Source organism: Haemaphysalis longicornis, unplaced genomic scaffold (assembly GCF_048455015.1).
Source record: "Haemaphysalis longicornis isolate Haplotype H1 unplaced genomic scaffold, Haemaphysalis longicornis Haplotype H1 scaffold_8, whole genome shotgun sequence".
In the NCBI taxonomy this organism is placed as follows: domain Eukaryota; kingdom Metazoa; phylum Arthropoda; class Arachnida; order Ixodida; family Ixodidae; genus Haemaphysalis; species Haemaphysalis longicornis.
In genome coordinates, this window is record NW_027526445.1 from 48,336,360 (window position 1) to 48,408,448 (window position 72,089).

Genomic DNA, 72,089 nt, shown 5'->3' on the forward strand with positions numbered 1-72,089 from the left:
ATAAACCGGCTGATGATGATGAAGGACCACGCATCAGCACGAGATTTTACCCTATACAGCAACCCCGATGGGTCCCTCCACGGGTCTGTCTCTCGATCGGTCTCGGTGCATCTTCGGCGCGCCAAACACAAACTTTATAATAACAAACCTTGTTGTATTTAGAGTCGTTCAACTATAAAGTAGTGGCTCAGTGGCTAAGGCGTTGCGCTGCTGAGCACGAGGTCGCGGGTTCGATTCCCGGCGGCGGCGGCCGCTTTTTTGATGGAGGCGAAAAGCAAAAACGCCCGTGTGTACGAGATTTCGGCGCACGTTAAAGGTCCCCAGGTGGTCAAAATTAATCCGGAGCCCTCCACTACGGCGCGCCTCATCGCCTGCGTTGCGTCGGCGCGTTAAACCCCACAATCAATCAATCAATCAACTATAAAGTACATAATGCTTCTAATCATGCAAAAAACTGACGTAGAAATCTCACGTGAGGCAATTGTTCGATAAAGGTTGGTCACATCCACCGTATAACCCAGTCCAGATTGCCCTAAATACCAGCAAACTTTTGCATGAGTATTTCTTCTTATGATTGCTCCAGAAGCGTTAGATGAGCCTGCTTTTCCTACCTGCGTCATTACCATAACTGCCGTGGTTGACGTTAAACGTGGGGTTTTGTAAAACTCATTTATATGCAGCCACTGCGCCAAATTTTATACTCAGAGGCTACCCTCTGTTGCTATACCATATTGCCACACATTTCTTGGCTGACAGTGCAACACTGGTGCCTTCGACTAATTCCTGATGTTCTTAGCAAATACCGGATTTTTGTCGTTTATTTGATACTACCGCTAGAAAAAGACCCTACCGCTGGAAAAAACTCACACACAATCATGTTACTTTCCTAGTTCTGGAAATATAGCGACCTGGACTCAAGAACGGCGCAATTGAAAGTACCGTAGAGGCCAATATATTTTTAACACCGGTGTCAAATATGGCACGAGTTCAACACGCCTGGTTGCTGATGCAATATGGTGATTTTTTGCAAATTATAAGTTTATTAGACTGAAGGATACATTTTCCAGGTGACACGGCATAATAACGAAAGACAATGACATAGGCACATAAAAGAGTTTTAACCAAACGAAAGCTGGCTTTTAATTACGCCTAAAGCTCGCTAACCTTCCAGCAGTGGAAATATAGACATGTGAGTGGGCAATGTGATTTACTCAAGTACTTCGAGAGTAAACGTTCTAGAAAGCAAATCCTATAGGCCTAACTTCCCATTTAAAAGAAAATCAAGACGCGTCATCTTAGATATTTCACAATGAAGCCCACCTACCACTGACATACATTGCATAGTTTACATATTGGACGTGTTCATGTTTTACTCCAATGAGCGTTTACAGGAATAGCGCATTAAAATGTACGCATTGGCTTAATTGACGCTTGCTCGAACTAGCCAAAAAGATTATTCTGCCGCAAGGCTATGTGGGCACGTCAGCTGGCCGCAAGCAACAGCAATGAACCCATTCCTGTTCATACTGCAGGTACTCCTGCTCTACGCAGCGCGGACGGCCGACCCTTTTCCGGATTCAACTTTCGTCGTCCTCAATGAACCAGCGACTTTCGAAGCATGCGCACAGCAACCATCCTGTCTCCCGGATTACGATTGGACGCTCCCTCAATCAAGCACTACGACCACCACCGATATAAGAAGTACACCGATCCGAGACGCCTTCAGTGGGCACGTCAGCTGGCCGCAAGCAACAGCAGTGAACCCATTCCTGTTCATACTGCAGGTTAGTGACAAACAATCATCTGTTAAGACAAGTGACCGCTGTTTTACTCAGCTGACGTGCCCAAACAGTGTGATTGTATTTTGTTCATGCATCTAAGATTTTGTGTTTTCGATGTTAATCTTTTGTGGGGAAGTTGAGAGCAATCCTGGACCCACTATCGAACAAATGGTAGAAGAACTCGTTGGGCAGAAGGCCATGCAACAACGACTTGGCTCCATTGACACAAAACTTAACGAAATCAAATCATATGTCCCGACAGTGAAATAATTCAACTCAAGGATAACAGATCTGGAGAAAACGATCTTAAATCTGGAAAGAAAAGTAACAAATTTTGAAGACAGGAGCAGGCGCAACAACCTTTTAGTATTTGGGCTTGCTGAAAACGCCGATGAAACACCGGAATCGCTCTTAAAACATGTGACAGAAGACCTGTTTCAGAATAAGCTAGGCGTGAAAGTGCGTTCAATTGAAAGGATACACAGAATAGGGCGCAAGCATCAAGATAAACCTCGACCAGTTATAATTAAATTTATCGACTGCCACGAGAGGACAAATGTGCTGAAAAACTGCTTGACGTTGAATGGGAAAGAAATATCAGTGACCGAGGACTTCTCGCTCGCCACAAGGCAAATACGCAAACACCTTTTGGAAAGCACAGCAGACGCCAAGAGAGTGGGCAGTAAAGTTAAGCTTTTTTGCGACAAAGTCAAAATTGATAACGACATGTTTAAATGGGACGCTGAAACCATGCAAATGATTCCGTGTGCTCAGCGCAGAAGCAGCACCAACGGTACACCGAGTGCGCAGCGCAGAGGCAGCAGTAATGGATCCCAATGAACTAGTATCCAAACCAAAGAAAAATCCTTCCGCTGCCTGAATATAAATGCGCGCAGTATTGTGAATAAATCAGCGGAATTAGAAAGCGTTGCAGTCGCTTACAAACCGCTTATCATTATTTTATCCGAAACTTGGCTTCACCACGACATCAGTGATGCGGAAGTAACACCCCCAGGCTACAATATTTTTCGAAGCGACAGAAACACCCGCGGAGGGGGTGTTGCTATATTATTCAAAGATTCACTGCAGCTATCTAGATTACCAAATATCGAAGGCATTTAATGCCTGATTGCAAAAGTAACGCTAAAAGAACAAAGTTTCATTGTTGCAGCTTTTTACCGCCCCCCAAGCAGTGACGACATGTTTGTAGACAAATGTAAGGAATTTTTGTGTTATCGTTCATGTAAACTTCTACTCACTGGGGATTTCAATGTACCCTCTGTAAACTGGGAGAGTGATTTTCCTGAAGCTCTGACTACTGCTGCTGAGCCATTTGTTGATCTAATTCTACTACATGACCTAAAGCAATTAGTAAAACTGCCAACACGCATTCAAAATGGAGTAGAGTCAATTCTAGATCTTTTTCTCGTCAGCAATAGACTTCAACAGCGAAAATTGAATGTCGAAGTCCTTGAAGGTATATCAGACCATAAGATGGTAAATTCGATCATGAAATTGAACTGCGGTCTTAAAGTCGAGCCAGTCAAACGCACTTTCCCAGTCTTCTCCCGTGCCAGTGATGTAGATCTACTGGACGCATTTGATAGTTTGTTTCCGTCTTTTGCGGCTTAATGACAATCGGATAGGTATTCTGTTGAACACGTGTGGTGCTCATTTAGAAATCTGGTTCATGAGTGCATACGTAACTTCGTTCCCACCAGGAATAAAACATTGCGGAAGGCTAACCCTTGGAAGAATAAAGAAATTGTGCACCTCGAACGAAAACTAAAAAAGGCAAGAAAGCAACATAAAAAGTCCTCCATATCGCCTAACCAAGCAAAAATTTGTGAACTACGTATCCTCCTAAGCGATAAAATAAAGAAAGCCAAGGATTTTTATCAGACAGTGACATTACAAAACTTTATGCTTTCTTCACCAAACAAGTTTTGGCGCCATTTCTCTCCCAAAAAAAGAGTTCGTTTCAAAGCTTCACGTTAACAATGCTAGTATTCGTGACAAACCTGACATCGCAGAAGCTTTAAACCAATACTTCTGTTGTGTGTTTACAAAAAACGATGGTACCACGCCACGTTTTATGAGAATTTATCACCCAGAGGTAACGTGTGGGTAACTGAGGATGGTCTGTTTTCACTTTTACTCAAGCTGGATGTTAAAAAATCATCGGGCGTGGATGAAATTCCTAACGCATTTCTTGTCCGCTACGCAGAATGGTCTGCTAAATATTTAAGCCTTATATTTAATAAATCACTTGTTTCCGGTGAACTTCCTGAGGACTGGAAGTGCGCTAAAATAACGCCCATACCAAAAAGAACTGAAAATCGCTCAATGATAACGTCATACCGACCCATTTCTTTACTCAGCGCATGCGTAAAAGCACTTGAGCACGTGATATTCAAACATATTTCCCAATTCGTCGACCAGAACAATATTATAGACAATCGGCAACACGGGTTTCGTCAGGGGCTGTCAACTATTACGCAGTCATTAGAGACGGTTCAGGATTCCGGTACAATACTAGATGAACAAGGTCAAGTCGATGTAATCTTTTTAGATTTCGAAAAGGCGTTCGATTGCGTGTCACACCCAAAGTTACTTATCAAGCTCAGAGCAATACTCAAAAAGGAAACTTTGCTAGCCTGGATTAAATCTTATCTTTCCTTCCGGCATCAGACTGTAACCGTGGCTGGCGTAGCGTCACGCACTGCCACAGTAGAGTCAGGCATTCCACAAGGTTCCGCTCTCGGGCCCCTTTTCTTTTTACTCTTTATTAATGATATAGCTCGCGATATCCCTGTTAAGATAAAACTGTTTGCAGAAGACTGCATTATTTATCATGCAATCCGTAGCCACAGCGATCAGGCAGGTAAAATACAAAATTGGAGCACCACCTGGCAGATGATTCTTAACCTAAAGAAAACGAGAGCCTTGACAATCACGCGCAAGAAAACGCCGCTGTCATTCACATATAGCATAAACAACCATCTGGCCTCGGCAGTTACAAGTTATAAATACTTGGGTATCATGATAACGTCGGATCTCAAATGGAATCAACACATTACTTACATTCAGAAAAAGGCAATGCAGAAGCTAGGATATTTAAGAAGAACTAAAGGAAAATCCACTTATGATATAAAATTTCTAGCTTTTAAAACTTACATCAGGCCTCCACTTGAGTGCACCTCAGTCATATGGGACCCGCACAGTGTAACCAACATTTCGAAACTGGAGAAAGTTCAAAGAAAGGCTGCAAGATTTATTTTTAATTCCTACAGTAGACTCGCGTCCCCTGCAGCGTTTTTGCATACCGCGAATTTAGAAAGTCTCGCAGTTAGACGCTACCGTGAAAGATTAAAAACATTTTATTTGCTTTATCACCCCAAATTTCGAATCGACACCTGCGCATACATCACCCCGTTTATTCGTCGGCAGGCACGCTCGCACCCCCCGAAAAAAGTCAGCGATTACGCATGCAAAACTAAATATTACCAAAATTCATTTTTTCCCCGAACAGCACGTGAATGGAACCTGTTGCCTGCACATGTTGTACAATGCCCGAATGTTTTATCATTTATGCGTGAGCTCCCAAACCCACCGAAATGTTGATTTGTGCTTGAATGATGTGCTATTTTTTTCTTTCTTTGTTGTGCTATTTCCTTTCGTTGTACCGCCCACTCCTGCTTAACGCCTTGCCCCAAGGCTAGCAGTACCCCAATAAATAAATAAATAAATAAATAAATAAATAAATAAATAAGTAAATAAATAAATAAATAAATAAATAAATAAATAAATCACACAGCGTATCCGGAAGTAAAACGTGGCTAGGTAATTGCGTTGTGTTGTTTGGCCTGTATATGCCGCATACCCGAGTATAAATTTCAAAGCTTTATCTCTTTCCCTACACTGACTTGCTTTTTGTTGTAATAAATCCGTCATTTTAATTGTTTATAGCAGGAGAAGAAATAAAAAAACGTAAATTTGAAAACCTAATTTTCGCCCCGGGACCGATTTTGATGAATGCGTGCTTTGTTTCCTATAAGATAGTTGCTCATTCATCCTTCTCTCTCCGCCGTTGTATCTGCCGTTTCGAAGATGCAGCGCTACGAAGTGTCTCCACTTGGTTGTCTCTGTCAAATGTAGGGCAGGCGTATATCCCGCACGGAGCCGAGGAGGAGCACGCCTTGGGGATCCCTGCGGACCATGACGAACATGAACGGCCGGTCGACGGCGAACACGGCGTTCTCCTGCTCTCCGCTCTTTTCCGGGGTCAGCAGCTTCTGGCCTTTCTCTTTCACGCACACGGCGGCGCAGTGCATCGCCTGGACGTTGACGAAGAGGTCGGAGACTCACCGTTAACACCACTTGGAAGAGCGGCGACATATAATGTATACACGCGGTGTCCAATCAAACTGGACACATACATTTTAAAGGGTACTTGCAGACAAAAAAAAATCAAGTTGGACTCATTCCAAACAATGTCTCGTAAGATTATATTTATACCATTTTCCCAGCAAACATCAAGCAAGCAAGCTGAAGGGGAGTGGATAAACTTTATTTAACAGCAAGAGGTAAAGACAAAATACTGAATGAATCATCCGTGTATCTTTAGGGATGCGTAAGCATCTCATCCTTCTTTGGCTCGGTGGTTCTAGAAACACCTAACACTGCGTTCCTCGCACGCTCCACGCACACCCCGCAAACCATGCTTTGCGATCCAAGCGTCTCAGACGTAGCCACGTTTCCACGCTTTAACAGTGGCATGGTCTTCCTGTCGCTCATTTTGTAGCTCCCCAGTATCGGCATCTTGTTGCCGTCATTCCAATTCCATACTGTCTTGCTGCCTGCTGGGCGTTGCACCCGCTGTGCACACCATCTTACAACCCGCACAAACTATGACGAGAGGCGTCGAGACGCCACGTGAAGGGCCTGTCGGGAGGACGGACGGGGGTGAGCGTAGTTCGATTTGACATCTCTTTATCAAATAAGGAGACAGCGTCATGAACGCAGCGCCACTCTTGCCTATTCTGCGACCGGCGTGGTTGACGTCACCCCATTCGCACGCTCTGTATCGTCCTCTGTTTTCCTGCCACTCTCTTGTTTCCTTGTTGATGGTGAAAAGTTTTGCCAAAATTTCACTTGTATTGCCCAAGCAACAAAGCAAAACGTGACATTGTCGGCTTATCAGCCACTTTCTTTTACTGTCCGTATGATGCTACAGTAAGCAGCTTGTGTAGTTGGCACCAGTTGTAAAAGGATACACTGCCAATAAACTCGGTTGTACATGCTACCCTCTTTGAGGATTGTGCAAATGAATTTTCCGCTGTTTTTGTACGATTTTCATGTTTGGGCGCTGCTACGCAGTCAACACACTGCTCACTTTATTTGTACCTCTCTAATGACGTCACTCCTGTCGTTACGTGACAAAATATTAGTGACCATTAGTGACCTTTTGTAAAAAAGATCTTTCTGGATCGGATGCAAGTTCAGCGGGTTGAGTTATCAAAGCCCAACTGTTTCAAATAGAGCTACGATTTGGCTGTCAGGATGATCCGTATAATGAAAAGTACGTGGTTCGAATTATTCGGTATTCACATTGCAACTTCACGTGCCGAAGCAATTCCTTGTGCTCAAGGCACGCCGCACTAGTCGAGGATGACAGTTTTCCACCACCACGCCTTCATAGCACCATCTCCGCTCTCTCTCTTTTTTCTATCTCACCCTCTCTTTCTGACCCCTGAGACTTCTGAATTCTCTTCTCGCCCTTCCAAGAAATAATGCGATGCATATTTTCTTTGTTCAATTCCAGTTTCCCACACACGCACTGCTCCCAGCAATCTGTTAGACAAAGCGTGATTTTTGTCTTTTCGACGCTCTTAAAAGCTTCTTTACTTTGCTATTCTAAAAACAATTCAACCGGTATTCTTCATGAAATGAACAGTGCTTCTCACTTCTATGTACAGATATTTTGCCTGAAACATGACGTTTTGTTTTTACAGAGCCCAATGTGGACATGTATGACTCGTGTCAGCTGTTGTAGTTTGGAATACCCTTGTCTATATATGTTTTTTGTTCACCGAACGTACTTTAATTTTTGGTGGCAGGGCAGCTGAATCAAGTGAGACAGACAGAGAAACTTGCGCGCTTAGGTAGCCCAGGAGTGAGTAGCGACTTCACAATTGTCAGCTGGCTCGGCTGCCAATGCCGTCCAAAGGACACTACGTTGCCCTACCACGGACCTCCCTCTAATCCGTCCCCACGTGCCTCCTCACCCACTTCTGGCCTCTCACCCGGCGAATGATGAATGTGCACGCATCTTTTTTTTTGTAGCGTGAGCTACACTGGCTGAGGTCGAGCAGTTTCGCGTGGCTCCTGGAGAGCCGTGGTGCACATGCGCGAGGAGATCTCACGGCGCACAGCTGGCGCGCCGGAGCCGCCGCCACCACGACTGGATTGAATTGGATTGGATTGGATTGGATTGGATTGGATTGGATTGGATTGGATTGGATCGCATTGGACTGTATTGAATTGAAAATCGTTTTAGCAGCAGTAATCATCATAATCAGCTAATCCTAGACAACCAGGAAACCTAAGAATAACCAGCTGAACCTTAGCTCACGCTACGTATATCCTGGCGTAGCCGAGATAAGCCACTGCTAATTTTAGATGCGACGCTGAGAGCATCTCTTGTCGGCGGCCCTGTCCTCCCGCGTGCGTCCGTCGTCGTCGTCGGCGTCCGCACTCTCCTCCGCTCACCCCCTCTCCTCTCCGATAGCGAACACTCTCTCGCGAGGGGCATTGGATTGGATTCGATTGGCTTGGCTTGGATTGGCTTGGCTTGGATTTGGATTGGATTGGATTAAAGTGGGTTGTGTTTTATTGTGTTGCGTCATAGCCGCGGCAGACGCACTGGCGCCGGCGCGTGCCCAGGTGAGAGCGAACACTTGCTCTCAACATCTGCGGGTATGCGGCCCAGCGCGCTCTCACTCCGCCGGTGGGCGGCGCTGCGCGCGGTGCTGCGCATGTGCAGTACTCTCTCTCTCCGCGGTCTCCTCTCCTTCGGGCGCACTGCGCATATAACCGGTGTGCCGCTCTCCGGCGGCCTTTCGGTCGACGGTTGCTCTCCGCTTGCGCTTGAACCCCCCTCAGCGGCGCACCACACCAGGGTTCCAGCGAGGGGAGGTGGGCGTATTTTTTTTCATCTTTGTTCTTCGTCCTGCTGTGAAGAGAACTGTCTGACAATAAATGTTTAATTGTCTGCTTTTATTTCACCTTTACTTAACAACGCTTTTAACGTGCAGTCTCTTTTTTTTTTTTTGCTTGGATAAGACTAATCAAATATATATTCGTAAATGAACGAACGCTGACACCACCGGTTATGTAATACTTATATTTCGCCTCAAATACGTCCGAGGTACGCTCTCGTCTTTTCGAGCTTTAGGTGTCCAAGTAAAGACTATGAATGCGAGCGGCTTTGGAAACGATTTGCAGGGTGTTACTGTTCGTATCTCATGGCTGCACTGGTTTCTGCATGTCAATCTGCATAAAAGTGTGTGATTTTATCCTTAATAGGGTATTTATGGATGGAGCAAAAGAATTGGCTCCAGTCCGCGCTGTGAAGATGGAGGGAAAGCAAAGCTGTGAACGACCCCCACAACAATTCCACATGCGACGTCACCTGAATTCGAACACATGGCTCTAGAAAGAGTGAAACCGGAGATTTTGCCAGCCGTTACGTGGGATTCGTGGTGGCACCGTACTGAACGCAGCCCCGCCAGCCATGGCCGGGCTCGAGCGGCGGACGCCGCCGCTGTAGCCCGGCCGTTCGTCGGCAGAAAGAAAACGGAGAGTAGCGTGTTTCGAAGGGTAAGGCAGCGCAACTTGGCCATTCTGATGTGCTATCTCGGGGCTACACCACCGCTCAACACAAGCGCAGAGACCGAAACAACCTGTTTTGTGAGCTTAGTGATTTTCATTTATACAGATTTAAACTAAATAGTTTCGTAAGTTTGAGAATTTCGAGAAAGCTGACGAAACTTTTATAATCGCTATTTATCAGAACCAGTTGCTGCATTCATATTTTATGATACGTGTTAGACACAACCGAATTGGCATTCAGCAATTTACAAAACGCAGTCCCGTCCGTGACAAGCATTGCGCAAAAGGCGGCATTTCTCTATCGGCCAGATGTCTGTAAGTGCTCTCTACCATTTGTTTTCCCGCCCTGCAAGCCCATACTTAACGTATCTTTGCCGTACAATCACTTATTTCTGCCGGTTCCGGGTTACCCAGGAGGTGCTGCCGAACAGGTTAATCAAGCCGTGCGAAGTAAGCACGCGACGGACGCGAACCTGCGCCAAAACAGGCCCTACAGCGTCGCTGAAGCAGACGACGTAGCCGACGGAATGGTGCCGCCGACGACCCCGCCGGGGTGAGCACGGGGAACGTTGGGTAATAGCGTCCTATCGGCGCGCCATCTACACTATGTTGACCAAGATCTGATCGGCGACATATCCGTCACGGAAATGACGTCACCAGAAAAAGTTCCGTTGACGCGGCGCGCCCGGATTCGAGCTACGAACTCCCTCGCAACAACTGGGGGTACACATCGCTCTGCCCACTGCGCTACGAATTCAAGCGCAAGTAGGTCTACGAAGGCGCCTTATATCTTTCCCACTACTTTCTTCATTTAGATGCCGTCTAGAGTTCCTGTATATGCTCCTCTCGTAGGGAGCATATACAGGAACTATAATGCCGTCTGGAAGATGCTGCCGCCTAGGAGATGTGAAGCGAAGTAGTTCATCATGACCCTAATGAGCGCCGACAGTTGGCGCCTCGATGCCAGCGTCTTCGTGTACGCACTCCACTACCTGCGGCTTTCGGTTTTGGTTTCGGTTCCGTTTCGTTCGGACGTTTTTCAAGGGGCTGGTGTTTCAGTCTGATTTACGCAATCTTCCGGCGCCTGTAATAGAGTCTATAATGTTGATGCGTCTAACGGTGCCATACCGACGCAATATAAACAGCGATGTGCAACTTCATATGGATGAACAATAAATTCTCCTGTGAAGGCACATTTCACTTTTGTGTTTTACCGATTCCTATTAATGAGGCATCAACCACGTTTTTTTCTCTAAATTTTCTACCCTTCCTTCTCTCTTTCTCTTCATCTCGCACGAACACACACATATATATATATACGGGTGCACACATAATCCGGCTATCCCGCTAAGCATCTAAGGGGGCCGTCAAGTCTGCCTATACCTTCACCTGATTGGACATGTTCTGTAACAGCTTGAAGTGGAGGGATCTGACCATGGAGGTTTTTGGCAGTAGAACCGGCCAAAGACTCCTGATGTACTCTTGCAAAAACTGCTTACAAACCAACTTTCCCCAAAAAAAGCCGGGGACCCAAAGCAGTCCGTTGAGAGAACCGCGCCATCGCTTCCTTTGTATTTTTGTGCCGATTGCGAAGCTTGCATTTTTTTGGATAATACCAATGCTTCCAATGAACGCTCTTTTTTTATAGTATACCAGCTTTATATGAGACACGTCGGAATCGGATTTATTTACGAGTGGGGACGTCTGAAAGGTAGTAAAGATATTTGATGTGTTATCCTCATTAAATAATCCTGTTCATTATAAGAAACATATTGTACAACCCCTTTTCGCACACGGCTTGTGACCGTATCGACCTCAGAAGGAGGGAGAGGGCAGACTGAGGGCGAACTTGGCTCACCTTCATAGGCTCACCTTCACCCTGCGCATGCATGCAAGCACGCATGCAAGCAGGGATTTCCGCTCACATTAACATCCATACTCGCACTCTCCCTCAGGCTGTCTCTTCGTAACACTCACTTGAGCGTTCACCACGCGCCAACAAGCGGTTTACCTGCGAAAGGTGGTAGCCCTCCATGCCTGCAATAGCGGAGAGGTCGGCCATGCCGGAGAAGAGGTCCTTGATGCCAAAATCAGGCAATATCTCGGCGAGGTTGACAATCTGCGTTAGCACTGCACTGTTAATGGATTTGTGGTACCCTCGCAATCCCAATATTGCGCTGCGGCAGTGGTTACGTATAATTTCGTACTGGACAGTCTAAAAGTACTTGTCGTTGAAAGAGTTTTTAATTGGAATTGGTGCATAGCGCCCGTCCGCGGTCCTTATCAAGAAGAGAGAACGAGCACGCGACACGACGGGGACGCCGCTGTGGCGGCTACTAGTGGGCAAGCCGGCTGGACAGCCGGCGTGCCGCGAAGGCATCGAAAGCAGTTAAAACAGCGCGTTTTGGGAGGTAGCATACTAACTGTTGATTTGTTCACAGTCGAAATAAAAAACGGAATTGTCCTGCACAAACGCAAAAGTGATTTTCAGCTCCATCCCGCTTTCAAAACAAACGAACCCACTGAGCACATACACACCTTTCTTTCCCATGGCTATTCAATTTAGCAAGCCACGAAATTTCCCTGAGGCCCTATGCCTCAAAAAGCAGTCCACTATTGCCCGCCCCCTGCGTTGGCGGCAAACCATTGGCAAACAGGAGCAAGCGGATTAAACGGCCATCAATCGACAGAAAAATTAAATCATAGACGCTTCAGCTACTGCAGCCACCCATAGACCAAATGCCCCAAAACCATTAGTAAGCGTTACGTCCGCAAAAAAAATACCAAGAAATTTCAGAGCGGGCGCACGGGAGTGCGGGCCTCCCGGCGACCACTCGGAAGTTAACCAAACCAAGAAAATGCCGAACGCACGCTTGTGCGTGCCTCGAGAGGACCCTCCAGCGTTTACGGCGCATGTTTGTGAAGCCAAGCACACCCATTTAGGAAGATTGGACAAGATTGCGACGACCACCCGGCCATTAAAAAAACAAGAAAAAGCCCAGCCCTCGTGTGTGCGTGACTCGTGGCGACCGCCCAGTGTCCCCGGGGCACGTTCGCAAGCCAAGAATACCCACATAGGGAGATTGTCCAACATTGCCCAAATAAAAACTCCAGCGTTCGCCGTAATCGTGGCAACACTTGCTCGGAACTAGAAAAGCACGTCATAACGTACGCCCCTCCAAGCTGATGTCCAATCATTATCACTTCCAAAAAATGAAGGAAGCTACCCCCTATAGCAAGAATGATGGAGTAAAGGTCGTTAGGGAAGCGAAGAAGCATATCGGCTGCAATAGTGCAATCGGCTGCAACCTTTGTGATGGTTGTGAAGGCTAAGTAGAGCACAGCTACCTTCAAATCTTACGCGTTACTGTGTGCTTCCTTTATTTTTAGCACGAAATTGTTTTATTTCAGTATTCATGATGATTTCTGTTGCGTCATATCCGCCATGCAAGTGACGCCAGTACAACGAAACAAGCGGCCTTGAAAGGGTGCACGCCTGCACGCAGGGTCTTCTTGCGGGGAAGCAACCTTTAGTACTAAAGAGCACGTTATACTTCGGGTTGTTCGTTTTCGGGTTTTATATTCTAACACGAAAGTGTTTTATACCGAGATACGCCAACATTACATTGACGTCATATCCGTCATAGAAATGACGTCAGTACACCTTTGCAGAACCGACCCACCAGCAGGACGTCGCTCGCCAAGCACACCCACAAGACAGCCCCCGACTCGCAAATCATGATCAGCTGCAGATTTCGCTGCACATTTCCCTTTCGTGTTTTACCCATTCCTATGACAGAGGAATCAACCAAAGTTTTTGCTGTAAGTTTTGTTCTTAAAAGTAAATGTGTGGCAAAGTTGGCTTTTTGTATCGTAGGTGCCACGCCAGTATTTTATCCCCTCAGCTACAACCAAGTACGGCTGCTCACGCGGGCTGGAATGGCAGGCAAAGTTTTGCAACAGGTGTACATTCAAGAACTCGATTATTTCCAGGGCGATGACATCTTGAGTAAAAACCATAGTGTGGGAGTGGGCTGATAATTTCGCCTGGATGTTTGCTCTGTGGGACTTGTTGCAAGCTGTTACGCGATGACGTTTTAGCCTGAGGCGTTGTACGCTCTTATTTGTGGTGTATTTCATTTGGCAGAATGGCGTATTTGTGAAAGGGAAGTTATCGCCCTCGGGATGACAGTGTTTTTGGCCTCGGGTGAGCATGGTATTTGCAAGAGTAGCGTGATACATTTGATGAATCGCAGGTTTCCAAACACTTCCCATTTATGGTAAGTTCTTCTTTTGTGTTATTTCTTTGTGCTGGACCCAACGTTCTAAAGCGGTAACAAATGCTCCAGGTAAAATATGCTTGAGAAAACTCACATGACGAACCCTCTGATAATGCATAAGAGTATTTTCCCATAAGTCCCACTTCCACATAGCCCTAGTGGGTTATCTTAACTGGCTCATTTACGATCGTAAGGCTTGACATGAAGATTGTTCTGTTTTTTATTTTATTATTTCTATTCCAGCTTTTCCTCAAACCGACACAGCGTATCTACTTTTGTATACAGGCTTCATTGCAATACAGAGAGCCAAAGGCGAGGACGAACGTTATTGAGACCAAGCCACTCTATACTGGCATCCACTCCTATACTCCGAGCTCTTTAACTTCGACTTCACTTCCGAACCCTAATGTAGAGGGACCTTTCCAGGAGCAATATAAAGTATCAAAGCATGAAGGCCTAGGGTCTTTTATAGATAAGAAGGCAACACTTTCTTTACGTTAAGGACGAAAGCAAAATTTTGTAGACACAAGAATGCAGGCAACAGTTTACGTTATGGATGAAAGAAAAATTTTGTAGACACAGGAATGCCTACGCAGAAAAATTTAACACAGTATCGGTGACAATGATAAACAAGGAGGAGAGGCCGTCAATACAGGGTGGTTCGACGATAATTGGAACACTTCAAACATTTTTTCCTGAGTGAACCGCCGCTCTGTTTGCGCTGGAGCTTCACAAGAAGGTCGCATTTTGTGGTCTATTCTGTTTTTGTTTGACACCGGAAACAACGGCCAGTGGAAGCTTATCTTGGAACGACGGCGCCCCCTAGGGTATGCAGAGCGAAACAGACGATGGGTATTCACGCTCCTTCCACGGCAGGAAGGAGAAAAGTAGGGTATCAGACCATCAGAAATTGTGAAAGTAGGTTTCCTCATCGTCTGCTACCTCATTTGGCTGCGGTAAAAAGGAGTCAATTTATCTAGCAGATAATCAGAAAATGTGAAAGCAGGGGGATACAAATCCAAAGTTTATTGGCAACGATGAATTGTTGGAATATTTTATTATGATTGGTTTCAGCTATTATGCAAGTATCTGTGATCATCGTAAACTGGGGACGAAAAAGATTTTCTGCTCGTCTGCTACACCATTTGGCTCCTTCCTATTGTGAATCCCAAACGGACGTTTCGCGCTGCACACTCCAGGTGGCGCCGTCGTTCCAAGGTCAGCTTGCGCTGGCTCGCACGTCCAAATCGGCCGCCATTTTCCCATAGGCTAAAACCGTTTTTATTTATTTTCAGAATAAACAGGTAAATACCGTCGTTGTTCCCGGTGTCAATCAAAACAGACCCCTAAATGCGACGTTCGTGTGAAGTTTAAGCGCGACCGAGCGGCGGTGCGCTCTGGAAAATTTTTTAAAGTGTTTCAATTATCGTCGCACCACCCGTGGCACCACCGGCTGTTAACTGAATAAATTTTGCATGGTGTGATATATGTGGCTTTGGGGGAACTCGAAAGTTTGGCGTACTCTATAGTAGAGGAAAAAACGTTAATTATCCCATAAAATCTCGGCCTCTTATACGTCGGGAAGAAATCCGTATGTATATGGGATTTAAAAACGGTGTAAGAGAGAAGGAAGGGCCACACATTTCATTAGGACCGACGTCAGTAGGCAAGCCCTCCCCCTCACCCATAAAAACTTAACTTTGCAAACAAGAGTTTCGCGGTCCGATCTTCGAAGCAGGCCCACAGCACAATAATCAGCAGTGATTTTGCTGCTTAGGATGACTAAATCAAACAAAGCTCTTCGTGCAGTGCGGCACCAGAGGGACGAAGTGAGCCACATTAGCATAAGGGTAATCATTCGCTGTCAAGTCCTTTATTTCTACGTTGCCGGAAATATAGATATTGCATTGGCAGAGGCACGAATCTTCGCTGGCAAAATGAGAACCAAACGAGGTTGTAGGCTCTGCGAAGACGAACTCACCTGCTTGGCGCAGAACCGTGGCAGGGTGACCACAACGTCTCGCTCTTCCCACGATTCGTCCAGGCATTGCAGCAGGTGGGTTGGAGTCAAACACTGCTCCAGTTGGGCCAGCCCGCCTAGCTTCCGGGGCAGGAAGATAATCATTGACCTGTCCTTGCGCCGGTACCTGAGGACAGAGCACGGGAGTATGTTCTTTAAAGCCTTACATTGCTCACTGTGTGGTCCGTATGAATCCTAACTTTGTGGTCCAGCGGAGGGGCTCATATACACACGCACATCCACCAAATTCGGATTACGTAATAAAGGTTTGTGGGTGTTGTATGTTGTTGTAAGGAGCTGCAGCCAACGCGAGAGCCGAGACAGAAGAAGCGTCGGCGCCACACGCAGACGAAGTTCGCAACAGCTTGCCTGCCTCCAGTGCCTGGGTCCCGTACAGCGCTGGGTCCCGTCACATGACACCTACAGTTCATACCACAAGCTAGGTGCAGCACTCTGGAGGCTACATTGTTGTCAGCAGTACCCCCACTGAGGGCGCACAACTCGCCGTGAAGGGGGTCCTGAAAGGACATTTTTTTCTCCCCTCTGGGCAAGTGGAACCGCACGACCCCGGCGCCTTTTGTCGCTTCCTTCGCGGTGAGGTAGGCGCCCTCATTGGCCGGACTGTCGAAAACAATGTAGCCTCCTCCACAGTGCTGCACCTAGCTTGTGGAGTGAACTATAGTACGATCGCTGTGGGCTCCTTCGGAACGGCCTCCTGGGTTCGGGGAAGCCCATTCCAAAAGTGTCTGCTGCCCCGAGGACACCGGAGCACGATTGTTATGTATGTGCTGTGACCTGCGAGGTCAGTGTGTGTGTGTTGTGCGCGCAGTGAGTGAACGCTAGGAAATGAACACGACTCTCCCACGCCGCCCGCTACAGAAAGGACGCTTGCGTTGCAGTGGATGCCTGCAGCAACCCTCCCCATTCTTTTCTATGTATACTTGTTTCACTGCAAAGCAGTATATGTCTAACCCACCAGTTTTTATTCCGGTGTCATCGATTTACTGGGCGCCGCTCCGGGGCTTCTCCTCACCACCGCTGACACCTCTTTCACAACTATTTTCCCCTTCGCCTCAACCTATGCCCCTTTGGCAAGTTGCGCAGTCAGCAGCTAACAGCGGTATGCGGTTATCAGATGATTGCGAAAAATAATGGATGGGCGTAAAAGTTCACTCACGATTACTACACTCCCTAATATGAAATTTGTGCGCAGCGCGAGGTGCAGTCTTCGCGGTCACGGCGCATTTGTGCTGTGTCTCAGGAAGTGTTTGCGTGATAAGCGAACGTACGGCGGCATGCTGCTACCTCGCCGTGTGCCGCCGCCTCCTGCCAGCATGTTGTAAATCGTGTTTCAACCTCCCGCGCAAATTTCACGTCGTTCATATTAGCCCCGCACAAGGGAGCAGCGAGCATGTCGTTGCAAATCGTGTTTGAACCTCGCGCGCAAACGTCACGTGGTTTTGATTACCGGATATTGGAACAGCGTCTGGGGAAACTGTCAGAAGGAGGGCGCACCGTGGGGGCGATACATAAAACATGTGTGAGGGAAAGGCAGTGAGAGAGATGACACCGTAGCCGCACCTGTCGTACTCCACTTCACCCTTCGCTAGACGCTCCTCTCCGTTTTCTTTCCTTTGTCGCAGCTGCGTTCGCTCTCTCGGTTATGAAGACATAAACAGACGCCGCCCCCGCGAAGCCCAGGTAACGGCTGCCAAAGGGCTGCCCCCTAAAACGACCGAAACTCGCCGTGGCCGTTTCCACTCCAATTGACTTCGCCAAGTAGCTGCACATCGGTTCCGGTAGAAGATAAACTTCCGCAGTTGGAACGCCGGGTTGAGCCCGTATTTCTTTTCCAGCTTAGAAGGCCTTGCAAGCGACATTTTACCTGATGTCTTTCACGCCGAAGTATGCGCAATCACCGGTTGCTGGTTTATACGTGCACGGTTTCTGGGTGTTAAGGGGTGTGCACACACAGTTAGGCTTCATGCCGCTACCGATGAAATGCCAGTTGTGCTGATGGGAGATACAGATGTCGAAATTACATGGCTCATGCGCTTGGTCGGCTGCCCTCCTTAATCGAGTGGTTCGGATGTGGGTTGATGTGTTACAGAGACATCTTACACAGACAGTAAGATGCCTACGACGGGGAAGGGAAACGGGCAGCCAGATGTTTGTACGTGAGAATGGAGTGGAGCTTAAGGTCCTCCAGGTTTTAAATCGTTATGCTACGTGTGCATGCCGTTCTTTTGGAGGAAGAAGAGCAAGAACTGAAGCGTTGGCCCGAACACAAGCGCGAACGGAGGCAAAAAAACGGAAAGCTGCTGGCGCCGCCGTTACCGCCTTAAGTTCACCTCGTCGAGTAGCGGTGAATCACTCCCGGATGAACAGCAATTTGCCAGCTTGGAAAGCCGGCGGCAGCTAATATTATTCAGAGGGCTTTCAGGAGATATTTTCGACCGCGTCTGTCACTTCTAAGCACTCGCACATGACCGGTTGCCGGTTTATGAGTTCGCAGGTGTGTAGTTGAGAATAGTGGGAGGGAGGAGGGGTGGCGTGCACGCACAGTTATATGTTTTATGCCCGTACCTATGGATGGCATGTCCGTTGTGCTGGTGCGAGATTTAAAGCCCAGTGGGACCTGTCCAGAGTCCTTAGTGGTAGAGCGGATTGGGTTTGTGTGTTAGGCTATGTTCAGATTACCGATGCAAAATCCGTATCATGATATATGAACTCACAAAATTGCCATGTCACGCAGTTCGGTTTGCTGAGATGTGAAATGACGTCATTCTTTAAAGTCATTACAACAGTTACGGCAACAGTCTGAACCCGGCCTTACACAAACTGTAAGATGCTTATGGTGCGGGGGGGAACAGACAGTTCCATGTATATCTGCAAGAACAAAGCTTGAATCCGTCAAAGGTTCATTCAGCTAATTGGCTAGCGACAATGCTCCATCGCAAATTATGATAAACGTATTTTGTTTCGTGCACTCCGTGGACTGCGTCCAGCTTTGCAGGTCATCCTTCTTCACAGAGTGGAAGGGCACTAATTTTTTCCTTCTCTCGAGATTCTCCCAATAAACTCAGTCTGGAAACAGAACCCAAAGTAGACGCATCTTCTGTTTTAGGCTCCTGCACGCGTGGCCTCGCCACCCCTAACGATACGCGCAGTAAACTTGTTTTCGAATAAATTATGCCTCTAAGCAAGTTATCAGCAAGCTCTTAAGAAAGAGAAGAACAACAACAACAGTGGGTCCACAACGCAGCAAATGGTGAATTGCAATAATTCCTTGCTGGACTAGACATTGCTTACTGCGCAAATCATAAGGAAAGAAAAGTTCTGCTGGTTTTTCTGTGTGTTTGCTTATACGGGTCCCTTTTTTTTCAATAAGTTGCGTCTACTTCAACCCGGCGCTGATCCCGTCTAATAAAACATTTCTGACTTTAGGCATGCGCCTTCCGGACGCAAAGAAAACGAGTGTTCCGAGGTCGGGTGGAATTTAGCAATTCCTCAAATGCGGCCGATTTATCGTGCCTGAACTATGCCACTACCTACAAACTTTGCTCCATGGGTAGAAATCTCTAGCCTATAGTGAGCAAAAACATGACCGAACGTCTACTCGACCGTGTAAAATGTCCTAGAACCAACACTCAGGTCCCTCCTAAGTTACCAGTTCCCGCTACCAAATGCTGACGCAATGCGAAGTGAAAGAGATCCGGAGACGCGCCACAAAGTCAAGAATTTTGGGCGTTTTCTCGCAGCGTTAAAAGTGAAAAAAGCCAGTGTTAAATAAACAGAACCTAAACTGAATATTTGAGACATTTTAAGACGCGATGTGAATAAGGAGCACGATTTTTATCATCTTAATAATGTTTTATCCGCCCTGTTATGTTATCGACTGAATTAATATGTAATAGTACCTGTCCACTCATGTATGGCCACCTGCTTTGGTCTCAATTACAGAGTGGCAGTATTTATAACAAATAAATTTCTGAACCGTGCACCCACCAGTGACCTGTACACGGCTAGATTTCAAACACCTTTCATCACGTCTAGACAAATAGCCCAGCTGCCATTATGACGCAATCAAGGGAGCACGATATGTCTTGGCAACTGCCGCTGTTTTTTCCTGCGGCATGGAGTAGGTGCCAATCAAATACAGCAAATCAGAAAGTATTTAGAGGGCACCTTTTTTCTCAGTGACTGTTAGTGAAGTGCTTGTAATGGCCCCTTCTACTAGTTGCGTTAGTTGTGCAGAACAACGTACATATCACAGAAGACAGGACTGTAATTGTCTGTTGAAAACTGGCTTCAGCATGGGCAAGGTACGTTGCATAGTTGTCTTGCAGTGATCCTCCTGTATTGGTGAAATTCTCGCCTCCTTTCTTACTATAGGCCTTCCGAAAATACAGCGCCCTATAAAGCCCCTTTGTTTACATTACTTCACTATAATACTTTCTCAAAGTGAGCACTGTCCATACCCATTTTCTTAAACATTTTCTTTTTTTATGCGCCGACGTTAAAAAAACGATTACGTGCGCCGTAGTGGAGGGCTCCGGATTAATCTCGACCACCAGAAAATCTTGAATGTGCACCAAAATCTCGAACACGCGGGAGTATTTGCTTTTCGCCTCCATCATAAAAGTGGCTGCCACAGACGGGAACTCAAACCCGCGTCCACGGGCTCAGCAGCACAACGCGTTAGCCAGTCATCCACCGCGGTGGGTTAGAAATTTCCTATGGTGTGGTCTAGCCCCTCCAAATAGGCTGACGTTTTTCCTTAAATGTCAGCCTTTGGCGTCCACGGTGGCGCCGAAGTCTGTTGCGATTTCCTGAATGTTTGGAGTGCCTTCAGATGTTCTGAGGTTACAGCCCATTTCGCCCACACCGTGCAGACAAGTAATGTTTACCAGTACTTATCGGCAACGTAAACTACAAAATGGCGCAAATAAACAATTTTGCTTGCAACAGCCAAGCACAAAATTCCTGTCACAAATGCAACTCTCGAGTTCACTGGAGACAATTTAAACACTGACCCACAAACGTTGCCAAGAATACCTTATAAATACCACGAGTGCTGTCGACAACCGAGATTTATTTAAACGCCTATGAAGTGCTGGTGCTTCCGGTCTGTTCACACGTGATTTTTAATATAGGATCCACTAATTCCTTACTCAACACGGCTTCAGAGCGCTCACGACGTCACAAGTGATAACTTCCACGGAAGGGACATCACCACTGTCAGGAATGTCATTGCTCTTGATGGCCCTTCAGGTCGCATCCCTTACAGGAGAAGGCCTTTTCCGCTGAGGTCACTTCTGGGGACGTCAACCACAGATGCGCTCCCAAGTCTGCCGTTAAATTTTACTTGCCGGGACCGGTATGCGGCCACTGGCAGAACTGTGTGGGGTAACTTCACAGAGAGATACCATGCCGTTTACGAAAGCGCCGATAGCGGACACGTGGGTTAGATCTTCATTTGCGTTACAGTATAAAGTTAGCTTTCGCTATAAACTCAGCTTTGGCGTAAACCGCATGCGCACAGCCTGATGCAAACTAATGTCCTGTTTGCGCTGTAAAAACGTAAACACGCGTTTTTCACCCACACGAACAACAAACAATAACTAAATCATTCAATGTACAATTTAAACATACGTTTTCTGACAGTGAATGCGGACGCCGTACTGATTGCAAACGTCGGATACTCACGAAAAAAGTTACGAGACAAAAACAAACATCACACTGCTCCATATTATTTCCTACTTTTGGGACTAGTGTTATTCCCAAATTTTGTGACGCTTTTGTGGTGCTAAAAATTGTGACTTCATTTTAATTTAACCGACCAGCAACCGTTCGGGAATTGCAGCATAGCAGCATGAGATGTACAATCTTTGTAAAAATTTCGTGGACCAAGGCCGAAACGCGCAGGCTGCAAAAAATTAGTGTAGAAGCTTACGTCCCGAGCGAGGCTGAAACTTTTTATGCTCGAAAGCTAGAGAAAACGCCTTTCTTTTTTACTGCCTTAAACTATTTTTGTCACATTTAAAGGTAAAGCCGATTCTCTGAATTTTTTGTGGTCGAGAAGGCTTAAGATTGGCCCACAAAATTTTGACAAAGGCTATACAATCCGTATATCAACAGTCATGTTGATTAGCTACTGTTACCTTACCGAAAGGGCTCTTTCTTTTAAACTTTGTAAACATTATGTGACTGCGTTTTTTGTAGTTCCTTTCCCACCTCATACACTTAATTGGTATTGTGTTTAACGGCCGGTTTACCCAGAAACTTATTGGGTCATATGGATTGGGTAATCTTGTGTTTTATGGTATCGCTGTTACCACTAGTCACTGCGCCTTGATATATGGTTTATAACAAACTATCCTTTCAAAGGCTAAGGTGGCTTACTTGAGCTCAAGGGCCCTGGCGTCAATGTCGTCGAAGTTGGCCATCGGGAACCTGCCCGACTGTTTCATTGCCAGCACCGTGCGGGGATAGTAGGGCGACGTGTAGAATGGGCCGGGCGCAGTGTCCTGGAGCCGAAACTGCCACTTCCAGTCGGCGCGCAAGTAGGTCAGGCTGGCCAGCACCAGTGACGAGGAGTCGCTCACCGAGCCCTCGGGAAACACGTCGTCGCACTCGAAAGCCGACAGGTAGTGAAGCCATTCGTTGGTGCGGTTACGCACGCCCTCTGCGTCCTCCGAGAAGTTCACGTACCTGCACCACCGTTTCGCGAACAGACGCTACGATTGATAAAGGTTACGATTACGTACAAACGCAGTGACTCTTCCCCACTTTTACGAGTCATGTGTCGTATAATAAAGGCCGATTATGGAGTATAAATAGGCAGGATTATCTTCGTGGAACCGGCGCGATCGCCAGCAGGGAATGGATGCCATCATACCAAAAGGGAAAACAAGGTAGCTTCTATCAGTTCAAAACAACTATGGCAAAAAAAGGAAATGGAACCCCAGGATGCGTGGTGCCAGTTAAGTGACTTAATTATTACACCGGCCCAACGCCACGCGGAACCTGTCGTTTAAGGCGCTTTTAATAAGAATGAAATGGCGCCAAAAGAAGTAGAACAAAACGCGCGTGCTGCTCATGGTTGTATAGCGAGTGCCTCAGAAATAAGTAGTTTCCGCCTAAGGTATAGAAGCGTAACACTGTGAGTGGGGTCCAGCATTGCCTTGTGCGCGATTGACTAGTTGATGTAAGCTACGATAAGGCGCGAAGTTTCTAAGTGAGGCGTAGAAACGCATCGTATGACCGCAGTGGCGCCCCTGTCCGCCTCCGGGCAGAACCCTCCGCGAACCCCTAAAGGAAGCGACAATATCCTGCCATGAACATGCACGCAGCCAGGCGGCGACCATTGGAAAGCATTGTAAATAAGCACATTACAGCCACTGGAGACACCAAAATAACAGTGAACAGGGAACGCTGGCTTATCAATATTTGAGTGCGCACAGCAACTCAATAACACTTCAGCTCCTGAAAACCCCAAATCTGGAACTTGGAGCTGTATTTTAGCCTATGCATGTGACTGTTTCCTTCTGTGGGCATTCTATGGCGAAAATTAGCACTCACTGAGCCAGCGAACTTTCTCGCAGTTAAGTGATCGCGTCACGTAACCTTGTTTATTTTTCACACCATCAGAAAGATTCCCCTGCTCAGTTTGTTCCAAGAGACGCTTAGAGTAAGCAGGAAAGGGTCATACAGCAAGCCCTAAACGCGCAGACTAATATTTCAAAGCAACGGCTTGTTGACCTCCATTCACCCATTCGTGCTTCAAACGGCTCATCTGATCGATGATAGGAACGAGGCTAAAGGTAGTACTTGACAGATGCAGTTATTGCCGTGAGAAGTCCACGGGTAACCTTAGCATGGCGGAAAGAATGAATTAAAAGAAGCCCTTACAACCCTTTCAGTTCATGGTAAGAACAGACGCGGTACTCCAGCAATTTTATGCCCACCCGAGGGTAGCAGCGACAGCGTCCTAGAAAAGAAGCCAATGTCCGGCTGTCGAGTCTAACCACCGCTCCTCGTCCCGCCGAGTATTTTGTGGTCAACAGGGACTAAGGATAGGAGAGGTTGGCCGACGCAGTGAAGGTGCCGGTGGTGTTGGGAGTACCTTCATGGCCTCTCTAATCTTTCCTTTCCTCAATGTTCCGAAAGTCCAATGAAAGAAGTACTTTCACTGTGTGAGGTATCAGTCAATGGTCGATTTTGTGTAAGCGCCACTCTGTGGCAGCATCACCGGGGAGGACGCACGACACATGCTGTCTCATCATTCGCATTGCTTTAGCAAAACACGCTTTCAATGTATGACCGGACACTAATAGCTAAGACCAGTGGCCCATTATTATTCTGTTCTCAACGCACTGAACCTACCGGTTCAAGATAAACATCGTTAAATTAATTTTAAATCTGCATGTTTTACTCTCCGGGTTAGCCACGAATGCTACGGGGTTTGTGCGGGCTAGTGCAATCAACATTTTGCCTTGTGATCCGCCGCGGTGGCTCAGTAGCCAAGTAGTTGTGCTGCTCATCCCAAGGACGCGGGTACGACCCTGTCGGCCTTAACTGTTTTTCTGGTAGAAGATGAAAAAGAAAACGCCCGTGTGTCGAGTTTTCGCCGCACGTAAAGATCCCCAGGCGGTGGAAACAATCCGGAGCCCTCCACTACGGCGCACCTCATAGCCCACGGGAGCTTCGGCACGTTTAACTCGTCAACGCGTAAATGTGGGCTAGTTGGTTCGAACTGTGAAACATGGTTAAGTAGCGCGGTACTAGCGGTACTAGCGCTAGTCCTGTGTGGTTTCTACTTTTGCCCCGTCTTTACCGCACTACTTACACATGTTTCCCGTTAAACTCCAATCAACCAATCTACGTTTTGCATTATTTTGCTGCTGGGCTACTGCCTCATTTCCAGTACGTGAAGAACCGATCATTCGTTATGGCAATAAATGTGTATTCAAATAGAGGCGCCAAATACTTGAGGTCAACGTTGAAGGTCCTCGCCAGCGCCATCAGGCCACCGGTGGCAGCGGAGTCTGGTGGACGGGCCCGGAGCTGTATGCGGTTGTTGAGCGTGTAGTAGTGACGGCGGCGCGTCGGAAGCTGGTAGATGTGGCGGAACACGTGCGCCTGTAAGAACAAAGATGCCAAGGCACGCGGTAATTGCGGATAACAGTAGAATCGGATGCTCGTCAATGGGGGGAAAATGTTGTGCATTCTAAACGCTCCCCGCACAGCTGAGATAACGGTTTAGCGCTACTGGAAAAGTGCCTCAAGCAAACACAAGTTACCCGTCCGCGTAGTCTATATGAAAAAAAATTACACCATCTCCCCGAAGGGATGTGGTGATGCAAAGCATGGGGGTTTCGTGTAGGTTCCACACCGGAGCTGCACCGGCGCAGGCGGTGTCTCGGAGCAAACTGAACGCCGTGCAGCGCGCGCACCTGCTTTTATACAGCTGTAGGAGAGGAGAATGAAGGAGAGACGCGCATGCGCAGTGGGGGTGTAGACGGCGCAACAACAAGGGAGGGACAACGGCGAGGAGGAGAGCGGCGTTATCACAGCTGGTTAGGGCTCCTGAAGTGACAGTGTTGCCGGTGTCTTCCTGAACCGGCACGAGACGAGCCGAGCGGCGAGGAGGTGAGCAGCGTTATCCCAGCTGACGTGGAGACGGGGACGAGGACGAGAGGTACGGACGCCGGACGACGGAGGGTCGACTAAGAGATGCTCTGCATCTAAAAGCTGAACCCAGTTCCTCCCAGTGTGAAATTTTCTGAAACAGTGGAGCTGTGGTTCTCTTGTGTCGGCTCGAACTTCAACTGCTGCTCACCCTAGAACGGCAGCGCCGTAGCCGCGAAAATCCTACAATTCCCACAAAGGAATTGGGAGCTAAATGACAGCCGCGGGGCGCTACTTCCCCTTTCCCTCGCGTAGCAGGAGGTAAAAGAACCCGCCCCTGAGAGACGACAACTGCGTCCTCTGTCGCTGGGTATTAGCGGTGAGTGCGAACACGGGCGGCGCTGCGAAGCGCGCCTTCGTGACGTCGGCTTAGGGATTCTCGAATTTGTTGTCTCCTTCACTCAGGCTCGCTCTCCCTGGTGTTTCTTAGCGCTCGGTCGACGTCTGATGCTTGTCCGCACCAGAATTTTCGTGTGCGTAACTTTTTGTGATAATAATACGCTCAAAATCGCACACACTAGCTCAAGGTGCGAGTTTAAGTATCGTTTTCGATACTGCTACGGAAGAAACAATGCTGGTGTCGCCCATTCCTGGCGCAGCCGGTCCTGTGCGGAGCGCGAAGAGTCGGAGCTAGACGTCAGCTTCTGTATTCAGCAATGTTTCTAACAAAGGAAACAGTCTAATAACCGACAACAGCGAAAGTGCAAGACCGAAACAAATTCTATGCGTTATGGGCTGTCGGCTTTTAGTGAAGGCATTACGATTCCTGGTAACCGTATGTAAGGTAAAACTGCTTTTGTAACCTTGCCGAACGCTCAAAAGTATTATATCTCATCACTTTACGTTGTCATGGCATGATAGTATGCCGACATGCCCTATGGGGTGCAAAAGGTAGGTTGAGTTCCGAATAACCTACTGCTTGTATAGGCGCGTGCTGGTATTGACCAGTATGGGGGCTTATTGAGCAAAACGAGTAACATGTACGGTAAAAATACATAGCATGATGTTTGTTCAGACTTGGAGGGATACTTCTGGACATGCCTTACAGCGATATCATCCCAATATTCACATGTGCGTTATAGTAAAACTGCACTCAAGAGGAGGAGGAAGGGGAGCAAAAAACTATTTTGCCGTAAAATCGAGCTGGTTAGTGGGCGGGCTCTTTAGTCCAGGACAAGAGATTAAGAATAATTTTCCTCAATTCATCGAACGCCATCGCGAGTAGGCCAGGATTTGTTCTTTATGCCTTAAGGGGTTGAAAAACAAAGAGCTGCTTGGGCTATGCATCTGTTTCCATTCTTGTTATATTGAAAACCAACACGTATACTATTTATTGCTTTCGTTAGCGAGTATATCAACCCTTTAACACCGTACGATGGTTACGATAGAAATTCGGTTCACAAAAGCCGCCTTCGAGTAATGTGAACAAAGTTGTCTGCGCCGTTTCGCGTGGTATAACACAAACCTCCCCATTGCATTTGCATCTGAATAAACAACACACACTGGGGATATGCATGTTCTAGCACGCAGCCATAAAGAAAGTCAATTTGTGAAGTACTGTATGTCTTACAGCCTGAAGCAGATATCCACATGAACTTTGTGAGCCTCCAAAACATCCCGAAACCTCCTAATAACGCGTTCGTGACGCTGCAGAAAAATTAATGCGTTGGGCAGAGAAAAACATTCATCCGATACAAGTCAACTACAATTAAAGAAATAGAAGACAGCTGTTTTATTTCCTGCTGTGAGATGCCCGTGTAGGGGCCCGCTGCTTGGTGCGTAGCATTAGACTGTTGAGTCTTCATAAGAGCACCTCAAAAATAATTTAGGGAAGCCTCCGCATTCCGAATACTTATCGAGGAGCTCTGAGCAGTGAACCTTGCAAACAAGCTAGAACTTGAACGAGTTACACATGATCATCTGACATCTGACCGATGCTCTGCAGAAATTTGGTCTCTCGCTACTCGTGTGTTGCAAACTTGAGCGGGATACAGCTTGAAATTATTTAGAGGTGTCAGAAGCTGGCAAAATACCTGAATTTCTGGAAATACGCTTTTTAATGCACTAGAGCATCAAAGTGGGTGGTTCTAGCACAGGCACTACTACCCCTCACAAGCGGACGACACCGGCGCGTTCGTATAGCAACGACGCGGGTGTAGCAGACGACAGCGGCGCGAGTCCCTAAGCCGACGTCAGAGCCAGGTGGCGCCACTCAAACATCTCCCCGCCAATAAGAACTGCTTTCTGCGAGGCCGCCTGCGGGCTTGGTAACGTGCTCCTACCTTTGCGTGACGCACGACCTTCAGCAGACGGACAAAAAGAGTGTTGGAAATGCGGCCATGCATTCCGTGCACATGGTTAAACAGTGGAGCACTTACATGCGGCCGGTGTTTTGGGAATGACGCATTGCAAACCATTCCAAAGTAACGTGCAAACGGTGTTTACCGTTGCCCCGTTGGCACTGCTCTGACAGCGCCACCCGCACTTATCGCTTTAGATGTCAATCCCACAGAAGCCCCGCGCATGAGCAGGGGGTTGCGCCGGTTAATTTCTTGTGCGTACAAAAGACCGCCCAATTTTTCTTTCGCCTAGCCGTATAAAGCTTCGATTTAAAAACATTTCGCAGTGTAGCATGTGGCCAGCCGGCTTTACGGCGCGACCCTTTTATGGCCAACGTAAAACAACGTCTTCATGTTTCAAAAACTTCTAATACTCAGCTGTACCGCACTGCCTTGACGCATGCGCAAATTCCGTTTTCCGCATGACATGAAACAGCAAGCTAGCCCCAGCCTGCTGCAAGCAGTGTCCAAAAGTGGAGGCAGGGTGACGAATTTGGCGTAACCCAAATGGAATGCTGCAGATCGCATATTGCACCGGCTGCCATGACGCGCTGACGGGCTCTAGGTGTACGTCGGCCACTCTGCAGCTACAGTCCCTTCGACACCGGACTATCATGCCAGGAGGACAGAGGGCAGCGTTCAGCAGCAACAACACGTGGAGGTGGGAGAGTCTGCCATCGAACGCGACACAGCCGCTTCCGCCGCCAATGAGGTTGGAACCACCGGCCGGAGTTACGAGGCAATTTTGCGCACTCTTTTGAACTGCGCTCCGGCAAATCGTGCTTTGTTTCGCAAGTCTGTGCAACTCAATTAAGCCGAAAAAAGCTTTTCTGAGTAATCCGCCACCGGCAAAATAATCTACGCCACCAATTTTTCTGCCCACGGGGCCAAACCCGGTTAAACCAGTAACAAAAAGGCCTTGGTCCAAAGCGCTATATATGAAGACGAAACATATGTAAACATCTTCCCGATCTATCTTCCCGAACTACTTTCAACGGTTTCTTGGTTCGCACATCTCCACCTTGTTCAGCCCAAAGAAGCTGTGGACAAATTTGAGACAACACCTAAGTGCTGTTGTGCCAGAAGCCCGAATTCGCTACACCGGTGACTGCGCTCGGACGGCTGATTCCCAACAGTGGTAGCAGCGGTGAGATGACTGAATCCCAACACTGGATGGCAGCTGCAGGATCGACCGGCAACGGCTACTACCTAGTGCGGTAAGTGTTCACTGCTCGCTGTCAGTTCACCAGGCTTCTCTAGCACAGGTTATCGTAGTTTAGAGAAGGGCAGTGTGAAGGACTCTGCGCAGCTTTGTGTTTTAAGCCTATAGAGCTAGTGCCGAAGGTGTAAACAAAGCACTCTAGGGAATTACTTGCGCATACCTTACTAGTAGCTCGATAGTGTAGGAACGGTAAGGGAATTCTGACGTGGACAAGCAGCAAGAGGCTAGTGCAAACGATGGGGGACCTTAAAGGGAAGGAACTCATCGAAATTTGCGAGGAGGGCCTTCTTGACTTAGGCCGTGCGAAACGGAAGCATTCGATTCTTGAGGTCATGCGGAAGGAGAACGTAACACCTGAGGAAGTCAATGAGGCCAGGGCTGAAATCAAAGAGCGCCGTGAGCGCAAAGAAGCCGAAAAAAAAGAGCGCCGCGAGCGCGAGGAACTTAAAAGAAAAGAGCATGTGAGCGCGAAGAGGCGGAAAGGCGGGAACGGAGAGAGCAAGCCGCAAGACAATAACGGCTCGAGTTGATGAGGCTAGAATTGAGGCTCCGGCGGTGCTCCGCGGCGTCCAGCGTGACTTCTCCAATGGTTAATGCGAGCGGTCCGACAATTCGAGACCGGCTGCCGCCGTTTATTGTTGAGAGCTTAGGGCCGGAAGACGGAGCTTTTCAGTTCAAACGCGAAGCGACCGCAATCGTATTCTTGGACAGAGAAACGAGCCAGGAAAACGAGAAGGGCGCAGAGGCAGAGAAGCGTGAATCCGCGTCGAAATAAATATTTCGATACGCGCACACAGTCCGCGAGTAGTGGCCAGTGCATGACACTCCCGATTTCGCAAGCGGGGAAGCTCTCGCAGAAACTTGACCATTCCCCAGTGAGTGAGACACGAAACGACGCCGAGCAGCGTAGCCCGAACTACGGGACGACGGAAAACTCTCGTGGCCTAATCGCGACGCCAGGGACTAAAGGGGCTTGCATCAAACCATTCGGTGGAGAAACGCAGCGGACGCAGCCGTAATACACGAAGAGTACGTTATCACCGGTCTCCGATCAGCTATTGCGAGAAAACGAGTCCAAGGTCGAAGCGCTGCCGAGAGAAAAATCCAGTGAGCTCGTAGCGAATGAAGCTAACAGGGAAAGTACCGCCATCTCGGAGAGCAACGGGGTACCTACACGAGATAACGTACTAGCTGCGACTTCCGAGAGGGGGCCGTACGAGTCCACTGATCGCGTTTATGTGTCGACCTCGGGTTCATCGATCTCGGCAGAATGCTTAGACCAACCACGAAGTCCGAAATAACGGCTTTTCTGGGTTTGGCTGGATATTACCAGCATAACGTGAAAGATTAGTCCCCACTTGCTAGTCATTTAACTGACGCTTTTAGAAAGACTGACCCAGTTAAGGTTGAATGGGACACAAAGGAGACGGACGCGTTTCAGACGCTGAAACGATCCCTGAGCGAGGAGCCAATTCTAATGGCCCCGACTTTTCGAAGGGTTTCCTGATTCAGCGCGATGCGAGCCATCGTGGCATGGGAGCTGTACTATGCGAAGAGGATGGGAACGACCGGGAACGACCAGTTTTGTACTTCAACCGCAAGCTAACTGGCAGGGAAGAGGCTTACAGTACATCCAAAAAGGAATGTGGCTGCGTCGTGTGGGCAGTGCAGTATTTTTGCGTGCTATGTAGCAGGCAACGCTAACGCAGACGCCCTATGCCGTGCGTTCTAAGCAGTGCTACCTTCAGCCTCTCCGTGTATTTCGCTTTGTCTCTTCGTGAACAGGTTTTAGCTTAGCAGGTAGATGGGAGCAAAATTATTTCCCTCATTTGCTGCCTCAGTTGATTATTTCCGCACCGCCCGATTTCAAGTAATCATTCTTACTTATGATCCTTTCATGTCGTTTGTTATCCTTGACACATAGTGTGAGTTCTTCTTTCAAGAGTCTTGCGTCCCGCATGGGCCTCTTGGTGTAGAGGGTCCAAATTGGGGATAGACACTCAGCTAGGATAGTTTATCGCGTTTTTTTTTTTTTAGTATGGCGTACTGACGGAGGGCAGAGGGTGCTTGCTTGTGCTGACTGTTGCCTGTTGTCGGTCGGTTCTTTGCAAGCTGCACAACGATGAGCGACCGGTGCTGAGAAACGAGACCGGAAATGCTGGGCGAAGCTGGTCGAGACACCTGGGCAGCACGGCGATGTATGTACCTGTTCATGGAAGGGAGAGTGGAGCCGCCCTTTTCCTGGAGCACTGGAGGTGAACCTGGATGAGCCTGGTGAACGAGCGCGCCCTGCATCCGATCCGAACCACGTGGAGGCAGCTCGTCCTCCTGGCGCGTTGTCTGGCGTCGGGGATGCTGTTGTGCCAGAGCGCCCAGCCTAAATTCGCTGCACGGGACGACACGCCGACAGCGGGGCCAATTCGCGCCTCGACCAAACCGCCCGCGGAAGACATGCCCAAGCTTGAAGGCGCCGCAGAGTCTCCTCTCCTTTCCCCTTTTCAACGGCTGGGCCTAATCATGCCTAGGGTGAACGTCCGGTGGCAGACGCGCAGCGACATGCCTGGAGAGGATGCCACAGTGTCGCCTTCCTTTTCCCCGTCGTGGTGTCTCGGCTGACGCAACCGCTTCGCCTCCATTCGTCGGATTCAAACTTCGGCCAGCGAGAGTCCTGATAGGAGCAATTCAAGCCGCTCGCGGCTGCAACGGACTCCTGGGGGTATAAAACCAGCACGGAAGCACAGCGAGCGCGTCACTTTTCGGAGGCACCGAGTTGAGACGAGCTTAGCCTTTGTGCGAGCCATGTAACGATCTTGCTACCCTTGTACATACAGTATATAAACGTTGCTTCAACTTTTCGTCGGCTCGAAAACTCATTGCTCTGCTCTACGCCGCGTCGACAGCGGACGGAGTAAGGCCGTGTCGCTACTCCGGTGACTGTGCTCGGATGGTCCAGTCCCATCAGTGGTGACAGCGTCGAGATGGGTGATTCCCAATAGTGCTGTCGTAGCCGGAGGTCCGAGGCCTCGGGGTTCATCGCATGGGACCAAGATTGAGGAGCCAGGGTGACGATGAGAAGAAAGGCTTATCCACAGAGGGTGTTACATGGTTCTGAGTGCAGGATCGAGTGTCGAACAATGGGCAGGCGCGAACTTAGTGTTCAAAAACTGTTCAAAAAAAGGTAGTTGAAGACACAGACAGGCATACAGAAGGAAGGTAACATGCCATCGCACGTATTAACAGGTGAAAGCCTTGAATTCCGTCGCCTTCGCGTGGCAAACTTTTCTCGGCACTTCTATAAAAATACAGCCGCGTGTGTTAGTGCGTATGCTACTAGATAGCTTGGCGAATGAAGCCCTTAATTCTGAAAAAAAATTATGACTGTGGCAGCAGTGTTAACCCTCAAAAGTACGAAAGGTGACATGAGGGCTGCTATTTATGGGGTTGCATAAAAATGGCCCCGACCAAGTGCCAAAAGTTTATCCGCCTCAAAATCCATATTTATTGTCACGTTAGAATTGTGACAGGCAGTGTCTTGACAATTAGCGTGAAGCGAAGCACGGAAATATAATTTAAGAGCGAGCTCATCGGTTTATATCCCCTTGATCCCGTCGTGAAAGATCACGGCGCTTGCTTGACAAACTTTACAATTAGAAAAGCTGCATCTGTCGGCTGAACCTACTCGCTCTTCCGCAACTCTAGGAAACCTTTCTTGCCTTAGGCTATCAATAGGTGGCGCAATCGGAATTTGGGGAGAAAGTGGGGCGGTTACGACGTCCGAACATATCCCCTGCACCCGCGCCTCGGCATGGCCACACGCACGGATGGAACGCTTATTGGGTAATGCGTGTGACCCTCCATCTATCCTGCAAGCAGTTGGCTACGTGTATAATGAGTTATATTCAAGCATGTTGGTGCAGGAGCATTGCGTTCAAGATTGATTCTTTCGTCTCCAAGACCTGAAATAGGCAAACATTGATAGGGGACCCGCAATTGCACTTAGCGGCTATAGTTTCCTTCCGTCAGGCAGACACACGTGGGTTTAATTCCCGAACTTGCAGTTTTGCAAAGGCGCTTTATTTTTCAGATCTGTGCTATAAGCGTCCCCGCACGCATGCATGCACCCATGGATAAAAACGTAGTTCAGCTGGGTACTACTAAGTGCATTTAATTCCTTATACGTGCCTACACTGTAAAATAATTTACACCCTTTTCCTCTATAACTAACGGTCTTACACCCTACGAACAAGAAACTCCCGTTTAAAGGGTGTAATTAACAACAAAACACTCTTCAAACGGTGTAATATTGTGTTTTTCGGGGGTTTATAAGTGTGGTATGGTATTTATAATGGTGCTTAACGGATGTTTTTTTTTTTTTTTTTTACTTGTGTGTGACGCGGTTCGTTGTAAACGGTGATTGAATAATTTAAGTGTGAAAATCATTTTAGTGAATATCTTGGGGAGGGAAAATGCTTTGCAGAGTAGAGAAGGAGAATATTCGTACCTGGAGGTCCAGCGGTGCGCACTTAATGTTCATTGCCGAGGCGATCTGACTGGCGGTCTCCCCCTGCGCCGCCGAGAACATCAAGGCCAGTGTGGTCTCAAGCGCAAGTGGCGAGAAGACGACGTTCGAGGACTTGGCCGGCCTCCGCTCCACCAGGAACCGCATGAAATCGACCGTGAACTGTGCGATGCCGTGTCTGATGACGGCGGAATCACACTGGGGTCTGGGACGCGTAGAAGACAGGCTTCAGAGCTCTACGCGCACTCTTCAAAGACTAAGGCGGCAGACACGCGTACTTACACGGGGTCCTAAGTAATATGCATCGGGAATTGCACAAATGAAATCAAACGAATGTTTTCAACTTATCATGAAGTACCAACCAGACCTTTCCCAGAAGTGCAACAAGAAGAAATTGGCATGCATTCCGGGGCCGTGTTGTCCGCACAGTTTATATCATCTGTCTGTTTTTTTCGCTGTTACCATGGACACCCTTTTGTTTTGTTTTTTGTAACCTGAACTTGAGAACTTAAGTTCTCAAGTTGAGAACTTGAGAACTAGTAGTCGTAGTTTGAGGAGTCGTAGTTGAGAACTTAGCAGGTAGTACCGATTGTACTGAGTAGGATAGACGTTAAAGGGACAGGAATTCTCGAGTATATTTTCTCTTCCCAAATGAAAGGGCTTTTAACCGATACGTCATTGCTAATACAGCCCTATACTCGGCGACAACTTAAGAACGGCAACGGAAGTTGCCGCTGTGCCTCATCACCGCGGCCGGATGTTACTCAGCGCGGCGCAAGCAGTGCGTTACTGGGAGTATTTGGAACATGGCAAGAGCCGTTTCCGTGATTTTTCGGACTTAATATGCTTGTAAACTACTGCAGCGACGATAAGCAAACTATGTGAGAAAAGGCAGACGATATCACGCATTTATAGCAATCTCCTTTCAAAACGCGCGCGCCCGTTGACATCCGGGTCCGTCGCTTTAGCGGAGGGATACCATACATGAGCTATTGCCGTCCTTAACTTGTTCCCGAGTATTGGCGGTGAGCGCGGCCACAGGCGGCGCTGCGAAGCGCGCCTCCGTGACGCCGGCTTAGGGATTCTCGCATTTGTCGTCTGCTTCACTCGGGCTCGCTCTCCCTCCTGTTTCTTTGCGCTCGGTTGACGTGTGACGCTTGTCCGCAGCATATTTTGCGTGTGCGTGACTTTTTATGATAATAATAGACTTAAAATCGCATACACTAGCTCAAGGCGAGATTTGAAGTATCGTTTTGAGTACCGCTGCGGAAGAAACATTGCCGGCGTCACCCCTTGCGAAGCCGGTCCTGCGCGGAGCGCGAAGAGTCTTAGCTAGTCGTCAGCCTCTGTATTCAACAATCTTTGGAACAAAGGGGACAGCCAGCTGCTAATAACCGACAACAGCTAAAATGAAAGACCAGAAGAAATTCTAGCCCTTCGGGGCTCTCGGCTTTCACAGAAGGAATTTAATCGTACGTAAAGTAAAATAGTTTTCGCAACCTTACCGAAGAGCTCGAAAGTATTGTATCACATCATTTTATGTTGTCACAACATGAAATTATGCCGACATGCATTATGGGCCGCAAAAACGGTAGGTTGAGTTCCAAATAATCTACTTTGTGAATAAGCGCGTGCTTTCTTATATCAGGCTTCTAACCAGTGTGGAGGTTTATTTTGCCAGACGAGTCACGTCTACGGTAAAAATACAGTGGCAGAACGTTTGTTCAGACCTGGAGGGATATTTCCGTACATTTCCAACAGCGATATCTTCCAAATATTCAGATATGCGTTACAGGAAAAGTGCACTCGAGAGGGGGAGGGGAAGGATGAGGAGAAAACTGTAAAATCGAGCTGACTAGTGGGCCGCATCCCAAGTCTATATTAAGAGAGTAATTTTCTTCAATTCATTGAACGGCATCACGAGTATTCCAGGATTTGTTCTTTACGCCTGGAAGTGTTGGAAAACAGCAAAGAGCTGCTTGGAAATATTCATCCGTTCATGTTATACTGGAAACCAGCATGTATACTATTCATTGTATTCGTTAGCGAGTATATCAACCTTCCAACACCGCAATCATGCCATAACTGTTTTAGTTGTGAGTCAGTTCGTCATGATAACGATGGTTACGATAGAAATTGAGCCCAAACGCCGCCTTCAACTACTCTGGACAACGTTGTCTGAGGCGCGATTGCTTCTCACAAAGCTTCTCACTGCGTTTACATGTAAATAAACAACGCACGCTTTAGATATGCACATTCTTTCACGCAGCCATAACATAAGCCAATTTGTGAAGAAGTAATGTATGCCATACAGCCATGAAGAAAATATCACACGAACTCTGTGAACCCCCCAAACATCCCCAAACCTCCTAATACCACGGTTGTCACGATGTAGAAAATAATGTATTGGGAACAGAAAAACATCCATGAAGTCAACAACAGCGAAAAAAATAGAGGCGAACCATTTTGTTTCCTGCTGTGCGATGCGCTTGTTGGGGCTTGCTGTTTGATAGCATTATACTCTTGAGTCTTCATGAGAGAATCTCAAAAAATACGTCTGCGAAGCCTACCCATTTTACCATTTATCGAGAAGCCCTGAGCTCTACACTGCAAATAAGATAGAAAGGACGAGTTACACACGATCTTCTGACCGATGCTCTGAAGAAAGTTGTTCTCTCTTCCCTCGTGTGTGGAAAACTTGTGCTGGGTACAGCTTGAAATTATTCAGAGCTGGCAGAAGCTAGCAAAACAACTGAATTACTAGAAATACGCTTTTTAATGTACTAAAGCAACAAAGCGGGCGATTTCAGCCCAGGCATTGCTACCCCTCACAAGCGGAGTGTAGCAGACGACAGCGGACCGAGTCCCTAAGCTGACGTCAGAGCCAGAGGGCGCCACTCAAACATCTCACCGCCAATAGGAATTTTGCAATACGGATTTTTACAGCTACCAGCCATTCGTGGCCTTCCAAAAAGAATTCTGGCAACAATGACAGTGAGCCGTGCGGCAACGTAATCTTAACTGCACGTGAGATGAAAAGAGGTGTTTAAAAGCTCATGCCCGGCTAAAACAATAATAATGTTCAGTCTTTACCATTATACCTTATGCGGTTTTGGGATCACGCATTGAAACCGACAGGAGTTTTTTCGACACGTACCGTAGTTTCAAGTTTTGACACTACATGGCGCCACCTTTCAGACTTCGTAAAATTTAGTGCCAAATGAAAATTATTTCCGCCGTGTTTATTTCGACATTCCTTGCGGTTACCTCCTTAAATTAAACTCTGGATTTCATATGAGCCAGAGGACATGCACTCCACAAAAATTGGCTCTTTGCCTCCCTATAGCTCGTTACGCTATCATTTTGAATACTATGAGCCTCCGCGATTATCAGCCAAGGATCTTCCGCGGACTGCCCGAGACGCGCTCCGGTGCTCGATTTTCTCATGTATTCCTATGGGCTTACTGGTCCGAAGGCAGTCCTCAGACAACCCGCGGACCGCACCGAACTGGTAATTCGATGATGACCTATCTCTTCACCGTCGGAGCACCTATGTCAGCGATTGCTATTAACCGTTCTGATGTTGCCAATGGTGCGCACCACTAATGACCTATTAATATTAATATTGATAGTTGTAATAAACCCTCGCTCACGTTCCGGCGCTGTCTGTGGCCCTGCTGACGCCGGCCATGAAGAGGCGGTGGTAGCCCGAGTCCTCCGTGTCTTCTGAGCTGTACTCCTCGTGCATCGACGAGTATGGCCGCAACCTCGACGCAGTCGGCTGCCGCTCGGACGGTTCCTGGGCGCTGCTCCCTTCCTCCTCGTCACCGGGCAGCCTCCGGTTGAAGGGCTTGCTTCGCCGGTACATGTCTTTTGCCTCCCTTCCCCAGAAAATCCGACAATGGGCACCGCTAAAAAGAACGCAAAGCATAAATCACTGGTGTGGCTGCAGTGCGAGGCTGGTTTGCTTTTGTCGCGAACAAGGTGTGTGCTGGGCACCCAGAAAAAATATGACCGTACAAACTTCCGCAAGCTCGTAGTTAGGACCTTCGCATCGGACAATTCATCATCATCATCATCATCATCATTAGCCTAAATCCTTAGTAGTCCACCTCAAAATATATCGTTCGAGGTTGGAGATTCTCCTGGTGTTTTCATCATTCCCCCACTTTTGTATCCTACAAGTCCAGAGTTATGACCTGTTTCCTTTCTTGCGGAGGTCGAATGGAGACCCTTCGTCCACATTAAAGGGGCCATGAAGAGAAAATACAAGTTTGTTTTATTTGAAAGATTTCATGTTCTATAGTGCCCCAAGGGTTTGTCCGGAAGCAAACGAAGCCTAATTCACTGCGAAATTAATCAATTTAAGCTAAAATTTTTATTCTCGTGCCAAAACGTGTGTTCGAACGCCATTTGCAATGACACCATGAGAACAGGGCTTTCCGCTAAACTTGGTGTGGAGCACAGGCTTGTTTATTGTTAGTCAGCATAGATGGCGCCCCCACGATGCGGCAAACCGTTTCCTACCTTTGGTTTCCTTGTGTCCGTATTTCAAACCTGGCTTGTTTTTGTTCGTGGAGAAAATAATCGTTTCGTGAAACATAGCGCTCGCTCCAAAAATATGGTCACGTAAGACACTGTTGCTTGCGTCAATCGGCCAATGTCGTCTGAGATAACCCCAAAAGCCTCGCAGTACTGTGCACATAAACGAAGCATAATACGCACAGTAGCAACAGCAGTACGCATCGGTACTTCTGTGTTTTCATGTGCTTTCGTAACTTCCAGTTTGTCCCACCATTCTTACTAATATAATGTGCCCTAAATTTAAGCGCACATAGCTCGTTCGGCAATCTTATAAATACTGCCTAATTTGCATTTGCTTTTCCGGCCTCCGCAGATCGCAGACCTGGCTGGTATGACCTCATAGGTTCTGTTGTGGGAAATGAGCTGGTGGGCCGCATGGCCATTACATTTTTTCCTAATGCAGCTTATTTGAGTGAAGTTTACGTTAAGAGGGGTGTTAGCATGATTCTAACGAGGCAATCTTTTGAAAGAACCAAACTTGCATTTTGTCTTCATGGCTCCTTTAAAGGGGGAAAGGGAGGGGGTTATATAGGAAAGGAGGGGGGGGGTTAGAATGATACCTACTTATAAGCAAACTTTGCGCACAGAGAGTAATTTTGTGAGCATGTGCCGATCCTCAGGTGTGTGGGTGGTGAAGGGGAGGGGAGCGGGCGTTGTGTAGGGGTTAGGAACATGGCTCTTACCCAAACGTCCCGGGCTCACTTCCGGCGTTGGAATGTCTCCTCGTTTGGAGTGCTGACTTTCCAGAAACAATACCAGCCACGAGCTACCACTGCCTGGCCTACGGATGAGGGCCAGGTCAAAGAGCGAGAACAAAATTCTCTAAGAATAGATTCAATCTGAACCATGAATGAAACGCTGTCTGCGCCCGTCCGCTTGTAGCTTGCTTCTACTGTGGTCACGGCACGATGACTACATTGTCCAGGTTAGCTTTCCTGGAGCAAAGCTACAACGCCTCCCTCGTACCGCACGACGCTAGTGGAAAGTATATAAGGAAATAATGCTGCTATATGCATGATGTCGGCCAGTCTTGTTTTGAGAACGGTCGCAGCTGTACGCCACAAGCAAGAGGCAGACCCAGAAGCTCCGCGTAACCAGTTTATTCCAAGAACTCTTCTAGAAATCTCTCACGCTTCCCGTTCACGCGTCTTGCCCGCGATGTTGCTGCGGATGCCACGCGACCTTGGAGGTTGACCATACAACACCGAGCCTTGATCGTACATCGTCGACACGAAAGATGCAGCAGTGCGTAGGAATCGAACACAACTTGTTCCTCCCCCTCAAGCTAGCATGGGTCAACTCATGACGCACAAGGAGCTTAACTGCAAGATGTAACCAGTGGGGAGGAAGGTGTAACGGAGTCCCAAGACTCATCCCTTAGCCATAGCCGCTGTGGACGCTGTGTCGTTCGACCTAAGAAGTATGCGGCCTGAACCTCCCTCGCTCGCTTATTTCGGAGGGTGATGTTGTATGGTCATCCTCCAAGGTCGCGTGGCATCGGCAGCAACCTCGCGGGCAAGGCGCGTGAACGGGAAGAGATAGAGATTTCTAGAACAGTTCTTGGAATAAACTGTTGATGCGTAGCTTCTGCGTCTGCCTCTTGCTTATGACGCACACCTATATACGACCATCCTTAAAACAAGTCTCACCTAAATGCCTATACACACGCTTTTGTTAGTTTTGGAAATACGAACAGTGTTTTTATGCGCACCGTTGTGACAGCGCCTTAAAAGGAATCTCCTACCCCAGCCTTACTGTGTATAAGTGGAATAAATAGATTGATTGCCTTGAAAAACGGAGTTCGCGAATTGCAGTGCACTGCTTTCTGTCCTGTGTGCCGATTGAGATATAGAATTTAATATCCACTTCTGTTGAGGAATACAGCGCGTAAAAATATAATAAATTACGCTAAGAAACGAAAGATTTTTAAATAAGACCGCTCGCCTCAGCACAGATGTCGGAGGTGGTACCTCCACACCAAAAAGAACAAACGCGCAGCTATTCGTAACCGAGGCTGAAGAATATGGGACGTCGAGCGTACAGCCATTGTCGGCAGGATACACGACCCTCGAATACATGGACTCGACGATGAAAGGTCGAGCCGAGATGAACAGGGGTTCGCTGCGAGTGCGTTCGAAACGAAGACAGGAGGTTGATTGACTCACTGGTCGGGTTGAGTGGGCGGGCGGTGAGGTACCTAACAAGTCCCCTTCTGCGAACTCCTCCGGTGCGCGCAGGCTCTCTCCTTACCTCGAGTCTTTGAATAGAGTTCATAAAATGCGGGAGGCTCGAGGTAAGCTGAACCCGTCAGTCTACTTCAACCGCCCTCATCGAGTCCATGTATGCGGGGCTACGACGTCGTGCGTTCAGCTTTAGTCACAATGAAAACACCAAAATGTGCCATTCAAGGCAATTCAGGGCGCGTTTCATACTTACAAAGGGGAAAGATCGCTGGAAATGAGACCGGTTCCTTTCGCTTCTTTCTTCCTCAAATAATGATGGTGATATTACCTGCGCAGTACACAAAATGATTGCTCTTACTCGCAACTGAACATCGTTTCTGTTCATTTTTCCGCACCGTCTAAAATGGAATAGAATAACCCTTTTTCTGTTCGCTGCTTACTCGCAGCGTGCTCGCAGCAAGCTTGTGTGACCCTGTTGCTGGTGGCGGGCCCCCCAGTCCAGGGCGCCACTGCCTTGTCCAGCCTTCTTGACACGGTGTATCAGACCCCGTTGATCCTGCTCGTCGTCGCTGGTCGGCACCTGCTCCCACCGTGCTGCACTGGGATGTGTTTTGTGCTGTTAGCGCCGATTATGTGCATTCTCACGAAATATTATCCAGCACCGCACAAACAACTCGACAAAGAAGAGGTGGTAGCATGGAGTCAAATTCAAGCGAACGTACACCCCCAATTGTATCTTCTCAGTAAAATATATCCAACCAGGAATAAACGCGTATGTCCATGTTGCCGAAGCACACCCACACTATACTACGTCACGGGCTGTCTACGTCACGCGCTGTCACGCATTATTGTAGTCATGATCATTTTCACGTTTAATTGGCGTATTCATGGGAGGTTGTGGCCATTGCCACACCAGGGTGGCCAATCCTGCTCTGGTGAGATGAGCAGTACTCAACAAATTAAGCACTTAATCGACCCCCTCAAAAGTAAAGCAGCGTCTAACCGGAGCCTCGTGCCCACCCTCAATGCCTTTTCGGGAACCAGAGCCGAACTCCTGAAGAACCCAGAGGAGAATTAACCCGATACACAGGGAAACCTTTTCTTCCCTCCGTTCAGAAGAACTCCCCATTCACAAACTAGACAAGGAGATCCAACTGTACGAGCTACGAGAGGCAATATCAGAATGCAAACATGACAGTGCCACGGGCCCAGACCAAATTACAAATGAGCTTATTGCCAACATAGATGACCCCACAATAAAAATCATACTAAACCATTTTAACTCCTTCTGGATGAAAGAAAAACTACCGGATCAGCTGTGGTTCACGCAGAAGCTCGCTACGGGGGCACTCTGCTCCGAGAAAGATTAGTTTTCGTTCCCTACGATGCGCCGTTCCCACTTACCAGTACAAGTACATGCGAAAGTGCAGCTACGTCTTCTCTAAAGCCATACGTCTATCTCTCCCCTTCCTTCTAACTGCTCTGCAACCTGTTTTTAGCGCATGCGCAAGCATACCTCGGCAAAACTGGACGCCACTCACTCCCACTCACTGAAAAAAATGTTCCTCACGCACTCAATTGCACTCACGCTCACCACTCGCCCTGACCACTCGCGCTCACTTGCGCTCACGCTCACTGCAGTCGTCCTCACCCACTCAAGCTCAGCACTCGACCTCAGCACTCGTACTCACTCGCGCTCATGCTCACCATGCACTCGCATTCGCCTACACTCACACACGCTCACCACTCACATTGGCCACTCAGACTCGCTCGCCCTCGAGCTCACCACTCGCGTCCTCTGCACACACGCACCCGCACTGGCGTTCACTACTCACATTCCCCGCTCACACTCGGAACTTAGAACTGCGCGTAATACTTATTCGCATTCCCACTCATTTTGCTTCTTTCTTTACTGCCCGAGAATTTTAACTTCGCTTGATGCTCGTAAACCTCATCAATTACCAACATTTTGTAGAAAAGCTCCAATGCGGCCACTTTGGGGCAGATACCAAAACGATACCAATGCGTGAATGGAGAAAAATAATTTCGGTTTTTTACGAATGTAACTCCACATTGGCTATGAGGCACGCCTTCCTAGAAGGCTAAGGAATACTTTTGGGCGCCTTGGGATGAAAGGGCTTTTAACAGCAGAGCTGTTCAAGCTATTTGTTCCGTCTTCCGGTGTTCCCAGAAAAAAATACCAAGAAAAAATACCGAGTGCACGTGAGCGTGCGCCTCGTGAGGAACGCCCGACGTCGGCCAGGCTCGCGTTTGGAATTACGCCACGTGAGGAGCTCGAAAAAGGAATCACATTCCGAGCGCACGTGAGCGCGGCGCCTCGTGAGGAGAGCCCACCGTCGGTCTGCTCGACCTTCGAGAACACTAAGCCCAGCGTTCGTGGCGTGATCTCTCGCGTTCTGTTCTCCTCGCCAGTTCACGCGCGTTCGCACCTGAAGTGGGCAGCACATGCGCCCAGTTCGCGCTACAGACGCCGAGTTCACGAAGCCGATTGCAGCGGGATCTAGCGCGTGCTAACACGGTGCAGTTTGTGAGAGATGTGAAAGCTTGCGGGCAAAACGATCTGGGCCTGCCATTCATGGAGAACTTTCAGTGGCGAGTCGGGAAACCAATGTGAGGTGCAACGCCCGAGTCTCCGACGAAGGGAGGGGGGCTGCCATCTCTGCTGTTTGTCCAGCCTTTCACCACCAGAGCAAGCTGCAGCAATTTTCTTTATTTCCAATCGAAGGCTAGAAAAGAGGGAGGGGATGATCGCACAGAAACCCATGGGGGAAGATTTGTCTAGCATTTTCAGTATGAGCGAACTCCTAAATGAACCGTTGGGCTTTTCTAGCTGCCAAGAGACACCAACGTGACGTCGCCACCACCCGGACCCCTTCGCCACCACAGGAGCCAGGGTTCTGGCGCGGTTGCTAAGTGTCTAAGCCAGCACAGGTAAACAAGTGTCGGCAAAGTTCCGCGTGAGGTTTCGTTGGTTGCACGAATGACTGTTCATGCAATGGAGCGCTTTTTCTAGCTGGGGCGAGCTTCGTTGGCGCCTCGAATCGTTCGCTGATTTTTCACCAGCTCCCTCGGACAAAGCGAAGGCGGATTTTCTTCGGCGCGAATACCGCCGGGTCGATAGTCGGCAGTTGCGTGTACGTGGGCTCTCGAGCTTCGTCTAGCTTTCCGAACTGATGCGGCACATATTTTGTAGTTTATTCTCTCTCTCCCTATACGGAGGGAGAGGGCGCACAGTTCATCGTGTACGACTGCGTGCTGCGCTGTCTTGCAAGCCTTCGTTGACAGAGTTTTGGGCAAAGCCGTCCGTGAGTATAGACAGGGGGGTCAGTATTCTAAAATAGGGGGGGGGGGGGGGGCGGCGGCGCGCAAGCTTTCATGCGAAACCTTTCAATGAACATACGAACGTGCGTTGGAGTCGCCGCCGGCGACATGAGCTGAACACAAAAGAAGTGAAGGGTAGGGATACAACAGGCGCCGGCGCTCAGGCTCCGCCGAGGTAAACATTCATATGGCGTCGGAGGTGGTGGGTTTGCCATGACGTATACCAACGGCACAGAGCCGCGGCTACGCGAAGAATGGAGACAAAATTGTAGTAGGCGCACTGCTCATAAATGTGCTGTGCTTGTAATTAGGAAGCCATTTTAAAAATTACTGCTTTGTTGTCAAAATCGCGGCTATGGCTTATTAATGTTTGAACTTGCTGGTTGTTTCTTTTGCATATTTTACTGCGAGGCAGTACACCTCTAACCAGCAAAGGAAGTTTTTGTGTCCGCGTTAGCAGTAAACTCCCAGGCTACTACTGGTTACTGGCTGCACCCAAGCTTCACAAACAAACTGCTGGTACCGCCAGGGATTTAACCTGGGCCTGAAGAGACGCGGAGCGAGAGCCCATCGTCTTGCCGATTAAGCTGCGCCCACACGTGGAGACGGGGGGACAGACGGTGGTTTGGATTGAGCGTAAAGGGAGGGGGAGAACAAGAGTGGGGGGAGGCAGTGACAAAGATGACGCCATAGCCGCGCATGCCGCCATCCTCCTCACCGTTCAAAAAACACTCTTCTGCGTTTTCTCTCTGCCGAGAGAGAGAGAGAGAGAGAGAGAGAGAGAGAGAGAGAGAGAGAGAGAGAGAGAGAGAGAGAGAGAGAGAGAGAGAGAGAGAGAGAGAGAACAACTTTATTCGCACAAAATTGCTGCGACTACGTGCCGGATGGGGTGGTTCCCTGTTCACGGGACCTATATTCTTCCGCGGCTGCCTGGCCCCTGCAGATCAGGACGAGCTGGTCTTCCAAGGCGGGGGTGGTTAGCAAGGTCTCCCATCGCTCGTTAAGGGGTGGAGGAAGGGTGGTGGAGGGTGGGGTAAGGGGTGGGGGGATTGTTTCGGTGAAATCGCACTCTCCGATGACGTGCCGGAGCGTGCCCAATTGCCCACAGAGGCTACACTCTTTCTCGTATATCTCAGGGTACATTCTGCTTTGGAGATAGGGGTGCGGAAAGGATCCTGCTTGTATTTGCCTATAGATCGTTTGGTGCGCCCTGCTGAGCGATTTATGCGGGTCAGGGTACCGCCTTCTGCCTTCCCTGTAGTGGCTGGTGATGTCCTTGTAAGTCGTTATGGCGTGCGGCTCGTGCTCGTCTGCCCGGTGTTCAAGTTCTCGGGCAAGCTGGTGGGCGAGTTCGTTGCCTTCCAGCCCTGAGTGAGCCGGTGTCCATATCAGTTCGACTTTCTGCTCGGGTATGCGGCGCATTCCTACCTCTAGTATTCTGAGTGCCGTCAGAGACACCTGCCCTTTTCTATAGTTGGCATACGCTTTTTGCGAGTCCGTGATTATTTTGCTCGCGTTCGGCAGCGTGAGCGCCAAGGCTATTGCCGCCTCTTCCGCTTCTTCCGGGAATGCCGTTTTTACAGATGCGCACGTCACCAGCGCGTCTTGCGTCGTGACCGATATCGCGGCTCGTGTCGAAAACTTGGGTAGAGAGGCGTCCGTGTTGAGGGTTATCCCCGTCCCATCTTGTTCTTCCGCTTGTCTCAGCGTTTCGATGAGGGCCTTGACCCTGGCCTCTCTGCGCCCGTCGTTGCGACCCGGTCTCATGTTTCTGGGCAGGGGTTTACTCTCGATTTTCTGAGCCCAAAGCTTGGGTAAAGGTCCCATTTTCTTGTGGTCGGCCTCTTGACAGCCCAGCTTGGCCACGCTGCTGAGTTCGGGACACCGCCCCGCGAATCCCAGGTAATTGCTGGCAGATTCTCCGGTTTCACTCTTTCTAGAGCGACGTTTGTGGACTCAAGTGAGGCCGCATGGGTAATCGTTGTGGGTGTCGCTTACAGCTTCGCAGTCCAACCACCTTCACAAATAGATAAGAGCCATATTTTGACAAAATACAGCGCTTACACGAAAAAGAGTATATTTTGGGAAAATTGCGAGTACTTTAATTCCCACTCTTTTTCCCGGCAAAAGGGCACTTAAGTGTTTCGCACTAAGACCCCAGCGACTTGCTTTGCGTAATTGGAGCTGCCACGGCAGTCTCGAGTCGCGGGAAGCCTGCGAATCAACGGTCCTTGACGTTCACCTGTCACGCAGACAACGAGCGCCCATCGCTAGAAGCACAACTTCAACAAATCGTTTCTCGTTCACAGGCACACATCGGAGTTTTGCGGTCAGGCCCACAATCGCCGAAAATCAACTTCTGGTCACATCGTGTCAAGCGTATTAAGTTCAATAAAAGCGTGCTCTAAACTTCGAAAAGGAAAATTTCGGAACATATTTCATCAATCATCACCTAGCCGCATGCACTGCAGAAGCGACAACGCTTTGACAACGTCACATCGCGACACAAGCGTCTCGACCGTGTCAAAAAAAGTAAAAATGAAATTGAATTTTTTAAAGCTCATTGGGTATTCACAAGTATACAGCAGTGTTGGTGTTCCCTCATTGTCAGCGCAACAATGCAAAAATGTGGATGACGCCACATTCAATGAAATTGGCATTCAGCAGCTAAATTCTGTGTTCCCAATTCGTACACTTCATAGCAATGAATGCAGTAAAATTGCCAATTCACCCATTAACGCTAACGTAGCCGGGAAAAATATTTATGAACCCCGCAAATTGGTATTCGCCCTTACTGAGACAATAAAAGTGAGCATTTGGTAGCGCTTCTTTGGTGGGTGGTCGCGGGAAAAAACCAGCGTGTAATGCGAATGGTGACAACCTCGGTGACAAAGCGAAGTGCGGCAGTTCAATCATTATGAATCATACGCTCCTGTCCAACGAGAAGACCATAAAATTAGCCAGCGGGGACTACTAAACTCGTCGACACAGTGCACTAACAAGGGACGCCACTAAGCTAGCCCCGTGACGAGCAACTTCAAGCTCTTTTCCATTACGAAAGCGGTAGCATTGAGTATTTTCCTAGTACCAAGCCTTGACCAGCTTCGATTGCAAAGCTCTGACTACAAACCAAAACGAGGGCGAATAGACACAAGCGCGCAACTTATTGTTGCTTGGAAAACGGCGATAACGACGATAACCTGGCACCACACAGTGACACAGGTAGCACCAACGCGTGCATACGTTACACAGATGAATCGAACAAACATGTTGTAACACTCACTCACCGACACTCACTCACTCTTTAACTCACTAACTCACTCACTCACTTAAAAATTACGCTATCTGGTTGCCGCAAAAGCGAACAATTCGCGACACCGCACCGTGCAGGGCGCAATGACGTTTACCAGCAGCGGTAACGGTCAGCTAGTCCGTACGCCATCGGCATGTGCACGATGATCTACATGTGGGGCACAAAATTTGAGGAGCACTAGTCTGGGAAACCCTTTCCAGCGAGCCAACGTAGCAAATTATGGCGGGGGGACTACGGCGTTCCAGTTATAACCACAACATGAGATACGAAAATAAAACAGCGCAAAAAAAATCGTTTTCGTGACTAGCTGGCTGAGGACCGTGCAAGGACAGAGTGAAAAAACAAAATGCATGAGCCCGGTCCTGAATTTCAAATTAGGCATGCAATTGCACAACTGTAACGGCAAATGACAGTCGATGACCACATATCAGTGCGCGCGTATTTTACCTTTTGCGATCTGTAGAAATGAAATATATAATTGAGAAAGTGCGCGCGCAACAGTAGCGATTTCTAGTCCCCGATTAGATAAGGCGAATGGAGAGTCAGACATAACGCCCGATCTTGTCGAATAGCACGAACGCATAGGCAAGCTTCAGCGGAATCCAGGCAACCAAACGAAGGGGCGCAGTCACCGAGTCACGATGACAGGTCCTATGTCAGGTCCTTCTGAAGGCGAGCTACTTTATTTGCTGCACATTGCGAAAGGTACGCACATTGGCGTACATTATTCAATGCAGCATACATGCATGTAACATAACAAAACGTAAACATTTTGGCGAATTTTGCAATAACACACCCGCGATGAAGTTTTCAAGTGTGTCTAACAGGGACAGCAGCAAGTCACATGCCTCAAGGCAAGCACCGTAACAGCCATAGAAGGATATGTGTGGCGCCAGGTCCGCGTGACAACGAAGTATCATAACAGAGCTCCGCCGTTACAAGTACTAAAAAATACTGATACTTTACGCCAAGGCCTCCAAAAAGGGCTACTTCTTCAAAACGCGCAATTCGCAAATCCGAATAGTTTCTCCATTCCGATACCTGAATCCATGAAAATCGGCGATGCCTTTTTCGGCGAGCACGGGCACTCACAATTGGCGCTTTAGAACAGGCTATATAATCACAGCTGTAGCAAGCAAGCCACTTATGTACACGACCAACTAGGACACTATACAGCTACAGTGAATTAGAATATTCTAGTTCACTCTAATACAGCGGTGCATTCTAAAGCTTGAACATCATGGGACGTTTTCTGCTCGTGAAAACAAGCCGCGCACGCCACCGGCGCGCTGACGCTGCCGGGGAACCACCCGCACGCGGCGCGCGGTGCGGCCGGCGGCGGCAACATGGCGGCGGCTTCGGCAATGAAGTGGTGTGGGGAGCTCGAGCTCGAGCGACGTCTTCTAAGCGCTCTCTAAACTAAAATGCCGCTTAAGTCACTCACGAAGTTGATTGTGCGATAAAGGAGCTTATAATGTGGGTGGCGAAAACGGTTATAAATCATCATCCGCGCCGCTAGTGAAAGCGCTTATGCAATATCTGCCGGGGTTGGAAGCCTAAACTTCTGTGCATACTTCTGTGGCGGAGCCAGCCGTCTGTCTCGAACGCTTCGAAACTGCCGCCATGAGGCGCGCACGTCGTCAGGCTCCTCCCTCTGGAGTGCACAGCGCGCGTCATTTTCTGAGAGAGGAAGAAGCTGCTGCGCGCGCAGAATCGTCGACGCGGACGTGAAAAAATCGCTCGCTCGCACCACGCCGACGCGCACAAATCGCGTGAAAAAAGGTTCACGCTTGTCGCTTCCATCGCAGCGCGTAGCGGTAGTAAAGTGCATTCGCGTTGTTGCAACGATGTTACCGACACCAATTCCGACACAGAATGCTACGAGCTCCAAACATTATTCGGTGTTAGTGGGCCGTAATGCACTGATACAGAAAAGTATCAGTGCATTACGGCGCGAGATGTCTATTAAAAAATGGTATTCCTAAATCAACACGCAACCTAAGAGTTAATTTCACGGCGCCCCAGAACAGGAGCGCAGGACGACATAACAGGACGACATAGCCTCCAAGGTAATGCAATCGCGCCTTTAACTAGCGGCTGTGCGTACGAGTACATAATGCAAACAGCAATCACCACAGCGAGCGGCTCCACCGACGATAAGCCAACACCGAGTACAACAGCTCTCAACGCGGGAAGCCGGCACATCGCGCAAGTAGCTCGAGGGCACTCACAACACGTGAGTGGTGAGCGGGGCTCAGCACTCGCGAGTGCATGGTCAGTGCACCTGCACTTGCGAGTGGAGAGCTTACCGCTAGTAGCGCTTGCTGGCCTTGCCAGTGGTGAGTGCACTCTCACTCGCAAGTGGTGAGCGGGGCTTGCCGCGAGTGGCGCTCGCACCAACGAGTGGTGAGCGGGGTTCCAAGGGGGTTCCCCGAGAGCGCCGCTCGCACTCGCGAGTAGTGAATGGGCTCATCGCGACTGGCAATCGCATTCACTCGCACTCGCATGCTCGTACGCAAAAACGATGGTGAGGCGCACTCACCCCTCACCTGCGAGTGGTGATTAGGCGGTGTCAATGCATTCGTGAGTGAGCCTGCCAGCCAAAGTGCGCAAGGGGTTTTGTGCGTACACGTGACCTCCGGATTTTTTTCGCCTAGTCGTATAACGCTTCGCTTTAAAAGATCTACGGGTATTGTCACGGGTTCTTTCGCCGACGGCCCGCTTCAAGCTACAGATTTTAACAATTTCTTTTAGTGTCCCCTGCCTTTATTTATGATAGAAGGGTTCACTTAGATCAGTTACACGTATTGATTACGTAAATAACGGTTGTGTGGTACCTTTCACGTCGACGTAGTTGCGAGGCGCAGCTTTTCACCCGGTTTAACTAACGTTCTATATCGCGCCAGAAGTGTCGAGATCATACCTCCGTGGCAATGGCATAGACATCCGTGAGGCTGATGCAGCCTCAGAACTATGTTGTGTAGCTCCGATCGAAATCGTTATATGGCTGCGTCACAATCTACACGGAACAAATAAACACTCTAACAACCGAGAACGGCGTTTGCAGCGCCTGATGTATATTTTGTTGAATCAAACGAGAATGGTCGTGTGTTCCCAGCTCGCTTGCAAAGGAAGCAGAAGCTGAAACTTGCATAGCTGATGAAGAACCTCTGTTGTTCTGCGATTTTAAGGCGAGAGCGGTATATGCATAATCGAACCCGATAAGCAACCGTGGTCGTCAACAGGAATGGTTACAAATTGGCCGCGGCTGGCGCAGGGCGTTTTGATTATGGGGACAAGCGCGCCCCGTGAAAGGGCAGCAGCACCACCGAAGGAGGGCGAGCCGCTGCATCCCTCGCAATACGAGGCGCATTGAGAGGTGAAGGTACCGACGGGGGCGAGCAGGAGGCTCCTAGCGATGGCGAGTCAGCGGAACGCGGTACGGAGGGTGCTATTTTAGAGCTGGTCAAGTGGCGATGGTTTATTGATTCGTTGATCGAGTGATGAATTGATTGAGTGTTCTCCTGATTTGTTGATTATTTTATTGATTTATTGATTAATCATCTGATTGATTGATTAATTAATCATCTGATTGATTGATTAATCATCTGATTGATTGATTGATTGATTGATTGGTTGATTGATTGATTGATTGATTGATTGATTGATTGATTGATTGATTGATTGATTGATTGATTGATTGATTGATTGATTGATTGATTGATTGATTGATTGATTGTGGGGTTTAACGCGCCGAAGCTACAGTTGTGCTATGAGGCGCACCGTAGCTGACGGCTCTAGAAAAATTTATTTTTTCCCACCTGGGGATATTAAAGTGTGCTAAAATCTCGATAAACGGGCGTTTTCGTTTTTTATCTCTCAAAAGCAGCCAAAGCATGCAGTGTTTAACCTGATTTTTTGGGCTCGGCAGCACAACGCCTTGGCCATAAGCCCCTATACACGGCGGGTGAAGCGCACGATGAAGGGCGCAGCCACGAAGTTAACCAGAAATTTCAACAGCATATATCTACCGAAGGCCCAACCTGGCTTTCACCTTCACCTTCTGAGAAAGTTCTATGCATCCCCCGTAATTTTTTCACTCCTCTTAACAAGCAGAGCTGTTTTATTTTTAATACTCTAATAACGTTAAATAAGGCAATGCGGCGCATTTTGGGGCCCTGTTCACTGTTTTCCTTCAATAATTACCACACAACCTTTAGTCATGTTGGCTGAAAATATTCTCACTACCTTTGCGGGTGGAGGCGCACGATTTCAGACCGTTTTCCGCGGCTGCGTTACAGGCCTCAACATCAATAGGAATCAGCCCCTGTTGTAAGTGATGGATAGGTAACAGACGTCAACGGGTTTGCAAGACTCCCAGTCAGGTAAATACAGTGCCAATTCAGAGCCCAAGAGCGTTTGTCGAAACCAACGGTCATAAAATCCAGACAGAAATAAATGATTAATTTATGACACAAATAGGACTTTGTTCTACTTATTTATTGTATTTCTAGTTAAACATGAATAGCAGTCCTGAGTCTTGTCAAAAAACAACATTTTCGGTTTATCGAGGTAACGCAAGGAATGTGTAGGAACGACCAGTTCTGATCTTTTTAGCTTGTTACTGATACTTACTGGCAGCTACTAGTCAACAGACGTAACACCTTGCATAATTCTTTAACGTTTGTAAAGGCTCTTAGAAATCGTCCGTCATAAAGTGCCTAAGCTCCTGCTCAATGATTTATGACGAACACATTTCCGGTCCGTTTCCCAGGAGCCACCGCCATTTTATGCATATATTGTGAAACGCTGAGAAACGTCCAGTCTACCTTGCCACGCCCAAATTTTCGGGAAGCGAATTGTGCGAAAAAGTGGCAATAAACCACTTAGACAATAATCAGATAGCAAGATCACACGGTATACGTTGGCATCAGCTGACTTCAGCGGCACTTACGTCTGATGTTCGGGATTTCGGATGGTTGCGTGGCTGGGAAGTTCTCTGAACTTGTGATCGTCTGGCGAGATTCGGCATTATGTGTTCTTAACGGAGCCCGCACTGCGGGCACACTGAAACATTGAAACATGCGTTGTTTCAGTGTCGTGTAGCGGTAACGTTTTGTTCGTGTGTTAAGCAGGTTGTTTGGTCTCACACTTACGTTCGAATGACGTGTTGGTGAACTTCCTGATGTGTGCTGGTGCTTTTGTATTGTGGCGAAATCGCGGTGCCGCGTGTCTTCGCGCCCGACCGCAACGGGCGATATTTCCACTGCTGTGGCGTGTACGGTCGATCCTCCTGATTCGCCTAGAAAATGAGTTGGAAGCTCTATGCGAAGAAACCTTTGTGTTACGCTGGTCCACGCGCTTCCTAGTGGTCAGGAACAACATCCTGAGCATAACTATTGTACCGTATTGAGTTTCAGCTAGTTTCTGAACTCTCTCTGTGAACACCTGTGAACTTTTTGAGGATTGATCTTGGAGTAGCTTGTTTCACCACCACAGATATTTCTTGTGAAAAGTGTTGAGTGCCCGGAGTACTTGGGAACTGATAGGATTTTTCCGATTTTTTTAGGGCAGCGCTGTTACCACTAGTCACTGCGCGCTGATATGTGGTTTTGCAATAAATTCTCTTTTCACACTCCCGACATCGACTTGTATGGCACTCGATTGAAGGTGTTGGCAGAATTGCTGGCCGCCAGTGTCCTCCTTCCTCACTTCCAGCAGACTCCCTTGCAACCCAGAATCCTAGTGGGAAACCCATCCTGGCAGATTTTCTACAACGTAGCAGGGCGTCTTTTCACTGTCTCTTTCAGCGTGGGAACTTCCCGTATTTACTATACGCTTCAGTAGACCTGTGGTATTCGGAATGGCCCACCGCGTACTACATTGCTTGTTCTCCGGCGCCCTTGATTGAGCGTACCTCTTCCAAGACTGTGTAATTCCGCAGGTTCTTCGTAGAAAATTGGCGCAAATGTTTCAACTCCATGGAATTCCGTTTCCGACTCTCAGGTTCCTCAATCCGCTCGTACGCACGGCAGTAAACCAGTTTGTTTGATCGGTGTGTGTCGAACCGAAAAAACTACCGGTTCGGTTACGGTCCGGGTTCAGGCGAATTCATTTCGTTCCGGTTCAGCTCCGGTTCAACTAAAATGCCGTACCGAACCCGTTCGCGAACCGGTTTGAAAGCTTGAACCAGTTCGAAGAGTTGAATTCTCAGTTAAGTCAGAAAAAAAAATAGTAGTTTAAAATGACCGTTCTAATCAAAATTCAAACAAAACTTCAAAATCATGCTGTTTCCCAATGACAGTGAAGCGATTTCAAGGTAAACTTTAAGCAATTCGGCGAGATAGTAGGGAAACAGATGAAGTAGCGACGGTTTACCAGCTACTTTCTCACCCCGACTTTATTTTTCCCTAGCGATTATTCATAAAGAGATATGAAGGTGGGATATATTTTCTACCCTTTCCTTTTTTTTCGAAATCGCAATCACCCATCACTCTAATCTGGAAAACTTAAACTTTGGCCCACGTACGGGCGCGTTTAAATACCAGCGCTTAATACCAATTGCGCACATTTCTTATCAGTAGTGGCAAAACAGAAAAATCTTACAACAGCCACGTAACTACGACCAATGATTTAGATTATTTGGTCACCTAGAACAATTTGTTAACTGTAACCTTAACGAAGGTCTAAGCCACAACATTGTTAAAATTAAGCTTTAGTTAAAGCCCAGTCATTGCATCATTGCTGTGACCACTGGAATTCATTTTGCCGTAGCTATATCGGATGTGTGCATTACAATCAGTATGTCATCGTACCGCCTGATCCCCGGCCATCGTTCCGTCCGCACGATTGCGGAATCTTATAAGAGATTATGTCATTGAAAACTGAAATGGTATAATAAGACGCGCGAAGCACGAGATGGTACTTTTTTAAAGTGGGCACTCTTAAAATCGTCGACAGCAGTACTCCCCCTCCGGGACGAGTAGCCGTACATGTAGAGTAGCGAGGTGGACAGTCAGCAATAGCGCACGCCCGAAAATAAATCAGCGCTAAAAAGAGACAAAACTGCAGATCAAGCAGAAAGGATTAGCGATTGGCGAATGGGACAACGTGGGGTACCAGCCCGCCTTTCCACAAGTGTCATCTGCTTTAATGCTGTCTTTGATTTCAAGATAAGGTCGAAGGGGGCAGTTTCTTGCTAAAAGAATAAGTTCGAGCTTACGCTAACAGTTTTCCGTGATATAGCTATTATTCGTGTCTGCAAAAAAAACGGAATTTTTCCGCACTACTACCCTGCAAAACTGACCACGGCAATCGCTTCCTTTGCATTAATGACACGTTTGTTGTGAAAGGTAGGGAAAGAAATGTATAGACCGATATCCACCTTTTGGTGTCTTGCTTATTCGATTTTAATTATTTTTCGCGTAATATTTTAAAACCACGTGATGTACCTTTTTGTTGTTTTTCCATGTAAACACTTTTTTCTGAAGATTGGCCGACTTGATGCACCGCGATACACCACTGCTCCGAGACGCAGCTTATGTTGCAACCACCGGGCGATATTTAACGTGGGTAGAATTCTCTACACACGGATGTTCTGGGGCCCCACTTGTCAAGTATTTACTTTCCAGGTGCGAGACCTTTCAAACGATTGAGTGATTGATTGATTGTAGGGTTTAACGCGCCGACGCAACGCAGGCGATGAGGCGCGCCGTAGTGGAGGGCTCCTGATTAATTTTGACCACCTGGGGATTTTTAACGTGCGCCGAAATCTCGTACACACGAGTGTTTTTGCTTTTCGCCTCCATCAGAAAAGCGGCAGCCGCGGCCGGGAATCGAACCCGCGACGTCGTGCTCAGCAGCGCGACGCCTTAGCCACTGAGCCACCGCGGCGGGTGACCTTTTTAACAAACTATGAAATGCCAAAAAGTGGGGGCCAATCCGTGTGGAGGGGGTTGGGAAGAGAAGCTTTATGCACCCCCTTCCACGGGTGACTACGGCTCTCTTGCGTTAATCACACGTTGCACTGTACCCGTAACACATTCTACACTCAGACTTTACGTTTTACCGCAGTTATATTCTTCGTGAACTTTAGGTTAATTCACGTTCCACTGATGGTAGTAGGTTTTTTGATATCGGTGCTGCACACGAGACCAAACTCTTAGAGGACGAAATGGACGAACCACTGGAGCGCACACAGCCGCTACATGTGCCGTGGGCGGAGCGCACAATGGTGCGAGGGGTCGCGTGACGCTATCACGTGGCATTCAGCGAGAACGCAAGGCGTAAACCCACATATGTGCTCGGTGAGTGCACCGTCTGTCTCCCCCGTCTCCGAGTGCGCTCATACTCCAGCTCCATTTCTTTATTCGGTACAGGTTCGATTCCTGGCGGTGTCAGTCAGTTCTCCTATTTATTCGTGGGAGTTTTCTGTTGACGCTGACGGTAGCGACAGAACCCTTGGCTGGTAGTGGTACAAAGCTTCGTTTTAAAAGCTTGCACACATCGGGTGTGGGCCTTCGCCATTGCGTAGTGGAGCACTCTTGCAGCCTGATTGCTCCAATAAAGTCACAGGGAGGGAAGGACAAAGTCCTTTTATATCACCTGCAAGCTGCCGAGACGGACATTTCGTTTGGTCAGACTTGCACTCGGATCGCGCTACCACCAGCAACACACCATTGCGACATCGATGCTGATTCCTTACCCCCGTTGCCACAAAGAGGGCGTTGATAGCGTTTAAGTTGTCTGGAGGGGAAAGTGCACGAACGAGTACGAAGTGCATGGTACGTGAATGAAAAAAAAAAGACCTGAATGGCATTGACCGCCTAATATCAACAACGGATGGTCGAACCGTTTCGTCGTGAACCAATAACCATTATTTCTTTTTTCGGTTCAGTTCCGGTTCGGGTTCAGCGTGCTCAAAAATAACGGTTCGGGTTCAGTTCGGAGTAAAATAACGGTTCTGTTCCGGTTTTTGGTTTGGTTCGGTTGCGGTTCGACACCCTTGTTTTGATTTTAGTTGAGTACTCTTATCAGGTTTTTCTCGTCCGCTGCACTGCTACTCACTCTGACGGACGTCAAGACCTCCACGATGTGCTTGCAAAAGTGCGGAAGAATGTATGGCTCTACCTGCGAAGAGAGCAGCGACGGCTCGGGCCCCATGGCTTCGCGTTCACACGGTGTCGACCGGCGTTCACTCTTGAGGAGGTGGAGAATGGGGAAAACATCTCGTTCACCTTCCGATTATTCTGTTTCCTTACGGGTTGTCTCGCGACGCTTATCTCGTGTGTTCGGGGTTCTTTTCCGCCTCGACTGATCATGACGTAACACCAACACCACCACCCTAAGTCCAGGGAAAAGGGCCGCCACTCTAAAACTCCATCAGCCCTCTTGGATCGAGGGGCAGCTTAGCATAAGTGGCGCTATTGTGGATCGGTAGATGAGTTTCGTTGCTCTGGGGCGAGTAGCGTCCCTAAATAAAGGCTTTTTAGTGGCGCTATTTAGTGACGCTTTTTTTAGTGACGTAGCTTATTTAGTGACGCCAGGGGCGAGGCACTCACGTGCTTACCCCCTCACCATCTGACAGCTGTAGCTGTGCTGCCGTCGCTCGTAATTGCCGCTGGCAATAAAAGCGGAGCTTTAAACAGTGAAACAACCGGAAAGGTAAAATAGAAACCCGTTGTCCAGAACACTTGAAGTGTGATGCGTGTTCAAACGGTGCGTCGCTACCGTATATGGAGGGCAAGTTAGAACATGAAATGAAAACAAAATGGCTGCGTCTTGGCTCACGCAAGCTTGGCTCAGGCTGGTTAAGTCTCGGTTTCTCTTGGTTAACCTCTGATTTACCTGTAATTATTATACTATTCCTGACAAAGAAGGATAAGAATGGGGTGGAGTGCATGCGGCAGACATTCTCAGATAATGAATGACAGCCTATCATTGTCCCTGAAGAAGTAAGTGTATGATAGCTGCATCTTACCGGTACTCACCTACGGGGCAGAAACTCGGGGGCTAACTAAGAGCGTTCAACTGAAATTGAGAACGACTCAGCGGGCAATGGAACGGAAGATGGTAGGTGTGACATTAAGGGACAAGAAGAGAGCGGAGTGGGTCAGGGAACAAACGCGTGTTAAGTACATATTAGTAGAAATGAAGAAGAAATGGACGTGGGCAGGGCATGTAATGCGAAGGCAAGATAACCGTTGGTCACTAAGAGTAACAGAGTGGATCCCTAGAGAAGGTAAGCGTAGCAGGTGGCGGCAGAAAGTTACACGGGCAGATGAGATCAAGACGTTTGCGGGGATAAATGGGTCGCAGTAAGCACAGGACCGGCATAAATGAGGATTAAGGGGAGAGGCTTTTGCCCTGCAGTGGGCGTAGGTGGGCTGGTGATGATAATACTATTCGTCCAAAGCCTGTCATTGTGCCCGGTTTTGGTCCCGCTTCCGGTGTTTCCTGAGCCGAACGGTTCGCCGGGCGATATTCGCGGGGTAATCAGACGCACCTTGCCGACGATGGCTCAAAGGCTCTAGCTCCCGCATAAGAGAATTGTGACACAAGCTTTCGCCAACATTGATAACTGACACTCAGGGAATAAACTCGTCTGTATGGGCATTGGCTTCACATGAAACAGGCGCGCAATCACTGTAAAAGTTGCAGGTACATACGAAAGGCTTCGTCAAAATGTCCCAAACAAACATTGCGGCAAATGCCCTTGGCTTGTAACTAAATTCTATAATAGGATAGAATACGGCTTTCGTAAACCGATTCCAATTTTGTAGTAACTAGCCATTATGGCGCCGTTTTGAAATACGCGCGACAAAATTGTCGATTAAAGGGCCCCTGAGATTGGGTTTTTTGGGCGTTGATGTCGGAGCTCAACGGCTATTTCTTGAACGTCTCCCAGCGCGTTGCTTCCAGTTTTTGGCTACGCTGCTCCCTCAGACGCGCGGGCTGCAGCTTACCTTTCCCACGCAAGGCATGAACTCCCCCAACACGACCTTGCTTCACAGCACTATTACGACCGCCATAGAGAAACATATGCTTTACTGGAAGGCAGCATGGGCGGTTTTTTTTCAGAAAGTAATTTCAAAAGTCATGTATCACTTTTTCCTTAAAATTATTGTGATAAGTAACTCACTGCATTAATAGATTACTTGAACAGAAAAATAATTCATTACACTTCTCATTACCGCGAAAGTAACCAAATTAATGTACGTTGTTGACACCCGAAAAGAAAGCGAGGTATTCCCAGGCTGCGGTCTACACACGATGCGCCAGCATAAAACGGTTATAAGCGTACAACCTGCCTGAACATTAACCAAGAAGTTTTAAATAAAAAAAACTTGCCTGCCGAATCCCGTGATCGAACCAGGGACCTTTAGATCTTCAGTCTAACGCTCTCCCAACTGAGCTATTTCGGCCGCACGGGCTCCAGCGGTCTTCCACGAACGAGTTTCAAGCTGCAGTCGTTGAGCCTTTGAGGGGTGCCCTTGCACGGATTTCCCACTTTTGCAACCAGTACGGAAATGCAGTCGCGGACCTTATATTCATGCTCATTGACAGCTTCATTTCGCCCAGCGGGAAAGTCGGCTGCATGCGGATGGATACCCCGCATCACAATAAGACTTGCCCGCTGGTGATTGGATCGCCACTCGGTTCAAAATTGTACAAACGGTTTGGTCACGCCCGGCAAGGGGCATCGGGCGAAAGCAGCGCACATTCACGGTTAGAAAGCAAGAGAAACTCTGAGCGTAGTCTGGACACCTCAATAGCGACCTGCAGCGGCGGTCTACTTGCACCCAGTGGTTGAAGTCCCCCCGATTTATCCTACCGACGACCAACCACTCGAGATAATTGTCCTTAGCTCTCCTCGTTCCTGCCCGTATCGGCAACGGTCTAATTAGTGTCGCATGACGGCGGTGATTGGAGCAGCCATAGTTGACTTTACCCAACCGGTCGATCCGCTTCCGCTCACTGACTATCCAGAGTCACTAGTAATTATGAATAATGACTCTGGCTAGCCAGTGAGCGGAAGCGGTTTGGCCGGTTGGGTAAAAATCAAGACAGACTGCTCCCATCCAGTACACATCAGCTTCAGCCGCCAAGTCGGGGCACTGGGACCCGTTCTCTCTCTTGCTTTCCGACTTTCTTCTCGTTGGAACGTGAGCATAACTTCTCGAAGAACGTGTTCTTCGAACGAAGAACGTGTTCTTCGAACGAAGAACGAAACGAAGAACGTGTTCTTCTCGAAGAACGTGTAACGATGGGAACATCGTTACACGTTCTTTCAAATGCCGCGTGGGAAAAGCACGCAGCAAAAACATGTTGAGGGTATGCATCATTTTCGTAAAATAACGAGCAAAAACAGTTGGGTGTGCACCTGAGCTTGGGACTAACGTTTCGCTTTGTGATCTTACGACGTTAACCGGCACCACGGTGTAAGAAAAGAACTATTCTTACACCGTGGCCGGCACTCACGCCCTGAAGCTAATGAGTGCTTTTTCAAGACGATAGTCTTTTTTGGGCTACTTAAACGCAGAAATTTTGGTCTGTCTGTCTGTCTGTCTGTGACTCGATTTAGCCGCCCTGCCAGAATGACATTAAATCTGCGCAATAGTATTCTATACTAAGAGCCAAATCTAAACGTCTAAGTCCGGTGTCAGTGTTCATACTTATCAACATCGTTGAACAAGCGCAAGACATTGCGCAAACATAAGGCAGAAAATCAATACATAAGTGGTATTTGCAGTGATCCTTTAATAAAAATCTTTGGATGATTGTTTTTTTTGCGATAGCAAATGAAATACTACATCAATGGCTGAAAACCGCCGCCTTCTGTTGCCAGTGCCTCCCCCTGGCGGCATTTAAGAAATCAAACGGCAATAGCGACGAAAGGTTCCACTAGATGGGATTTACGTTCCGCTTGGAACGCTCGTGCAGTAGGTCATTCGTGGTCCTATAAATGTTTTAGTATAGGTGCCTCAATTCCCGCGCATATCCGCCGTACGGCAGCGCTGGCATCGAGGCACCCCACTTGAAGCAGTGGAACACGGTAAATTTTAATGGACTTGTGCAAAACTGTAGCGTGTTATGTTAGGAGGACCGAGAAGGGAAAGGAACAGCGTGAGAGGTGAGTGGGAAAGAGAAGGGAGGCCTTTACTTGGCAGGGGTGCCAATCGACTATCGTCTTTCGGTGACATTTGCAACGAAAGGAGCAGATACAAGGCCGATGTTTTTTTTTTTTTTTTCAAGTGGGTGCCAGTAGACGGAGTTGGACGTCAAAATTTCACGTTAAGTCTAACGTCATGTGTTTATGCTCAACGTTAGGCAGCTTTCACGTTGCCCTTCGGCGCGCCATGCAACGTATTTCTTCTTAATAGGGTGTTGGTATTTCATGCTGGGCTGCACTTGCCGTGTCGTGTTGTCTCCCCTCAGTTTTCGTAATTTTACGCAAATGAGGTGCAGCACGTCATGTTCATTATGTTAAAAAAACGCTAGAATACACAGGACAAAGGAAAAAATGGCTCTGGCTTAGTTCAGTTAACCCTGGACATGCAAAGCAAAAGCTTGGCTTAGTCTGGTTGAGTCTTGGTTTCACTCGGTGAAGATTTGATTTTGCTGCGTTTGTTATACAATTCGTCCAAAGCCTGCCTCTGTAGATTGTCTTGGTTCCGCTTCCGGCGTTTTCTGAGCCTAACGGCTGGCTCTTCCTCAGTCCCGATTGATTGATTGACTCTGGGGTTTAACGCGCCGTGCTACACAGGCGATGAGGCCCGTTGTAGTGGAGAGCTCCGGATTAATTTTGATCACCTGGGGATATTTAACTTGCACTGAAACCTCGAACGCACGGGCAATTTCGCTTTTCGCCTAAATCAGAAAAGCAGGCCGCCCCGGCCCGCTTCCTCAGTCTCAAACAAAAAAAAAGAACCCGCCCGCATCTTCCCACGGGGGGAACTCGAGTAAATGCGTCGCAGAGTGGTGGGGGTATCGCGTGAATGTTGCGTAATTGGGTATGGTTTGGGAATGATTGATTGTTATTTCGTCTTTATTATTCTTATTTATTGAATGAAGGAGAAGCGAAGGCAAGGAGTGTAAAGTTAAAGTCTGTCTTTATTGCTTGGTGCCGTCAAGCAAAGCGTCAAGTCAAGCGAAAGCCAAGCAAAGACGCCCTTGACTGAATTCCGAACGCGCGCTCCACCGCTTATATACACACCGCCCGCGTTCGAGGGAGAGGAGTACGGGGGAGAGACGCGCATGCGCACACTTCCGTACACAAGCGCGCGAACTTTCCACGCACCCACCACGCCGTTATCACACACGCCCTGCCGCCGTTACTGTTGAGCGCGACGCAGCGCACGGGTAGCTACGACGCATGCGCGCACAGACGCGCTCCCCCCGCACCGCCGCAGCTGTTGTTGAGACCGACGGAGCGCACGGGGTACACGCGCTCCTCCCGCACCGCTGCACCTGTTGTTGAGAGCGAGGAGGGTACGGGGGAGAGACGCGCACCTGCGCCTCGACGCGACGCGCATGCGCAATGAGCGTGTGGACGGCGCCGACAACATCGACGAGTGACATCGCGAGCCTAAGAAATGCTCCGCATTTAAAATTGACAGCAGAGACACAGGAAGGACGAAGGGAGAACCACGAGCTCCGACGCCGGGCTGCCGACCCAGCGGCGCAAGCGTGTGCCACCGAGAAATTAGACATTTTAAGCCAAAATTTCAGTTCTTCCGCTAAATCGGGCGTTTCAGGACGTCGACAATGAAGTATCCAGAGCAGGGCTAATAGGAATACTAGCCTGCTGACCAAGGCTGCTCCCATCTCAAAGACGGCCGTTTGGTTACTTTGTTTATCGCCCACTTTCGTAGACGGCGTTGCAATAGACCCTTTGCAAAATGGCCAAATTGTTGGCGGAAAAGCAGCAAGCCACTCTGGCAACACTGTGCACCCGCTGCGCCGCCATTAGAAAGGAAGCGAAAATGCTGCGATCACAGAGTTTCTATGGAGTAGCTACCGTCCACGTAATTGCATACGCGTCGTGGGGCAACAGAGTCGTGAAGCCGTGGGCGAAAACGTGCAACCGCAACGGCGTTGCTACGACCTGCTTCCTTTCTAATGGCGTCGTAGCGTTCACCACCAGTGTTAGCACCGCTGAATCCTAAGTGTTGTCCGCCTTTTTGCAAAAGGTCTATACCGCTGAAGTGCCAGCGTTCGCACTTAGCTTCTGGCCGGACTTCTATGACTGCCTTATTTTTGTTAGGGCTATAATCTTTTCCTAAAATGTAAGCTATGACTGGAGAAACACGGCCCCGTAAGTGACCGTGCCGCTTATAAATATGTCAGTTCGTAAGTCTTGTGTCAGGCAAGTCAAACGCGTCCGACGGCTCTGTTAGGCAGTGTCAGCCGGCAAAGTTCCGCACTACACTCGGGAACAAGTTAAGAACGGCAATAGCTCATGTGCGGTATCAGTCCGCCTAAGCGACGTACCCGGGTGTCAAAGGGCACGCTCGTTTTGAAAGGAGATAGCTATGAATGCGTGATGTCATATGCCTTTTCTCACGTCGTCGTTTGTTTGTCGTTACTGCAGTAATTTACAAGCAGATTAAGTCCAAAAAATTACGGAAACGGCTCCTGCAATATGCAAAATATTCCCATTAAAGGCCCATAAACGGTACCTCCGGCAGGGTCGTTCCGTCCCGGCCAAAATCATTCCGGCGGCCGGAACGCGGTGCCTTCCGGCCGAAAATCGCTCTCCGCCAGAAGTTGGTCAACTTCAACTTTTCGCCGGACCGCGATGATGACGCGTTTCGCCAGCCATCATCCAACGCCCTGATTGGTTCCTACCGACCTCCTACTGGCCAATCAGGGCTATCAGAAGGTTTCAGGCTAAACAACATGGCGGCGTTGCTCAAGCGAAGCGATGCGGAGGAAAATAGTCGCACCGGCTTATAGTACGTCGCGACTATTTTGTGACTGCTTGAATCGAGGTATAAATCCACGAAGCATTTGTTTGTGCCCACGGAAGCATACCTGCACTGCGCTTAGTTTGAGATCCGCAGTGCCGTGATATTATGGCAGCAAGCATACCCCGATGTGTATGTTGGTGACGGCTGGCCTGTCCTTGTTTTTGGGTGTGCGTGAGTGTGCTTGAAGAACTTGACAGCGTCATTTGTACTCGTCATCGTCCAAAATGGACCAAGGAGTGACAAACCAGCAAGCTGTAAGTTCTGTGTGCGTCCGTGGGAGTTCGCGGTGCGGCAACGACTACGGCTAGGGTCTCGCGCCGATGCTCTGTGTACGGGCGACTGTTGTGTGCCACTGCTTTCTAAAAGTTCCGACCGTGGCCCGTGGGAGTTCGCGGTGCGGCAACGACTACGGCTAGGGTCTCGCGCCGATGCGCTGTGTACGGGCGACTGTTGTGTGCCACTGGTTGTATGTGATGTGCTGCCGTGATGCTGTTCACCGCAATGACCGCGACAATTCGTGTAAGCGCGCGCACGATTTTAAATTTTATTGCAGTAAGCTAGACATCCACGAAGATTGTTGCAGCCGGCAGCATTTATTTACGCCGACAGCGTCATGTACACTGCGCAACAGTGCTCAACAGCACGCTCGCGCCGAAGTTTGTTTTGCGTGCGGGCGCTGGTGGTGTAATCCTACGGGCAGTGCTTTTCATAGGCGGGGATATGCTTTGTAGCAACACCATGCAGCTGTATAAGTTCACGCAAAACCTCTCTTAACAGCTGACAATAGGAGTTTCAAGAGCTGTGTATTGAAACATTAGTGAGTGACCCAGTCTACTCATTTGTCTGGGTTGGGTGTGTGCTATAGGCTGATTGAGTGTGCTCTTGTTTGTGTCAGGAGTGTTCAAGCAGTCAGAGTGCACGCTCGTTGGGGTAAAGCAGATATACTGTTCTGTGTTGCTTCTGGGGTACACCCACTGTATACAATAGGCTCGTCACCTGCTGAGTATACTGGTGTTTGTGTGAAACTGACTCATTCTTTGAAATCAATCGATAACCATTCCACATGGCCGAATGTGTACTGTCGGGAGCTAAAGTCTGGATTCCACGCAAGCACCAACCAAAACACACTGCAGTGCCACCTTGGGGAAGGGCGACTGCTGTCGAGATAAAGGTTGTGTCGCTTATTTTAACTGCACGCATCATACTTTGCACCTATGCGTTGATGCAGTGTTGGTAAGCAGAGTGACTGAACAGTGTTGCTTCAGCTGCACATGTTGTGCCTCTTTTCAAAGGTGGCCCCAGTGAGTGGCTGAATTTGCAGTTGCTATATGTGTGCGCATTAATTGTCATCTGTGTTTCTGTTCTTTATTGTTACTCCGTCTTCTTCAGTCATCGTTGCACTTCCTATACAATCTGCGACTCAAGAGTAAAATAATGCATACTCTGGCCTTGTTTGAATGAAGCATGTCGTGTGCTTGAGTTCGTGATAAGGAGTAACAAGAGCGGCCCACTGGTTCAGCATATCATTCTACGCTAATTACATCGTTCATCATTGCTCAGCGAGAACACTTAGGGAAGGTGTGACACATGGGCAACCGAAGCGAAACAGCTCAGTCCTTTTTCGTAATAAAAGCGTATCAACTCAGGCGAGCCAACGAAGGTGCATGCAGTTAAAATGGGACGCACAACCAGTGTGTCGACAGCAGAAACTATTTCGCATGATGGCCCTGCAATACATTTTGGCCGCCACTTGTGTGGACTCCATACTTTTGCTCCCGACATTAATGAAATGGAAAAAGTTGGTTTGTTGCCGTTTAGGAATCGTCATATCACAGCTGCAACCTCGTGTAGTCTTCAGTGTTCCAGCTTTGTGTCTGCCTTGGAATTGCTGTGCTTAATTGAAGGAGTGGGCACTTTGGCTTCTTTCTGTGACTTCAAATTAAGGGAACGGCCGTTGTATACACAAAGGAGCCATGAAGACCGAGTGCCCCCAGCGCTTGTCCGGCATCAAATGATGCCGTATTCACTGAAAAATTGATCACTTTAGATTAAATTTTGAATCTCCATCCAAATCGCAGGTTTTCGTAATTTCAGCAATGATGTCATGAGCACGTGTATTCAAGCGAAATTCCACTGCGTCATTCGGGTTTGCGGCCTTGCTGTCCATCAGCCCTCCCAGGTGGTACTACTATAGTCATCCACGAACTGTTGTCCGCCGTTGCTGTGTTTTTGAGCATATTTGCACCTGGCTTGTTTTTGTTACTGTAATAAGTGATCGTCTCGTGAAACCTGGGGTATCCTTGACAAACAGGGTCACGTAAGACAACGCCACTTACGCCAATCGGCCAGTGTCCTGTAAGACAACTTCAAAGCGGCGGAGTGCTGTGCACCTAAAACAAGCATAGTGCGCCCAGTATCAACAGCTGCGCATTGGTACTTCTATGCTTACGTCTGTTTTCGTAACTTCCATTGTTTACTGCACCATTCTTACTGTTGTAAAATGAATATGCATTACACTTAAGCGCAAATAGTTCGTTCGGAAAGCCTATAAGCCGTGCCTAATTTGCATTTGCTTTTTCCTTCCTCGGCCAATCGCGCAGCTGGGCTGATATGACATCATAGGTTCTGTTGCGGGAAATGAGCTAGTGAGTCGCATGGCCATTCCGTTTTTTCCTAATTATGTAGCTTATTTAAGCGAAGTGAGTGTTAACAGTGGTGGCATTATGATTCTAACGAGGCAATCTTTCGAATGAATCGAATTTGTGTTTTGTCCTCATGACTCCTTTAACTAGGATCATGATTGCTTGGCTGCCTTCTGGCCGTCATGTCTTAACACACTCCTACTGAGAAACATTTTTCGGCAAAAGTGGTTTCCTCCTCGGTTGCCACCTGGACATTAATGAGCATTACAAGTGTGTAAGCAGTGCCTACAACCTGATAAAAGCAGACTTGAATTTCGAGTTGTCAACTTTCCATGTGATGTGAGTGGTGGTGGCACAATGCACTTCTGACAGATGTAACAGCAGTAGCTATGCTGATGTAACAGCAATAGCTATACTGTCGCTCATGAATATAAAGCTCTGGTTTGGTTTGTGAATCAAACACTGCTGATTGCACTTGGCAGTTGCATGGTCAATTGCGATAATGCAGCTTTATGCCGTATTTATTGTTTAAACTCGGTGAGTGATATGTTGAGGATGGCCCTCACACCCACTGTTGTACCCAGCTGTTCAAGGTGAAACAATTATCGTTTTCAGCATAACTGTTACGAGTGGAATGCTGTCTCGGCTAGTGCTTGGTGCGAAGCTGGATCATTCTTGCTTGCCCAAGACCACTTGTCAAAGCTTGCTTCAGCCACCACGATGTCAATACAGTGAAAAACTCATTTATTTACAAAGGGGTGGCGAGCCAAGATGGCGGACTGGGCTACCAGCCAGCTTCATCGTCTTCCTCCTCAGTATTGCAACGTGACATCTTTCTCGCTGGTGTCAAAATTTAAGGCGACCAATATCGCAAGGCCCTGGAGGCCATAACATTTCCCCCATCAAAGATGCAGCCATCTCTGCAAGTCAGTGAGTGTCACGGGGTTCAAAGCGTTTCAAGCAAGGTACGCGAGCCACTTCAGTTCTGCGACTACGCCGTCCTCAAGCAGTAAGCTGAACATGACATAGTTCAGACAACTAAGTCAGTCAAGGTCCACAAATGGGCTGTCTTAATGTGACAGCAGTTTCTTGCACAGTCCATGCTGTCGCTGAGGTGTCCAGAGCAAAACCAGGTCTCCCCACGAGTACGAATTTCCTGATGTCAGCTGTTGTAGCGGAGTTTCGAGCGGTCTTGTGACGGCAGTATGTGGAGACTTGTGAGTTTCTGAGCTTCATCAGCAATGCAGAGGGTGTTTGATAGGCTGGCCTCGTCTTGAAAGAAGGGGAAGATGGTGTTGAGGTAGTTGGGGGAACACGTGCGTCAACTGGGTAGTATTGTCTCATTGTCTCATGCTTGGCAGTGTGGTAAGCATGGGTAATAAACGGCAAGATGTCGTCCCAGTTGTGGTCAGAAGCAACAGGCATGGCATTCATGTTAGTGAGTGTCCGGATGGTCCGCTCGGTGAGACCGTTTGTTTGTTTATGATATGGCACTGAATGGCAGAATTGAGAATCGGACAGATGAAGTAGCTCCTTAACGACGTCAGCAGTGAACTGGTGCCCACGGTCACTGACGAGGACACGAGGTGGGCCATGTTGAAGTATACGGCGACTGAGAATGAAGTTCGTCACTTTGGCAGCTGTTGCAGATGACAATGCAGCTGTATCACTATGGCGTGAAAGGTAGTCGATGCACACAATCATCCAATGGTTCCCATTCTTTGACCGAGGTTAAGGGACCATCAAATCTATGCCCACTTTTTAAACTGGTAAAGGGGGCGGGGGGGAGGGGGATTTGCAGGGTGGAGTCTTCCCGGCTGAGCAGGCGTGGCGCATTTGTTGCGTTGACACTGGGGGCAACTCACCACGTACAGCTCAGTCGACTGTCACATTTTCGGGCAAAAATTAATGCTGTTGTGTGCGGTGAAGAGTACATGCACAGTACCGATGCCCAGCTGTGGCGTAGTCGTGCATAGCATGAATTACAGAAGAACAATTTTTCTCCCATTACTAGGAGGTGCCAGGATCCCGTCGGCGAGTAGCTCTTCTTGTGTTGCAGACCATTGTGAACACAGGAGGATTGGGTCTGACCGTACAGCAGTAAACAGTGCTTTCACTGAACCCGAACTGGAACTAAACCAAAAAAGAGAATAGCATTTACTGGCTCACGACAAAGGAGTTAGAATATTTGTTGTTGGTAATCCGCAGTCAATGTCATTTGGTGCCGTCAATCTGGTAATCACCAATGCACTTTTCCCCCGCAGACCAATCACAACACTACAAGCCCGCTATCTATGGTTGCTAATTGTCACATTTGTGGTCTTAATTCTTGTGTGTCACTTAAACATGAAGTCGAATGAAGTCTTGAATAGCCATACATACATTTGCTTCTCCTAAACAAGTGCAGTATATTTTTTCCCCATTGCTTAAATTTTGGTTGTTGATCTGTGGTAAAGAATGTAACAGGTTATGTGCTGTTCCTTTTATTCATTTTGTTCCTTTTGCTGTTATCTGCTGTTACTTTTTTAGCTTGCCTGGATCAGTCCTGAGAATTGGTTACATCTTGTGAGGAAAATAAGGCATGCAAAGAAGGTAGCACTAGCAGGAAAATATCCCCGGTTTGCCTGCAGTATGTACTGCACGTCCCATTCCGACTTTCCTGTTGGCAAAACATCATGTAGAAAGCTTCTACTGTTGACATCACTGTGCGACAGATATAAACACGAAGTTGCCTCCCCATACTGAATTCAGATGTCATTTAAATAGCTTCAACTTCCACAACTGAACTAATTATCAAGTGTTCTCATCATAAGAGATTCTGTCAGAGAAGTACCTATTTAAAAAGAGCTACAGTTATGTCCAGTAATAAGCTAAAACAGCTTCTGCATTGAAATTATTTGCCACAAAAGTGATGAAACATAGGCCATCAGTTTGAATGGTTTGATTGTCAGCTGTACACCACAACATATAGGTCTGTGATTTTCCCCAAAAATAGTACCCCGGGGTAAATTTGTGTGCACATAGCACTGTTACTAGTAGTGATGCCACAGGGTATACCTACACTTTGCCCTGTAAGTGTATGTCAGTGAACAAAAATTTTGTTTCGCTTAAATGTGTTAAAGTGTGCACACCTATATGTTGTGTAAGTGACAGGAGAAGAAGTTCGAGGACACCGAAGCATTTCTTACGGGTTTGGAATGCAAAACCACTAGTGTCCCATTGCACGCATGGTTTTCTCCACAAGCAGCTGTTGGAATTTCTTGCCGAGACTGGCCTATACACTATTCTGTAGGTCATGAAGCCGCTTGCATCCCCTCACTTTCCTTTTTTTACCCTTCTGTTACTTTGATGCCCTGTGTCAAAATTGTGCAATAAATAAATAAAAAGAATGCCACAGAGTGTTCCTTCAAGTGGGTATGTTCACATCACAGCCTATAGGAACTGGTGAATTCACCGTGAATTTTGAAAGCACCTTTCATTATCAGTCGCCAGTCCCACTCTGTCGGTATGTGAGAATTTAGTTTGTTATGAGAGCAAGGGAATTGGCCATGAGCTTCTAACAGCGGTCATTGTCATTGTCACCTTTTGAGAGAGTAAATGTTTATTGAAAGGGAGAAGAGGCCGGCCTAAGAAACTACTTGGGCCTGCTATTTCTCATTGGGGGAATGGAACTGGGGACAAAAAGAGAACGGAATGAATATGGAAGGTATGAGGAATGACAGTTAAATCGGCAAATGAACTATATACAAGCAGTACAACCAATAAACGCCTCATGTACAATGGGTCGCTGAATCAGATTATTACAGGGTGAGTGTCCAAGTGTAGTATTATTGCTGCCTCAAGGATCTTTCGCTCACTAGAGTACTTTGGACAAGCGCTAAGCAAATGTTCGATAGTTTCAGGACAACCACACAGAAGCCAGTCCGGGCAGTCCTCGTGTCCAATTGTGTGGAGACTTTTAGGTCAATGCTACTCCAAGACGCAGCCAGTGTAGCAATGTCTCTTCACTTCTGCGAAGCCGAGGAGCGTGAGCGAGCTAGAACTTTTGCTCTGCATCGAGCCGGTGAAGCCGTTCATGTCGTCCGTTCATGTCGATTCTGCGGGCCAAACGAATGCAAGGCTGTAGCTTGTTTACGTGCTCGGTAGAGTATCGTGTTGGCATCTTGCCGTGTGATGGGTATAGCCAAGAGAGTTCCATTGTGGTGTGTCTGCTTGGCTTCTGCATCTGCCAATGGGTTTGTGAGAATTATGGGTGGGTATGTGAAGTTGCAGCCAAATGTGATTTGGTGGAACAGCCAATTGGTTCTGGTGGCAGCTGTAGTCGTTGCTGGCTAATCCACCTGAGTTGGTATGTCGTCATGCCAATATTCATTTTACCCTGTCATTACTACCGTAATGTCGACCCTCTTTACGTGCCAAGCAATGTCGAAATCACTGCACATTGAGCTGAATGTACCAGTTGTCCGTGTTTTCTAAGTAGAAAGCCACAACGCATTCACAAGACCCACTTTCACTTGGAACAATAAAACACTGGCGACGGGGATGCGTACTGGGATCACATTTTAGACGTGTATTATTCCCATCCAATCCCGAATTTTAATTTTAAAAATCTGAGAGCTGACACTATAGCTGATTAGCGATCGCAGTGACATATAGTTTGCCTCGGGTGATAGATAGAAGTCAATCTGGCATAAAGCATGTACAGACCTACAGATGTGCATTTAATGTTGAGTTTAAGTGCAAGGAAAATCAACCTTTGTCAGCCTGCAACCTTCAGTTGTTAAAATTTTGGGAAATATGAAAGCCTAAAATTGTTAAGTTGAATGAAAAGCAGTAGAACTTACACTGATTGTTTTCTTGAAAAGTGTTTTTGCTCCTCCTGCTAGTTTCTACCTTTAATTTTATGTGTGGTGAACAAAACTTCATGTAAAGTTCATTTCAATAGCCAACAGGCCCTTCACCATGTGTGTAATCATTTCGTTAGCCGGTGCAGTATTGCATTCTGGGTCAATTTTCCTGCTTGGAACTTCTGATTATGCTAGGTGGCAAGTTGAAGGTGAACTTGAGTGAGTTTGTGTTGTGGGTGCCCAAGAGTTTTTGTGAGGGTGTAAAGGTGGGCAGGTGAGGGCCGTTTTGTAGGCTTTCCATGGAAACACTGGTTCCAGAAACTTTTTTTTTTCTTTCCAACCAATTCTCATGAAACTTTATGGGCTTGTTCAGTTTTTTTAGCTGATTTCAAATATCTAATTAGTTTTGATGTGAGGCAACTAGTTTCTGTGCTAATTAAAAGAATTCCTTGATTGTTTTTGAGAACAGTAGAAAAAAAAAACTATTCAACAAAAGATTGCCAGCAAGACATGAATAGATACCAGAAGTGGTGGAGAATGAAACGTGAAGCAGTTTTTTTGTTTTGCAATCACATACAAGTTTACACCAACTCTAACTTCTAGGTTTGAACTACTACTGCTAACCAATTAAAAATAATGCTAATTAAACAACTACTGAAACACAAAATGCAAAATCTGCTTCCCATATCGCATGGCTTACACATTCAGCTTCACAGTGCGAAAGAAACGATCATTTCTAGCTGCACTACATGCTGGGATGTACTATTGGCGTCAAATGAAACGCGAACATTAAAATATGAACCAGAACGTGCAAAATTGAAAAGTACTGTTCGTAGAGTTCATATAATGGCTTGCTATTGTTATGTTTGGAAATCCCCTGTTTCGAACTTTGTTTTTGTAACTAAGCGACGCGTCATTTAACTTGCATGGAAAGAAATCGTGCTATTTGTGTGTTCAGGTTCATATTTTCGTGTTAGCGTTTCATTTGATGCTCATAGTACCTCTCGAGAGTTTTGTATCACTGCGATACCACTCGAGGCGAAAAAGTGTGGAATTATGGGAAAATAATTATTTGTTTATTAAAATTGGGCTTCTATGGCTTTTATAAGTCGGTGGCACTGTTCCACATATGGAATTCTTGGAGGAAAAACTGCAAATCAAGAGAAAAGTGATACCTGAAAAAATGCTTTTTTGGGCAATTTTTTTTGTCCCAAAGACCCATTTTCCCCCTTAACATATCAAATTTTCTTAATTCAGGGGGGTTCGACTGGAGTATGTCATTCTGTAGGTGATGCGACTAAGCAGCAGGGCCTGTTTGAGCTTGCTTGCAAGATTCATCCTCTCTGAGTACTGCGTGTTGGTGTCTTAGACGTTGAGTGAGGCATGTAAGTTGCGAACATGCTTTAGTGAGTTGGAGGCTAAGGGCAGCACTCGGGCCATCACAATGCAAAGGAACGCCA

At 47.9% G+C, this 72,089-nt stretch overlaps 1 protein-coding gene and 1 non-coding gene across 2 annotated transcripts; both read right to left on the bottom strand.

The window, feature by feature from the left end:
* Positions 1-5,929: 5,929 nt before the first annotated feature.
* Positions 5,930-37,615, bottom strand: LOC144148283 (ipis-1-like). The gene is made up of 8 exons (XM_077679840.1): positions 37,401-37,615; positions 33,730-33,952; positions 24,967-25,118; positions 22,380-22,688; positions 15,936-16,101; positions 11,686-11,793; positions 11,533-11,553; positions 5,930-6,118 (listed from the first exon to the last, which is right to left on the bottom strand). Exons 1-8 carry the CDS (start codon positions 37,613-37,615, stop codon positions 5,930-5,932), a joined length of 1,383 nt encoding a protein of 460 aa, XP_077535966.1.
* A 20,904-nt stretch (positions 37,616-58,519) lies between these two features.
* Positions 58,520-58,592, bottom strand: Trnaf-gaa (transfer RNA phenylalanine (anticodon GAA)). The gene has a single exon. It is a non-coding gene; the product is annotated as a tRNA-Phe (tRNA).
* Positions 58,593-72,089: the final 13,497 nt, after the last annotated feature.

Excerpts from the sequence above, each read along its gene's own strand:
- LOC144148283 (XM_077679840.1), bottom strand. The coding sequence starts at position 37,615 with ATGTACCGGCGAAGCAAGCCCTTCAACCGGAGGCTGCCCGGTGACGAG. Across the intron at positions 25,119-33,729 it reads GCGCACCGCTGGACCTCCAG|GCGCACGTGTTCCGCCACAT; the intron begins GTACGAATATTC and ends TTGTTCTTACAG. Across the intron at positions 22,689-24,966 it reads ACCTTCAACGTTGACCTCAA|GTACGTGAACTTCTCGGAGG; the intron begins GTATTTGGCGCC and ends ACGGTGGTGCAG.